This window comes from Nelumbo nucifera, chromosome 3, assembly GCF_055504915.1.
Source record: "Nelumbo nucifera cultivar China Antique chromosome 3, China Antique-T2T, whole genome shotgun sequence".
NCBI lineage: Eukaryota > Viridiplantae > Streptophyta > Magnoliopsida > Proteales > Nelumbonaceae > Nelumbo > Nelumbo nucifera.
The window spans coordinates 48,201,663-48,273,751 of NC_142651.1; the positions used below are offsets into that span (position 1 = coordinate 48,201,663).

Here is a 72,089-nt window from a genome sequence, read left to right on the forward strand (position 1 = left end):
CACATGTCAAACACAACTTGCTTTCAGCCGACTTTTGATGTATTTGCTTTGTTTGTTTGTTTGTTTTTTCCTCATTTTCTGCTCCTGAAATATACACTATGAACCATAAAACAACCGGATCATTGAATTATTTAATCATAGGTTGCAAATCGAATGGAATTTGGATAAGGGTATATCTAAATTTGATTCGATATGAAAAACTTGATATCCAGATACAATTCAGATCCGACAGTTTTTTTTCCGAGAAAAAGGTGATTGACGAATTCGATCCCATTATACCTGGACGGCTGGACGTTAGACTAGTGAACTGTGAGCACTTGGACTGTTGAACAATGACCAAAGAACATCTGCAAATACCAGAGAGAAAATGCAAATTATTAATCATTTACACTTCGTTTATACATTAATACTAAAAGAAATAGAAAACCCTAGTGCAACAATGCCAACAGTCCAACCTGAACCTAGGTGTACCTCACCTGCGGTGGCGACTGAAGTAGATCAGAGAGTAGACCAGTGATATTGCAAGTGAAATGGCAGCTCTCAGATTTGTCAAAAACATCTCTTCTAAGAGACTTCTGAGAAATAGCATCTCTATTGTTCTGGTGAATCGGCAATGCAGGTAAAGCCATAAGGGAGAATGACAAAAATGAGTTTCAAAGTACTTTCTTGTGGGCCGAGGCTTCAGCTTATTCCGATGGGATGTCCAGATCCAGCTTAATCAGATCGGATTCGAATTTGAATCAGATCAGAATCCAATTTGTAACCATAATCAAACAAGTACATATGCAAAAATAAACAATCTCATTAAGATGGTGCAATGTCAAGTTACCCACATTCAAAAAAGTGGAATTGGGCCTTAGAACACTGTTAATTGTAAACAACACCACCGTCTGGTGCATTAAATAAAAGATCCCACAGACATTATATAGGAGGGTAAGAAATGCAGCATGAAATTGCAACTCAACAGAAACAATGGAAATTCTTGAATGCATGTTGCCAATAATACTGCAACATGTCTTCTAAGCTGCAAAAGCATCAAATTTGATTCTGCTTGTTACTGCTTTCCACTGCATGTTGGTTTTCCAGGTCCCAACCCCCATCCCACTGAACAGGTCCATAAGGACTAGTACTCCCACGGATCCTTTTCTGCAGATGTTCTAAGCTGGCCACCCGCTGCATGGAAGATGTCCGGACCATCTTTGTTCCGCCGTTGACATTCTGCACATCATCACCTGGGGCAACTGGAGGAACATCAGGCAAGCCATTGTTCAATCTCTGATCATGTGGAGTGCCAGTAGGAGCACTAGGAGAAGGTTGATAGAAGTGCTGGTTAGGGTCATCTTGCACAGGGACAGCAGCATCTGGAGATGCATCAGATGGACTGCCAGAAAATGCCATGGCAATGTTGCCTATGTCAGCAGACATGGCCTGGAGAAATGGATTAAATCCTGTTACTCTCTTTACTGTATCTTCAGCCATCTTTACCTGGAAATTTAATCACGCGAACATGAGCCCAAAATTTTTCCCTCAATAGAAGGCAATGATCTTAAAGGAATTATCTTAGGAATCATTCAAGCAGAACTATCAATACCAGAGTAAGATATGCATTATAACAAATACAGTGATCACTTGCAATGCAGGTATAATTCTGTGTTGCAAGTTCAATGAGCACTTGTAATACAGGTATAATTCTGTGTACGCCTCTCTCATATACACACTTCTTTTCCATTAAAAAATTGATAAAAAAACTAAATTACAGTGATCACTTTCACTATAATTGGTTGGTTTTTTGACAGACACCCCACCATTCAATTCTATGTAGCATTTGACTATTTTTAAGAAATCAACCACAACCTTTTGAATTATTTATGTAACAATAAATTGAGTCATCCTAGAGACCAGTTGATAACAGCTGAATTGGTTCAACCGTATTACTTATTCTTAGAGCTGTAAAGTGGACCACTGTAGCAAGCGGGTTGTGCCCAGCCCAGCCCAAACTATGGTATCGTGCCGGGCTTGGATTTTGAGGCCCACGGCCTGGCACCGCACAGCACAGCTCATATATATAATATTATATTAATATATATACATATATATATATATATGTGTGTGTGTGTGTGTGTAAATTTTTATTATGCTATTTTATTACAATCCAATTTTATTGTAATTTTTTCAATTTCTTGTTTATCTTGTAAATTTATCTTTTTGCTTTTTCATTAATTGTTTTCAACTTTTTATTTAAAAATCATGCCACCTGTGGCCTGGCCCGGCCCAACACAGCACAGGCCCGCTTGGACTCATGGCACGGGCCGTGTTGAGCTTACCTTTAGAGGGGTTCCTGGCCAGGCAGGCATGGCCCGCCCAGGCCTGCATGTCAGCATGGTATGGCCTGCTAAAATGCGGGTTACCCACAAAAGTGGGTCATGCCGCTACTTATTCTTTGCCTTTTTGTGAATAAGTTCTTAAGAAGGTTGTGAGCTCCTTAATAGCTGAAACAGATTTGGGTCGATTACAGCATCTAGAATAGTTTACTATTTAAACATTTTATATTCACTAAAAGGCAAAGCAGTATGTTATTCGGTTCAGCCCACTTCATCCATTATCAAACAGCCCCTCAAACACTTCTTAACAGAGCAAATATGGTTGTACAAAATAAGGCCACATGATTGTTTGAAACCTGGCACTGTAACATATTCTCATCAATTGTCAAGAAATAAGGTAACTACAAGACAAAATCAACAAAAAATGCCACATGATTGTTTGATTTTGTTGTTCTCCAATAAGGATATCCAACTTGCAAATGCATCCAACTAGCAAAGGATCTTTTTAATGGAACTCTTATTTTGGAAAGTGATAATCTCTCTCTGATTAAAGCTTTGGTTGACAGAGGCTGCATCAGCTAGTGATGCGTTCTTTTTGTGTAAAGATATCCTAGCTACTTCAGCTGGTCTTGACTTATCTTTTTCTTTTTGTTAAAAGGGAGGGTAATACATTGCCTCACTTGCTAGTGCATATGGGCTTAAGGATTCAGGACTTCTCTTTGAGTCTATGCCTTTATGGCTAGCTGATTGGGTGAATTTGAACTCTTCAGTGATGTAATTATCAACTTTTCTTTTTAATGAATTTCTTAATTACCAAAAAAAATAAGGATATCCTTATGTCAGAAACCCACAAATAGTAGATGCAATTCATCTGCAAGTACACCATGTCTATTGCCTATCTCGCAGTGTAGGACAAGCATATAGGCAAATTGGAGTAAACTTACATTCTACACGTTAGACAGTGTATGCCCCTTAGCTCCAATCGAAATGATGTACCTTATGACATTTAATGTAAATGAATAAAGTACATATTTGATTCATGTTATTGTGGTGTGTTTCTCTGTAATACCCTTAAACTGGACACATATGAGACTCGTGTTAGTTTAGAATGTTCACAGCCGTTGGATAAGTCTAAGGAGATTTATCCTGCCAAGGCTGACACTGATGTGCCGCCAAGTTGGTTGGGGTAGCCTGTCTCAGCTGCCAGGGTGAGACCCGAGGTACATGCAGTGTAGGTTTACTTGAAACCCTGAACCGGACCAGATTTCCAGTATTGCCCTGGACCTTGGAGATTGATGGGCAAAACTGGAAAGTTACACATGACCCCTAGACTCGATTATGATACTGCACTAGGTGTCGGATTGGGCTGTCTTTGATATGCCAATTAGTGAAATCCTTAGAGGGGGTCAAAACCTGGGTATGTTGGGACAGTCTGAGAATTCATCTGAGTGGGTGATCATAGTGACAGGATCAGCCCCTTTGTCGGACAAAGGTAATGATCGGGGATGCACTCTCTCTAATGGAAACCAAGACTACCGGCAGCCGATTTAAATCGTTGAAATTTGTTTTGCAAAATATATTTATATACGGATATACATATATATATATATATATATATATATATATTACGGTTTCAAAATGTTTGCAAAAAGGTTTTAATTCCCGGATCCATGTGAGTAGAGAGTTGTTCCTTGCAGCCGAGGGAGAGGTCCTCTCTTGTCAGGCAGTGTTTGATCATTATGGGCCGAGAGTTAAGTGTAAGACCATTGAGGGTAATACCTGATGGGCTAATCTTGCATCTGCCCACAGTCCCTGGGTTTTTATAAGGTGGCTTGGCTCAGAGACCACTTAGTGTTAGTGTTGGGCCCATTAAGAGCCCATGGTGATGGGCTCAGAGGTTCATTGCCCATAACAGTGAATTCGGCCAAGCCTTGTAACAGAGTCTAGGCTGAACCTATGTGGCTGATGTGTAGATCAATGTTTGGGTCCCACGCCATACAAAGAAGCCCAACTGGGCAGCAGTTTGGAAGGTTAATGAGCACATAGACTTAATGGGCCTAAAGCCCATTTCAAACTGGTCTAATTTGATTAGTTAAAGAGGGGCGGATCTGGGATTTGGATCAGCAGATAGGATAGGGAGTTATCCCTGTAGAGAACACTGATGTGGGCCCCACTGCAGTGGTCCCCACTGTGTTCGTAGGACAGCATGTGTAGTTATTTGTTCTAGTTATAGTAGTGTTAGTTTGAGTCAGTTTGTTAATTCAGTTGTTATTTATTTCAGCTTTTATTTACTTTATCTATTATGTAAGTACTAAGGGCAGATGTGTCCTTTCCATTATGTACTAAACATAACCTATAAATAATAAGAAAGTGGCGGCGGCAGATCACTAAGAATCTGTCCCTCCTTTCAACCACTTGTGTTCTCCTGTTTCTCTTCTATTCTCTCTCCTTTTCTCTCACTTTTCTTTTGTTTTGTAAACCTAAAACCTATTAGGATTCAAGAAGCAGCGAAGGTTAGGGTTCAGGTAACCCTAGAAGACAGTAAAAGGTTAGGGTTCAGGTAACCCTAGAAGACAGTAAACCGAGGTACATAAGTAAGTGCTTTTTGAGTTTCAGAGACTGCAATCAGTCGAGATAGGTTGGACCTATCTAGAAGTAGGGGCCGAACTGTGTTCAAGTTTGTTTCTAGGGTTTGACTTGTCGAACTGTGTTTAAGTCTGCTTCTAGGGTTTGACTGTAGGGTCAAACCCCTTCCCTCTCAGAGGTGACTAGTTTTTAGGGTTTCATATTGCCCTACGACAAGTCCCACTTGTGCGGACTGCTTGGAGAGTGCAGCTGAGCACTTATTTCAGACCCACAGTTGAAACCCTAATTTTGCTCTCGCAACAGTGGGCCCCATAGTAGTGATTTCAGAAAATAGCATCTCAGATTGACAGGCTGCCTAGTACTGTGCATGCCGATTGATTTCAGATCAGATTTGAGTTGATTCCTTGCCTATACTGTGATAGGCGATTGATTTCAGATCAGTTTTGGGTTGGTTTCATATCAGATTTCGAATCAGATCAGATTTCAGATCAGATCAGATTTGTGTTGGTTTCGGATCAGTTTTCAAACCTGTTTGTTTGACTCTGTTTTCTGGTATAGTGACTCTAACAGTTTGTAGCCACTGAATCTTGATCAAAGATGGAGTTTAAGGGTCAAGGAGAAAGTAGTTTTGGAAACCACAGTTATGGTAGTGTATCTGAAACCGGGTTTCAGATTACAACTATGAGATTTGATGGGTCAAATTATTTGGAGTAGGCTCAATCAGCCATGATGGCTATTGGAGGAAAGGGAAAACTGGGTTACCTCTTGGGAGATGTGAAAGAACCTTCCAAGGAGGACCCAACATAAACCAAGTGGGTTCAAGAGAACTATTTGGTTATGGCGTGGCTGTGTAATTCTATGCAGCCACATATCAGCCGAAATTACTTGTGGGCAAAGACAGCCAAAGAGATATGGGATGTTGTGAAAGAAACCTATTCCCAACCCCTTAATGTTGCCAGAGCCTATGAACTGAAGTGTGAGGTGAACAGCCTTAAACAAGGAGAGAAGCCAGTTTCTGTCTACTTCTCTACCTTGAAATCCTTGTGGCATGAGATTGACCATCTAGAGACCCTTGAGTGGGAGAGTCCCAAAGATGCACAGACTCACAGAAAGCAAGTCAAGACGAATAGGGTATTTGAGTTTCTGCCTGGTTTGAATTCAGAATATGACATTGTGCGACAACAGATATTGACAAGAGATAGTGTGACCCTTTCTCAAGCATACTCCCTGGTGCATAGTGAAGAGAACAGGAGGAAAGTCATGATGTAGCCTCAGCCCTCTTTCCCAGCCTTGACAGCTATTAAACCTAAGCCAGGGGGTGACTCAGAAAGGGACTGGAAGAAGGAAGATAAACGGGATCTGGTATGTGAACATTGCAAGAAACCCAAGCACACAAAAGATACTTGTTGGAAGCTACATCCTCACTTGGTCCCAGCAAAACTAAGAAATAAGAAGGGTAATGCTCATGTGGCCGTGAACACTGATTCAGCATCCTCTTCAGGCACATCCCTAGAGACTTTAGCTGCTGTTCGGGCTGCCCTCGTACAGTTGGAAAAGGAAGTTGGGAGTTCAGCTCAGCCATCTCAGTCACCATTAGCTCCTGCCACATCTGCATTTGCACATTCAGGTACTCGAACCTCAGCTTACCATGCTTCAGCTCCAGGTAATACTGACCACTGCTGGGGAATAGATTCAGGTGCATCTGACCATATGACTAGCTTGCCATCTTTGTTCACTTCTTATCACTTGTCCTCTGGCCGAAATAGAGTATCCATTGCTGATGGCTCTCTTGTTCCCATTTCAGGCAAGGGGGACATCAAGCTATCGGATACTATCTCTTTATCTTCTGTCTTGCATGTTCCTAAGCTTGATACTAACCTGCTTTCAGTTAGTAGTATTACCAAACACATGAACTGTTCAGTAACCTTTTTCCCTGACCGATGTGTTTTTCAGGATTTGGAGACGAGGAAGGTGATTGGGACTGGCCGTGAGACGAACGGGATCTATCTGCTTGGTGAGAGTTCTCGTCGGGAGGAGTCAGTGGATAAGAAGTCTTTTGTTTCCCAGTCTGTGAGTTCGGTTATGCTTTGGCATAACCGATTAGGTCATTTGTCTTTTAAGTCTTTGAAGAGTTTGTTTCCTGCTTTATTTGAGTCTGTTGAGTTATCAAAGTTGAGGTGTGAGAGTTGTGAATTTGCCAAACATTGTAGAACCTCTTATTCTTTAAGTAATAAAAGGAGTAATTCCTCTTTTGATATTGTGCATACTGATGTTTGGGGGCCATATCATATCTCTTCTATGGGTGGGTACAGATATTTTCTACTGTTTGTTGATGACCATACCCGTTTTTCTTGGGTCTATCTTATGCGTTCTCGGGATGAAGTTCCTGCTCTGACCCAAAACTTCCATCAAATGGTTCTCACTCAGTTTGGAACCAAAATCAAAGTCCTTAGATCTGATAATGCAAAGGAATACTTTGCTCAGCCATTGACCTCCTACCTTCTTAGCCATGGAGTCACCAGAGCACTTGCCCTTGTACACCACAGCAGAACGGTGTTGCCGAAAGGAAGAATAGGCATATCTTGGAGGTGGCTAGAAGCATTATGTTTACCTCCAATGTACCTATTCGCTTCTGGGGTGATGCTATCCTCACGGCAGTCTATCTCATTAATCGAGTTCCTTCCCGGGTTCTTGATATGAGAACCCCCTTTTCCCTTCTATACCCAGCCGAGGAGTTGTCCATTGTTCCCCTTAAAACCTTTGGTTGTACCTGTTTCGTTCAGCCTCTCGGACCTCATCATTCCAAGTTTGAACCTAAGGCCTCCAAATGCATTTTCCTTGGTTATGCACAAACTCAGAAGGGTTATTGCTGCTATGATCCGGTTTTAGGGAAATGGTTTGTCTCCATGGATGTCACCTTCTTTGAGGAGACACCCTATTATCCTAGGGTTTCTCCTCGGGGGGAGAGCAGTGAGAGTGGGGCTGTTTTGAGTTTCTTTCCTCAGGGGGAGAGCAGTGAGAGTGGAAGTGGGGCTGGTAGAAGTGGGGCTGTTCCTTTACCTATTCCACTGGATAATGAAGGAGGTAGTGGTGAGGGTGGTTAGAGGGAGCCGGAGTTGAGAGTCTATCACAGGCGATGCAGGCAGGTTGATCCTAGTCATCGGCAGTCCCGGCCAGTTCCAGTTCCTTCCGTGGCTCCAGATCCAGAGCCTACTGAGATACCTCTCACTGTTGCCACTTCCCCTCTTGTGGATGACCTTGATCTCCCTATTGCCATTCGCAAAGGGAAACGACATTGCACCACTTCTACAGCTCACAACATCTCACAGTTCTTATCCTATGATCGTTTGTCTCCATCTTACCAGTCCTATCTCACTTCCATTGTCGATGTCCCTATTCCAAGGATAGTGCAAGAAGCCTTATCAGTTCCAGAATGGAAAGATGCAATGCAAGTCGAAATGGATGCCCTATTGAAGAATAATACTTGGGCACTGGTTGACCCACCAAAAGGAAAGAAACCGGTGGGATGCAGATGGGTGTTCACTGTGAAGCATAATGCTAATTGCTCTATTGAAAGGTACAAAGCCCAGCTAGTTGCAAAGGGGTTCACTCAGACTTATGGTATAGACTACTTGGAGACCTTTGCCCCAGTAGCCAAGATGACCACCATCCGAGTTCTGTTATCCCTTGCAGCAAATCATTCTTGGCCCCTGTTTCAGATGGATGTTAAAAATGCCTTTCTGAATGGAGACTTACAGGAAGAGGTTTACATGCAATTGCCTCCTGGATTCTATGATACAGAGACAGGTAAGAAGGTTTGCCGACTGAACAAGGCATTGTATGGTTTGAAGCAGTCACCTAGAGCCTGGTTTGATAGGTTCAGATTAGCCCTTGGAAAGTTTGGTTATGTACAGGCCCAATCAGATCATACACTATCCATCAAGAGGGTGGAGTCCTCTCTGACACTACTTGCAATATATGTTGATGATATTATGGTGACAGGAAATGACAGTCATGAGATTGAGTCCCTCAAACAGCTCCTTCATCAAGAGTTTGAGGTGAAAGATCTTGGTGCACTACGGTACTTTTTGGGTATTGAGGTTGCTAGATCCAAGTAGGGGATTTTTATCTCTCAGAGAAAATATGTTCTAGATCTGTTGGCGGAAACTCTCAAAGAAAATATGTTCTAGATCTGTTGGCGGAAACTGGAAAGTTGGGTGTTAAGCTGGCTGATACACCCATCGAACAAAATCACAAGATTAGTGCAGAGGGCGGGGAGCCTCTTGAAGACAAAGTTATGTTCCAACGGTTGGTTGGAAAGCTCCTATATCTCTGCCTCACTCGGCCGGATATCAACTATGCAATTAGTGTTGTTAGCCAGTACATGCACTCCCCTAGAACTTCTCATCTTCTTGCGGCAGAGAGAATATTAGCATACTTGAAGAGATGCCCGGGTAGAAGTATACTGCTCAAGAACAATAATCACATGAGGATGGAAGTCTATACAGATGCCGATTGAGCTGGGAGTGTTGATGACAGAAGGTCTACCTCTGGAAATTGTGCCCTTGTGGGAGGTAACCTTGTCTCTTGGAGGAGTAAGAAGCAAAGTGTTGTTTCCCGCTCCAGTGCTGAAGCGGAATACAGGTCAATGGCTAATGGAGTGGCTGAAATCTTGTGGCTGAGGTCACTACTTGAAGAGTTGGGTATTGACTATGAAAAGCCCTTAATGATGTATTGTGATAATCAGGCAGCTATTAATATAGCCCACAACCCAGTACAGCATGACAGAACTAAACATATCGAAGTTTATCGACATTTTGTGCGAGAAAGGGTCACATCACAAGAAGTGTGTCTTCCGTACATCACATCTAATATGCAGCTCGCGGATATCCTCACCAAGGCCGTACCAAGGAAGAAGTTAGAGACAGACCTATCCAAGTTGGGAATGATAGATATCTACTCCCAACTTGAGGGGGAGTGTAGAGAACACTGATGTGGGCCCCACTGCAGTGGTCCCCACTGTGTTCGTAGGACAGCATGTGTAGTTATTTGTTTCAGTTATAGTAGTGTCAGTTTGAGTCAGTTTGTTAATTCAGTTGTTATTTATTTCAGCTTTTATTTACTTTATCTATTATGTAAGTACTAAGGGCAGATGTGTCCTTTCCATTATGTACTAAACATAACCTATAAATAATAAGAAAGTGGCAGTGGCAGATCACTAAGAATCTGTCCCTCCTTTCAACCACTTGTGTTCTCTTGTTTCTCTTCTATTCTCTCCTTTTCTCTCACTTTTCTTCTGTTTTGTAAACCTAAAACCTATTAGGATTCAAGACTGATTACAGTCTTGATCTTCTACTATCCCTATCCACTCAGAGAGTCTAGATCCAAATAGAGATTTGGATCTGGAAAGCTCCTAATGAGATTAGGAGGGTTGGTCTAATCTGCAGATAAGATAAGGGCTTATCCCTATCTCTTAAAGAGAACTCTTGATCCAAATATAGATTTGGATTAGGAAACTCCTAATGAGATTAGGAGCTCTCTTTAAGGCTATAAAAGGAGGAGGAAGGCGAACCTCCAGAGACATCACATCAAATCATCAGATCCTAGGTCATAGAGAGAGAAGACAGCAACAGTGTGACTACGCCATCTTCTACCTGCGTCCTACTCCTGTTGCCGCCATTTCCAGTTCGATCTCCATTCTTGTAGGAGCGATCAAGAATAGTTCTTGATATCAGTCTTTAGAGAAAGGCTGATCTGAAGTCGTGCTCACAGCCTCCATCGAATTCTTGCTGAAGGGTTCGGTTCTTGGGAAGAACACTGTTGATTCTGTTCCATCCTACACTGTGTCATTTTCAGTGGGAGCAGTCTTTGGAGATTTCTTTGGGCGTGAACACCTTCATTGGGAGTTACTGCTACTCTGTATCAGGTATATCCCTCTCCTACCTTTTGGTTTCAGATCTGATTCGGTTTAGGTTCAAGATTGATCCTTGAAAATGCAGATTTTCTAAAACAGGGAATGTGATTCCCAGATGGGAGAGAGAAATTTTTTGAAATTTTGCCCAACCTACCTGCAGGGTTCGGCCATCCATATGATGGATCTCTCATCCCTTCACTACATGCCAACAAGATCCAAGAAAAGTAAGGAGAAGGATTTTCTTAAATCCAGAATGATCATGTTCACCAATAAATGCCTAAAAAACTTCTCACTTACACTCTAAATGTTTGTAGCAGGCAAGAAAGAATAGCTTATTTGGACATAAGTTGGTCCAATGTTAAAGCTGGCACCACAGACCTTACAAATAGAACATCTAAATCACCGAATGTTAGTAAGCTATAAATTATTAAACATAGATTCACATTCCAATGACATTTAACAAATTAAGTCATCCTCAAAAGGAGTCTGGATCTTCTCCTCACACAGTGTGCCTCACACCGACCTCACAACATGTCCTGGCCGCATATCATGAACATCTCCCGTACTTGTATTTATTATTCATGGGGAGATGTTCCCAATATAGGGTGCAATGTGGCTGTGAGGTCGGTGTGAGATGTGATCTGTGAGGAGCAGATCCCAATTGCCTCTAAAGAAACACTGTTTACCCTTCCCACATATGAAAATACATTATTTAGGCAAGCCACTTCAACAAAGACAAGGTACACAACCAATTAAACAAGGTAACTGAAGACCAAACATATCTAGGCTGTGCAAACCAAAACTCTTAACTAAACCATGCAAATCTTATTACTTTTCTATATATCTGTGCATGTCAATGTAGTTGTCCCATTAGCCCACTAATCTATTTTAACAAAACTCTCTATTTTTCTATAACACATTCTCTAATTATCAAAAAAAATGCTTAACACAATTTGATAAAAAAAAATGCTTAACAATACACTCTTTATAAAACCATTGAGCTTTGTGCAAATCTATTGGAAATAATCAGAAAGTCTCAATGACTTACCTTTGCCCGCAGTGTTTCAACATCTGCCTTAAGAACTCTATTGTCAACAGCAGCTTCATTGTACTTCTGACTTATGTCTGTGAGACGCTTCAATAATGAAGAATTCTCAACTCTCAATTGTGAAACCTATAGTACCATGAGAGCAAATAATATTAACCATCAATGATACACGAAGGAATATATAGGCAAGATAGAGGCCAAACCTGAGTCTCAAGCTCATTCATATGTGCTTGTTTTCTTCTTCTGGAGCGTCTAGCTGACTCTCTATTTGATAGCATCCTGAGTCGTATTATGTGGATCAATACAAAGGCAAGGGGAATGCAATAAAAAATATTCTAACGTGTAAATAGGTTTATTCATATTAATGAGCTCATACATGTAGTGATGTCATGATTAATTTCTGAAAGGCAACTGACATATCAAAGCATGAAAACAACTTTTATCACACATTCTACTTCAGAAACATGAATAGATTAGTCTTTTCATTCACATAACATTTTTCCTAGCTAACAGGAGAGATCCATCTTTTCTGTTATTGCAGAAACAAAAAATGATAGATCATAGATAAACCATAACACCATTTCAAGTATTTGTATTCTGATGATACACATAAGACAAATATGAGACAACATTGGGAGCATTATGTTATTTTAGATGATGTATACCAAATGAACCATAACACCATTTCAAGTATTTGTATTCTGATGATACACATAAGACAAATATGAGACAACATTGGAAGCATTATGTTATTTTAGATGATGTATACCAAATGATATAAGCACTCAAAATCCAGAGTTAAGTGAATAGAACCTTCCTGTAGCTCCATGCACCAACCTCCTACATCACAAGAAGACACTAGAAACAAAAACGGAAAAACTCATGCTTACGGCTTACCTCCTTACACGCTTCACATCAGCAGGATCCATATTCTCAGTTATTTCTGTTTCCCCTTCAATCTCATCATCATCTGACTGCTCTCTTGATGACCCACTTGTTGTTGGCATAGTCTGAGCGCTCGATTTTTTTTGCATAGCAGGTGAGACTGAAATTCCAGCCGGTCCACCAGCCTTATCTTGAGCCTTGGGCAATCCATATCCAGGTCCTGCATGGGCGAAAACAGAGGAACCTTTCAGCTGATGCGTACTTGTTATTTTCACGCATTAAGACCTGCTATTTATCGAGGGGCTGGTTTTTTTTAAACATGAAAAATGGAAATGGCAGTCTATTGCACAAACCATGGCTAAGACATAGAAACATCTATTTGATTCCCAACTTCAGGATAGAGCATCTGTGACCTTTAAAAGAGAAAAAAAAAAAAGGAAAACCAAAGCCAGTGCAGATTTGTTTGCATACTTTTAAATAAGTTCCAGAAAAAACACTTTTATAGACAATTAACCAGATAAGATATTGATGTACCTCTAAATCCACCTGAATGAATAGTTAAGTTAGGAACTCTGACCATGCCTTTCTAATCCGGTGGCTCAACATCCAAGGACCACTCAGCCTGTTCCTCATCCAGTCTATCATGATCTGAGAATACCCCTCAATGATTAAGCTCTCAATTCCCATAGGGGTTGTTAATATGATCCCCTTAAGTGGTGAAATTCCAGTACCTCCAAATCAAAATGAATGAGCAGTTTAGTTTGGAACTATGACATTGCCTAATCTGATAGCTCAACCCTCAAGGACCACTCAGTCTATTACTCATTCAGTCAATCATGATCTGGAAATACCCCTTAATGACAAGCTTCTCAATTCAAATCCCATAGAAGTTGTTAACATGACCCCCATAAGTAGTGAAGTGCACTATAAGCTACACCCATCCCTTTAATTGCATTGTGTTACTAACCACAATGCCCTACAAGCTAACAAGCCTGGATCTCCTGCAAGTAAAAACTCTTTGCACACAGCATCCAGCTGCACATTGGGAATATCACCCATACATGTATGTTAAATTCATAGAGAGTGGTCCCCAATGATCTGATAGCTCAACCTAGACACATTGGGAATATCTCCCCAATGTGTCTAGGTTGTCCCGTTTCCTCTTGGCCCTTACAGTATCTAGGTTTACCTCTAGGAGCCAACCCTAAGGAGAGCACCTTTTGGGCCCCGGTTCTGGAAAAGTTTGAGAAAATGTTAGCCTCGTGGAAAAGGAACTATATTTCCTTAGGGGGTAGAGTAACATTATTGAAAGCTTCCTTAGCAAATCTGCCGATTTATTACTTCTCTGTGTTCAGGATTCCTGTTAGGGAGGCCAAGAAGTTGGAGAAATTAATGAGAATTTTCTTTGGGAGCTAGGGGAGGAAAAAAGGATCACTTAATAAATTGGGGAATAGTGTATAGGAGGAAAGAGGAGGGTGGGTTGGGTCTGGGGAATTTAGTTTTGAAGAATAAAGCACTCCTAGGAAAATGGTTGTGGAGATGGCCCTTAGAACAGGAGAGACATGGTATGAGGTGATAGATAGTATACATGGAAGCTCGGGAAATGTATGGGATGCTAGTGTATCGTGTTGAGCCACGTTGGCAACTCCTTGGAAAGAAATTCAGAGTATTCTCCCTATTTTCCTCAACTGTATCAAGTATGATGTCAACTCTGGTACTTCTGTTTTGTTTTGGGAAGACATAAGGACAGTTTCCCTTCTCTCTGTTCCCTTTCTTTTTTTTTATCAATAACAGAAACTTTATTAATTAAGTGAAGATTTATGAAGCTTTAGATACAATAAGGCGGAGATAAAATGTCTTAGCTCCCCATCAACAAAATACAATGAAAGGAAATTAAAAATTAGCCCAAAAGATAGACTCCCTATTCATCCCTTGCTTGGCCAACCCATCTGCAAATGAATTAGCGGTCCTCTTACCCAGCTGTATTGTATCTCAATGTCCCTACACAGCCATAAGAATTTTTTCTTTTCATTGTTATAGCTTCACAAACTACTGTCCTCTTTCTTCAACCAACTAATCACCTTCCAAGATCAAATGACTGATATTTAGTTCCCTTGCTCTTTGAATTCCTTCCAGAGCTGCAAGGATCTTAGCCCTAAGTGAGTCTCCTTCTCCAATAGAGCCTAAGAACAAAATAATAACAATCCCTTCCTCATTCCTGAATACTCCCCCAATCCTAGAGGGCCCTGGATTCCTTAAACTACTGCCATCAAAATTCAATTTTATAAATCCAGAGGGAGGAGGGGACCACGAGGGACTAAGAGTCCTCTTACACAGAGTAGAGGTTGCTACCCTTCCTCCTGAATACTACCCCAATCCCAGAGGGCCCTGGATTCCTTAAACTACTGCCATCAAAATTCAATTTTATAAATCCAGAGGCAGGAGGGGACCACGAGGGACTAAGAATCCTCTTACGCAGAGTAGAGGTTGCTATCTCTTTCCAATTTCTTAACAGGTCAGCCATAGGAAAGTCTGAAAACAGTTCCATGGATTTTAGCCAGTGGGCAGCCCTTAAAAGTATTAGGTCTAATAGGACAGTCTCCCTTCTCTCTATTCCCTTTCTTGCTACAAGGATAAAGCAATCTCTCACTTTCTTCCAACATCTGTTTCTCCATCCTCTCTGAATTGGGACTTTGGGTTTCGTAGGGGCTTGAGGGATCATGAACTCTCTTGTGTTTCAGACCTTTTGTCACTACTTGAACATGTTTTTCTGGACCCTCTCAGATCTGATGTGAGACTTTGGTCCCCTAATCCAAAAGGTTATTTCACGTGTGCCTCCTTCTTTAAGTCCCTTTGCTCTCCCTCGGGACAATTGGGTTTCCCGGCTAAGGAGATTTGATCTAAACCTGTACCTCCTAAAATTATTATTTTCTGCTGGGAGGTGTTCTATAGGAAAATCAACACTTCAAACTTATTGTAGAAGAGAAGGCCTTCTATGTGTCTCTCTCCTAATTGGTGTGTACTTTGCAGGGCTAATGGTGAGGATTGCTCTCACTTACTTTTAACCTGTTCTTTTTCTGATGCTATTTGGGGTTGGATCTTTGCCTTGTTTGGATGCAGATGGAATTTGACCACAGCTGTAGATCAGTTCTTTGACCCTTCCTTCTTTGTGTGGCCCACAAAAAATGGTAAAACAATGTGGAGGTGCATTAGAGCTGCTGCTTTGTGGACAATTTGGGAAGAAAGAAATGTGAAGATTTTCCAAGAGGAGAGAAATTTTCAGAATGTAAAGGATTGCATTTTGACCAGAGCAATCCATTGGCTGAGATCATTGGATTCCTTTAAAATATATTCCTTTGATGACATTTGGAGGAACTGGATAGCTGTGGCTAGTAGCAGTAACAAGAAGAACAGGGTACCAGCTGTGTGGGTGCCTCCTTCTGAAGGCTGAACAAAGCTGAATTTTGATGGTAGTAGCCAAGGAAATCCAGGTCCATCAGGGATAGGAGGGGTGCTGAGAGATAAAGATAGTAATATATTAGCTTTATTCTCAGGCCCCGTGGGTACAGGAGACTCTATTAGAGCTGAGCTTCTAGTAGAGGTACAAGGTATTCAGATTGCAGACCAGTTAGGAGTTCAGAATTTGCTTATTGAAGGAGACCCCAAAGTTGTTGTGGGTTGGTTAAAAAATCCAGCTTCAGTTATTTGGTGCTACAGGGATATTATGAGAAAAGCTAATTGGTTTTCAAGGAACATGACTGTTAATTATCAGTGGGTGGGTAGAACAGCTAATACCATAGTGGATGAGTTAGCTAAGCACGGGGTTTCAAGGGAACATTTATTCTGGGCAGCTCTGTAAACTCTCATTTCCTAGCCTGATGTAGTACATTGTTGTTGTTGAGGAGAGGTACCAGCTCATGCCTCTCCTTGGGCAGGCTGTTTTGTAATTTCATTCTGATTATTATGAATAAATTATCATTCATTTATAAAAAGAAAAAAATGTATGGCTAGATACCCGTGCTTTCAGAGTCTGTGCACAGTTTTTTGCTTGCAGGAGACCCTGTTGCCAAACTAACACCCATCCTATAGAAGTTGCTAACCTGATAATGCCCTATAAGCTAACACCCATCCCCTTATCTTCATTGTATTACTAACCACAATGATTAGGTTGAAGACCATAAGGCTGACAGAACATTCCAATATGGTGAATATTCAAGCTTGCATAACCCCCAATATTATCCCATCCAGATGTGTACAAGTGGCTTCAAAGAAAACTCCTTCCAAATTCCAATAACATCTCCTCCACAGCCAATGCCACATTCACTGAATCAGGAATAAAATATAATTTTGTATTAGTAACTAGGGATTTTATTGAGATGGATAAAAGAATAGATATATACAAATCTGTTCCGTATGCACCATTCTAGACTTATTATCAAAATGCTTTTACCCCCCCCCCCTAAAAAAATGTTTCCTATTAACCCTTTGTTTGGCCAAATTGTCTGCCAAACTATTTGCAAATCTTGGGACCCAATTACAAACAGCAACTAGTTCCATAATCATTTAGTTGCAACATGGGGTTTGGAAAAAGAATTTTCTGCCAGCTCCTCAAGAGGAGGTTTTGGAGGAAAATGACATTTCAGAGGGGAAGGATATAAAGAATGGAAATGAAGCTTCCAGCATGATCTACCTCCTCTACTGCCACTAATTCCAGCATGAATTACCATGTCAACCCTAATTTTGTAAATCTTCCATCTCAACTAATGTGAAATTGTCTCTTTCTCAAGGAAAAGGTAAAGAGTAAACTTTGAGCAGAGTGAGAACATTCAAAATTCGATGGCAGAAGAACCAAAAATCACCACCATCATTACGCTGTACTGGGAAGTCAAGGCACTATGGAGAGGTCGAAGATTGCAAAAGAGAAATTGATTTTAGAGTTTAGACATGAAAAACAAAGGGTGGTTTACCTAATGGTATCTATCTTCTCATAAAGCTTTTTTTCCTTTTTCAGTATTTTAGAGAAGTTTATTGATACTTCAAAATATGCACAGTGCCACTTGTCAACTCAATGCAACAAAGAGGTCCTGTTTCACCATTCCACTCCAACAATGACCATATCTTCCATATTTTTTATCAATAACAGAATTTCATTAATTTAGATGAAAATTACACAACAGAGGAGAGGTAACCTTTCTTACCTCTCCTCACCAGTATATTACAGATTACATTTGATTTCTTCCCACTGCTCTTTCAAGTTAGCCAATGAGATAATGTTGATGCGGAGAGAAAGCAAAAATTAATGAGAAAGAAAAGATTGTTATCATTTCCTAAAATCCCTGTCACAGATACAGGTAAAGGTATCCCATATGATATGTGTATATCATGCTTTTATATCTAGTTTTAGAAGCTGAGTGTCATTTCTCAATATTTATGCCTTGCAAAATTTAATTAAATTTTTTATTTATAAAAAAATAATTAAGCTTTTAATTAGTACAGATATTTTATAGTAAGATTTGTTAAAAATATCAATTCTTATATTTTTGAAGTGTCAATGCTATTGAGTATATATTTGAAGGTGTCCAGGCAGTCTTCAGTGTTGTATCAGGTACATTTCGTGTCCAAATAAAAGTATACTAAGCATGTATAGGTGTCCGGGTATCATAGTTTGGTGGAGCAGTAACTTGGACATGTATCAGAAATCAGAATGATTAAGAGAATCATATTAGCATGTATGTTGTAATTAAGAAATCAATACATTTAAGAACAAAAAAGATTAACATGCCAGCACTATGAAAATTAAGCACATGGAGATGCAGACCTATACCAGGGGCTTGAGATCCCAATTGTGAAGCATCTGAAGCCTGTGATGCACCCTCTGCTAAAAGAGCACAGTCTTGAGGTTTTGCAGAAGATGCCTGTTGACATAGGCCATAAGTATGCCAGTCATTCAAAAGTATATATAGCAAAATAAGGAGCATTTATTTATCAAAAAAAAAAATAAGGAGCATTCGTGTGGTAATAATAAGTATAGAGCTGCTGTTTGGGTGGTGGGGTGAGGTTATTGATCTGTTCTGTTGCTAAATTGTGAAAGAGGGGATCTCTTTATTTTGGTGTGGGTTTGAATGTAAACATCAGGGTTGCTTGTAAAGGTTTTTTATTTGGCCGAATGGTGGTAGGGATGTCTTGTAGTCTGTTCACGTTTTCTCATCTAGGGTGATTTCTTATCACCTTTCTTGTGCTTTCTTTTATCTTAATGAATTTCATGGACTATCAAAAAATGTAATTTAAGATCACATAGTCAATGAAATTCATTAAAATAAAAGAAAGTAAAGGATGAAGATGGGAACATACTTGCTTCATACTCCAGTCCTGTGGAGCAAGGTGATGTGGCAAGGCCAGACTGCCAGAGTTTTGGTTGCAGTATATGGGGTTGAGAAGGCAAAAGAACTGGGTATTAGTAGACTGATTATTGAGGGAGACTCGAAAACTGTGGTAAAATGGCTGCATATGGGGGAGGGGGTGACATGGCATTTGAGGAATGAATTCAGGAGATTTGAATGGCTATCAAAGGACATGTCAATCCTAGTGAGATGGGTGAGGAGAACTGCCAACAGTTTGGCAGACAGCTTAACCAAGCAAGGGGTACATAGAACACATATGTTTTGGGCTCAAATGTAATATTGGTTTGGGTAAGCTTCTAAAGCTGTTCACAACTTCTTGTTGTAACATGATTTTTCTAATTAATGAAATCTTTTCTGTGTTTCTGATAAAAAAAAAGTACAACAAAATCAAATATAAAGGCATGCATCCTTTGGATGAAATAAGATTCCTACCCAAGCAATCAATTACCAGGTAAAAACAACAAAAACAGGCAAATGAATTTAACATCACACAGTCAAAGAAAAGACTCAAGCAGCAAGGTTACAATAAATTTAACTAAAATTAAGTAAACTACAGTACAAAAACAATAGTACATCAAAAATTGATGAAAGAAGCTAAAATTTTGCAATTAAAATTGATTCCTTCTCTGGATTCAACATTCTAAATGTAGATCACATTAGAATTTAGATACATGCATTGTTCCTGATGAGCTACTACCTGAACCAAACAACTCATATCTCATAAAGTGATAATGAGTTTGCTAACCATGGTGAGTAATGGAGATATGGATAACAATAGGCAAGCATTTTACAACTCAGTTATCTTGACACTTGCCTCTCAAGCCAATCAATATTTTTGAGAACAAAGCCTATCTTTGCCGGTAATAGAATAGATAAAACAAGTTGTCTCCTTGAAATACAAAATGAGGGCTCCACCCCCCAACAGAAACAAGACTTTAATTCAAAAAGTAGTACCTAAATACACAAGTGAATCACCATGAATTCAGTAAGATTTACAAATATCTACTAACAAAAAATACATGAAGTAAATGCATGTATTAAAACTAAATGTCACAATACGCAACAAGAGACTGTCTTCTGATGAAGTCAAAATCATCTACAATCCAAGCAAACAAGATTAAATTTTTCCAGTTCCAAAAATAAGCTCCTAAATTGCAGGATAGAAAAGTTCTGCAATTGGTAAAAAATAAATAACTAAAGAATTGAAAACAAAACAAAATTAAGAAGAGAAGCACGTAATTGCAAAACTTAAAAAGCAATCGCATTACATCCAGCAAAGCCATACATAATATACCAACATGGATCATAAATAAATTTCAAAAATAAAAGAAATGATCCAATCAATTGCAAAAATAACATAGAAAATGGAACAAATCTGCAATTATCATTGAAGATAACAAAAAATCCAAATCCCACAACAATCACAAATATACCAAATGATCCAAAAAATTGTAGTGTCACATAAATTCAAAGAAAAAAAGATACCCGAGACAAGGCCACAGCAGCGCAGGCAAGATTAAGACGGCTCTTAAGATATGCCTGGTACTCCTCGGAATCAATCGGTACACTGGGAGAGGGATCGGAAAGCGTCGGGGGAGGTTGAGACTTCTCGATCTCAACCACTTCATCATCACCTCCAACAGCAGGTCTCTCTGAAGTTTTGGCAGAAGAGAAAGGCGGAGGAACCGACGAAGCTGCAGTAGCAGAAGGCGGAGAAGTTGCGGCGACCGAAGAAGCCTCCTGAAGAAACCTCTGAAAAGCCCACTCGGATGAGCTCCGGTTCATCTTGAAATCCTCCCCTTGTTGCGCCGTCGATGAATGAGCAGGCGGCGGCGGCGACGCCACCGGTGGTGGCGGCCAAAATTGGTCGGAAATATCGCCCACCGAGAACACCCTATCCATCTCTCTCTCTCTCTCTAAATTCTTTCTTCAATTCTCCTCTGTTGCTTCGATCGCTCGCTCCTTCGATCTTCTGTGAGTTCTGTCTTGATTCTCTGGGGCGTCGTTTTTTGTTCTCACTCGTGGCCGTATCAGAACTAGAGAAAAGTAGGAGACGACTTTTTCTCCTAATCTCATCTCTCATTAAAATATAGAAATAGAAATTGGGGCCCAGTTGTCAACTATATACTCCGCACGTCCACGTCAGCGCTCTCACATGCACATCCACCGTGCATTGAGAACATCTACCGTGAATAATAATAAATAAGAACTGGAGATGTTCCTAATGTATGATAGGATATGTGTGTGAGGCGCTTGTGAGGCGCCAGGTGTTGGGAGCAGATTCGGTCTCTCAGCAGTGACACCCAGCCCACCATTTTGCTCATACGGGACGTCACGTGTCATCAGCTTTCACGCGACCGAATCTTAACCGTTGGATACCAACACCTGAAATCCAAAGGTTGGTTTTGAGTTCTTAGATGGAACCCACAGTTAATGTTGGGTTTTCAATATCTAGATGCCTGCCGCGTATTCAAAAGATTCTATAACTAATGAGCTTCTATATATAAAGGGCGAAGAATATCCGACGTGGCAAAAAATCTAAAGTGCTAATTTCTAAACTAAAGGTAGAAAAAGCAGCCAGCAAAGAATTTATTTGTTTTTCTTTCTGAAACATTATCTTCTTTATTATATCCAAATGGCAAAATTAATATTTATTGCTATTTTTGCGGGAATTTTAGTAGGTCCACCGCAGGTGCGGTCCAGAGCTGAAATGCTGACTCACCTGCGGTCGCCATCTCATGTTGACGAATGGCGAGTTGGCGACTGGCGAAGTGGCGAGGATTTCCCAACTTCCCATCATGCAAACATGATGGTCCAGAATTGAACAGAATAAATGGGCTTTTGGGAAAATCCTTTATAAAGGTAGGGCCCATGGACCATGGAAGAAGCGAGTGCTTAAAGAGGGCTTTTTGAGGAACCCCCGGAAAAAAATGAGAAAAGTTGGAGAAGACGAGTAAAGTGTTGGCCTGTTGGGACTCCTGAGTTTAAACACAAGACAAGAGAGATGGTGAATTTTCAAACAAAAACATGTGATTGGACGAACAAAAGAAGTGAATAGATCGGATGGTTCAAAATTCATTTGGATCATGCATCAGTGGGACCCGTTTGAAGATGGATGGATGGAAGGAAACGTGTTGGAACATGGCTCATCCAGTCCAAGATCCCCATTTAATTCAAGGCTGTCGAGGGTTCAGACTCACTATTGAATTCTTGTTTTTATTAAAGGGGCGTTCTTTTTTCGGATTTTGAGAGGGGTAAATTGGTCAATGGGATTTTGGTTTTTATTGATCAAGAATTTCATGTTCTTTTTCAGATTTATGTAGGAATCAGGGAAAGTTTATTTTCCTGACTCCTAGGTGGGTAAATAACTTTCCTACCTAGGGGAAAGTTGTCAATAATTGAATGGGACAAAAATGCCCTTTTTAATAATATATTTTAATGGCTAAAATGGTCATTGCCTTATTTACATGAGAAATAAAAGAACATGGGTAAATGCACTTACTCGGGTAAGTGTTTCCCAGGAAAAAACCGAAAAGTGAACGGGGCCTAAAAAGTAACTAGCAAAGGGGCCCTACTTCGCAGAGGCTAGGGGTGAGAAAAAAATCGAAAAACCAAACCGACCGGAACCGAACCAAAAAATTGGTTAACCGAACCGATCAATTCGGTTTCGGTTCGATATTCTTAAAAAACTGACAGTTTTGGTTCAGTTTCAATTAATCATTTTAATGGCGGTTAACCAAACTAACCGATATATATACAGTAATATATTTATATAATATTATATATATATATATATATTATATTTTATTTCAATTGAAAGCCGAACATTGTTAGTCTCTCTCACTCTCTTCGAAAATCGAAACCTTTCAACCTTTCTGTTTGTCTCTTCGAAGTTCGAAACCTAAACCTCTCTTCTTGGCGGAAGGGCGAGACAGTCGTCTACTACGTGGTTACGTTACTCAATCTCCGACTACCTGATGGAGGACGAATGCTCACGAAGAAGGAAATAGTCTCTCTGTGTGGGGAGTTTCTCAACGGCAGCGCTGACACAACATCCATCGTGTTATAGTGGATCATGGAAAACTTGGTGAAGCATCCACACGTCCAAGCAAAGTTGTTGTCGGAGATTGAAGGGGTAATGGGGTTCAGAGAAGAAATCAAAGAAGAAGATCTGCAGAAGATGCCATATCTTAAGGCGGTGGTGTTGGAGGGTTTGAGAAGACACCCACTAGGACACTTCTTGTTGTCGCACGAAGTAACAGAGGATGTCACCATAGATGGGTATCTTGTACCAAAGAATGCAATAGTGAATTTCATGATAGCAGATTCTCGCCTGTCATCTCCGTTGTGCGGCCCACGCCAATCACTAGCACCAAGCGGCAACGCCGGTCGCAAGCACCAACGCCATCTCTGTATCTATCTTTTCTCTCTCTTTCATCTAAGTGCATAAAAAAATCGAAAAACCGAAACACGATTAATTGGTTGCATTGGTTTGATTTCGGTTTGGATATTTAAAAAATCAACCAAGTCGATTCAATTTGAAAAAAAATACCCACGGTTCAGTTAACCAAACCATGAGCACCCCTAGCAGGGGCTGGATTGAAATAGTAATTACTATTTGCTACATTAAGAAAATGGTTTCTTAATAAGAAACTTATAATAATAAGCACTAAAGTCTTGAAATTCATATAAAGACTTAAAAAAGATCATCATGTGCTCGTTTTTTAAATATTGCTTCAGCAAAGCATCTCATATAAAAGAACACGATCATACAGTGATAGTTTTGAGTTCTACTTCATAATTGTCTTTTGTTTCACATTGAGAACTCCCAATTAACCTAGATGGTAGGACCGTTCGGCCTGGGAACCGTCTAGGCAACTGGTTTTGTTTTACCCCAAACCTGGTCCCTGGCAAAAAATCGTTGAATCAGTCAATGACCCATTGCCGGGCAGGCGAAACGTCGACTCATTCAACGGTTTTGGCCATTTTTTATTTTAAATTTTTGTTGTCAGAACAGGCCATCTGTTCGAATTGGACAATCAAACCGTCGACTTGGAAACCAATGGCCAGAATGGTTCCATTTTCGGGTCATTTTTTTGTAGAACTGGAAAATTGGCGATAAATCCACCAAACTGGAAAAACCAAGGAAAAAAATCAAAAAATTGAGTCCAAAGTTCCGCTTTGATATGGAGCAAAACATACATGCAATCAAAGAAAGAAACAAAGCAAATCATCTCTTAAGAAAATTAAAAAAAAAAAGTTGCACAAGAAAACCCAAAGAAAAACAAAAGGGAAGAAATAAAATGGTGATAAACCCTAAACCGTTTTGGAGGATCTTGAAGAAGACTAAACACAAAAAAAAAAACAAAAACAAAAGCAGTAAATGAAAAAAAGGAATATACTGCACACGCTCGAATAAAGCCCACGACAGAAGAAACCTTTGAATAGTGAAAATCCGAAAACATAAAAAATCATGGTTTTTGAACCGTCGTTGACCCAGATGAGCGACCATTTTGGCCCAGGAACCGTATAGGCAACCGGTTCCATTTTACCCCAAACCCAGTCCCTGGCCAAAAACCGTTGAATCGGTCAATGACCCATTGAATCGGGTGGTCGAACCATCGACCCGTTGACTCGTTTAATGGTTTGTGGCCATTTTTTTAATTTTTTTAATTGGGAGCCATTCAGACAACTGGTTTCGTTTTATCCCAATCCTAGTCCCTGGCCAAAAACTGTTGAATTGGTTAACGACCCAATAACCTAGGTGGTCAAACTGTTGACCCATTCAATGGTTTTTGGCCATTTTTTTTTATATTTTTTAATTTTTGTTGTCAGAACAGGCTGTCTGTTCAAACCAGACAGTCGAACCGTCGACTCGAAAATCGGTGGCCATAACGGTTCTGTTTTCGGGTCATATAAGTCACACACTTGAATGACATAACACGTATGATACTGCTTAATAGACCTCACACACTCAATTTTTTGCTAGTAATTCTTGTTATGGGTCATCCGTTCGAATCGGACGATCAAACCACTGTTTTATTTTTATTTTTTAATTGGGAACCGTCTAAGCAACCGATTCCATTTTACCCCAATCTCGGTTCCTAGCCAAAAACCGTTGAATCGATCAATGACTCATTGACTCAAGCGGTCGAACCGTTGACCCGTTCATTGGTTTTTGGCCGCTTTTTTATTTTTTTAATTTTTTGTTGTCAAAATGAGTCGTCCATTGAAACCGGGCGATTGAACTGTCCACCTGAAAATCGGTGGCCAGAACAGTTCCATTTTCGGGTCATATGAGTCACACGCTTGAATGACATAACCCATATGATGTTGCTTAATGGACCTCACACACTCAATTTTTTGCTTGTAATTTTTGTTGTTAAACCGGGTCATCCATTCAAACTGGACAGTCAAACCATCAACCCAAAAAATGGTGGGCAGAAAGGTTCTATAATTTTTCGATAAATAATCATAATTTACCTAAAAGGTTATATTTAAGGCTGATTTTAATAATCATTTTTTGATCAATTTGTTGATTTCTTAAAAATTGGTCGATTAAACACCAAATTAGTCAACTATACACAAGGTAACACGTGGCGAAAGGGGAGACCACCCCTTTCCTTTTAATATATATACTAGTGGAGGGGCCAATTGTAACATTACTATTTGCTACATTAAAAAAGATAATGGTTTCTTAATAAGAAACTTGCAATTATAAGTACCCAAGTTTTGAAACTCAAATGACTTAAAAGAGATCATTATGTGCTCATTTTTTAAATATTGCTTAAGCAAAGCATCTCATATAAAAGAACACAATCATACAGTGATAGTTCTGAGTTCTACTTCATAGTTGTCATTTGTTTCACATTGACACTCCTAGTTGACCCAAACAATAGGATTGTTCGGCCTAAGAACCATCCAGGCAACCGGTTTCAATTTACCCTAAACCTAGTCCCTAGCCAAAAATTGTTGAATCAGTCAATGACCCATTAATCCGGGTGGTCGACTCGTCAACCCATTCAATGGTTTTTGGCCATTTTTTATTTTTTAATTTTTGTTGTCAGAACGGGCCATCTGTTCAAACCAGACGGTCAAACCGTTGGCCTGGAAAACGGTGGCCAAAATAATTTCATTTTCGGGTCATTTTTTCTAGATGTCAATAATTAGACGGATAATTTTGTAGTCATAGTCATTGGAAGGGTGGACATTGCAAGGGATTCCAAAACCTTGAAAAGATAAATTCAAAGTGACCATAAACACAAAAAAAAAAAAAAAAAAAATTGGCGGTAAATCCACCAAACTAGAAAAACCAAGGAAAAAAATCAAATCCAAAGTTCCGCTTTGAGACGGAGCTAAACATGCATGCAATCAAAGAAAGTGACAAAGCAGATCGTCTTGTAAGAAAATTAAAAAAAAAATTCCACAAAAAAAACCCGAAGAGAAAACAAAAGCGAAGAAATAAAATGGTGGTAAACCCTAGACCGTTTTGGAGGATCTTGAAGAAGAAGACCAAACACACAAAAAAAAGCAAAAAATGAAAACAAAGGAACATATTGCACACATTCGAATAAAGCCCATAGTAGAAGAAATCTTTGAATAGAGAAAATCCAAAAGCATAAAAAACATGGTTTTCGAACCGCCGTTGACCCGGACAGACAGACATTTCGGTCCGAGAACCGTCCAGGCAACCGGTTCTATTTTACCCCAACCCCGATCCTTGGCCAAAAACCCTTGAATCGGTCAATGCCCCATTAACCCGGGTGGTCGAACTATTGACTGGTTCAATGGTTTTGGGCCGTTTTTTTTATTTTTTAATTAGGAACTGTCCAAGCAACTGGTTCTATTTTATCCTAATCCCAATCCCTGGCCAAAAACCGTTGAATCGGTCAGTGAGCCATCGACTCAGATGGTCAAACTGTTGACCTGTTGACCTGTTCAATGGTTTTTGGTCATTTTTTATTTTTTATAATTTTTGCTATCAGAACGAGCTGTCCATTCAAACCAAACGATCGAACCATCGACCCGAAAACCGGTGGCCAGAATGGTTCTGTTCTCGGGTCGTATGAGTCACATGCTTGAATGACATAACACGTATGATACTACTTAATGAACTTCACACACTCAATTTTTTGCTTGTAATTTTTGTTATCGGAACGAACCGTCCTTTCGAACTGGGCTGTCGAACCACCATTTTTTTATTTTTTTAATTGGGAATTGTCCACGACATCTAGGCAACCGATTCCATTTTACCCCAATCCCAGTCCCTGGCCAAAAACCATTGAAACAGTCAACAACTCATTGACATTTTTTGAATTTCCCGCCAAAACAAAAAGACCAAATTTTTTGAATTTTCTAGTGCATACGGTTGAGGAAAGCTTTATTTATTATCTTTACTTCTTTACTTATTATTATTGAATGTAGCCTTGGAAGATGGGAGAGATGAGTACTATATGAAAGGGAAAAATAGATGGACTAGGTTTTTCACTCATTTATAAAAAAAAAGTTCTTTCACATGGTGGTTTAAACCTATAGAATAAACAATGTAAAATATAAGACTGCCATTTGGCGAAAGGGGAGACCACCCCTTTCGTATTAATAGATATACTAGCGGAGGCGCCCTGCTTCGCAGAGGCTGGAATGGAATTGTAACATTGCTATTTGCTACATTAAAAAAGACAATGATTTCTTAATAAGAAACTTGCAATTATAAGTACTCAAGTCTTGAAACTCATATAAAGACTTAAAAGGGATCATCATGGGCTTGTTTTTTTAAATATTGCTTCAGTAGAGCATCTCATATAAAAGAACGCAATCATATAGTCTGAGTTCTACTTCATAGTTGTCCTTTGTTTCACACCAAGAACTCCCAGTTAACCTAGATGGGAGGACTCTTCAACCCGAGAGCCATCCAAGCAACCGGCTCTATTTTACCACAAACCTGGTCCCTGGCAAAAAGTCAGTGAATCAGTCAACGACCCATTGACCCGAGCAGTTTAACCGTCAACCCATTCAACAGTTTTTGGCCATTTTTTATTTTTAAACTTTGGTTGTCAAAACGGGCTATCCATTCGAACCGAACGATCGAACTGTAGACCTAAAAACCAGTGGTCAGAATGGTTTTGTTTTCGGGTTGTTTTTCCTAGGTGTCAATAATTAGACGAAACCTTGCAAAGGATTCCAAAACCTTGAAAAGGATTCCAAAACCTTGAAAGATAAATCCAAAGTGACCTTAAACACATAAAAAATTTGGCGGTAAATCCACAAATTTGGAAAAATCAAGGAGAAAAACCAGAAAATCGAGTCCAAAGTTTTGCTTTGAGACGAAGCTAAACATACATGTAATCAAAGAAAGAGGCAAAGCAGATCATCTTATAAGAAAAAAAAAAATTGCACAAGAAAACCCAAAGAAAAAACAAAAGGGAAGAAATAAAATGGTGGTAAACCCTAAACCGTTTTGGAGGATCTTGAAGAAGAAGACCGGACAACAAAAAAAACTAGAAAATGAAAAAAAAAATCTACCACACAAGCTCGAATAAAGCCCACAATAGAAGAAACCTTTGAATAGTGAAAATCCAAAAACATAAAAACCATGGTTTTCGAACTGCCATTGACTCGAACGGATGGACATTTCAGCCTAAGAACTGTTCAGGAAACCGGTTCCATTTTGCCCCAATCCCGATCCTTGGCCAAAATCCATTGAATCGGTCAACGACCCATTGACCCAAGCGGTCGAATTGTTAACCCGTTGACCCGTTCAATGGTTTTTGACCGTTTTTTTTATTTTTTAATTGGGAACCATCCATGCAACCGGTTCCGTTTTATCCTAATCTCAGTCACTGACCAAAAATCATTGAATCGGTCAATGACCCATTTACCTAGGCGGTTGAACCATCAACCCATTCAATGATTTTTGGTCATTTTTTTTTATTTTTAAAATTTTTATTGTCAGAATGGGCCATCCATTCGAACCGAACAGTTGAACTGTTAACCCCAAAACTAGTGGCCAAAACGGTTCCGTTTTCAGGTCGTATGAGTCACACGCTCGAATGACATAACACGTTTGATACTCATTAATGGATCTCACACACTCAATTTTTTGCCTGTAATTTTTGTTGTCAGAATGGATCGTCTGTTTTTTATTTTTTTAATTGGGAACCGTCTAGGCAACCAATTCCATTTTACCCCAATCCCGGTCCCTAGAATTTTTTGCCTGTAATTTTTGTTGTCAGAATGGATCGTCCGTTTTTTATTTTTTTAATTGGGAACCGTCTAGGCAACCAGTTCCGTTTTACCCCAATCCCGGTCCCTAGCCAAAAATCCTTGAATCAGTCAATGACCCATTGGCCCGAGTGGTTGAACTGTTAGCCCATTGACCCGTTCAATGGTTTTTGGTCATTTTTTAGTTTTTAAATTTTTGTTGTTAGAACGGGTCATCCGTTCGAACCGAACGGTCGAATCATCGACCCAAAATCTAGTGGCTAGAATGGTTCCACTTTCGAGTCGTATGAGTCACACACTCTAATGACATAACATGTATGATACTGCCTAATGGACCTCACACTCAATTTTTTGCATGTAATTTTTATTGTCAGAATAAGTTGTCCGTTTGAACTGGATGATCAAACCATTGACCTGAAAACTAGTGGCTAGAACAGTTCTGTAATTTTTTGCTTGTAATTTTTGTTGTCAGAACATGCCATTCATTCGAACAGAACAAGTGAACTGTCGACCCAAAAACCGGCGGCCAGAACGGTTCCATTTTCGAGTCGTATGAGTTACACGCTCGAATGACATAACACGTATGATACTACTTAATGGACCTCACACACTCAATTTTTTACCAATAATTTTTGTTGTCAGAACGGACCGTCTGTTCAAACTGGATGATCGAACCGTCGACCCAAAAACCAATGGTCAGAACGAGTTCGTAATTTTTTGCTTATAATTTTTGTTGTCAGAACGAGTCATCCGTTCGAACCGTTGCTTGTTAGAACGTTATTAACAACATTTATCAATAATAGTTTGTAATTATAATATTTTATTAAATAATCATTAATGATAGTTTTAATAATATTATTTAGTTATTTTTAATATATCATTAATTGTTAAATTTATGAATAGGATTTATTACCAATATTCATTAAATTAATAATTACCAAAGTTAAATTAAATTAACATTATTTATTAGTAATAGTCAGTAATTATAATATTTTATTAAATAATAAAAAACAATACTTTTAATACCATTTTTAATTATTTTTAATATAACAATAATTACTAAATTTATTAACAGTATTTATAATTTTAATGTAAAGTGAGTATCTAGTTATTAACAATATTTATAATAATAGTAATTATTATTTATAATAACTAATTATATATTTATTAAATTACTGTAATAATCAGTAATTATTAAATTACAGTAATTAATTGCTGTAATAATCAGTAATTACTGTTATTTATAATAACAGTAATTATTTATAATCGGTAATGGCAGTAATTAAAGGCAAATGCAGCCCTTACTATGGATCTGGGTTGCTCTCACGTGGGATCTACTTGTACGAGTGAATTCCATTTCCTGCATGTAGAGAGCACCCATTTCTTGTACGTAGAGAGCACCCATTTCTGATTCAAGGGTCCTACTGTTCTTTTTATTTGGTCCTTCTTTGTTTGGGGTTGGGGACCAAATCCAAAATCAATGCTTTGAAAAACAACTTGAACCAGAACCGCTTTGGTCCGAACAAGGATAAAAAATCACAAAGTATTAGGGTGTATTGGCTGATATGTATCGTATCAGCAAACCCCACCCCCTCTAATACACCTCTATTATGGGTGTTTTGGAGTCTGACCTAGTTTAGAAGATAGATGGACCTTAAACCAATCCCACTGAACCAAACAAGTTTCTAAATATCAATAGAGGCTGATACACCACTAATCGGCTGTATGATATTTAGAACCTTAGGTCTAATAGGATTAACTAATGATTAAAAATTTTAATTTAAAAACCATTACTTAAATCAAATGAATCAATGGTTCAACCACCAGGTCAATGAATTGCTGATCAATTCAACGATTTTAAGGGAAAATAATAATTTGGGGCTGAAACGGAAGCGGTACCCTTGCCGGTTTCCACACAATCCCACCAAAAGGAAGTTGTGTTTGTCAATCATTCTTGGTCCACATTTTGTTAGGATGCCCGTGGTGAGATCCGGGTTGGGATGGTTCGATAATGTGAATCTTGTAACAATCCAAACTTAAAATTCGGGCATAGAACAGGGTCAGATCTCAGCTTTTACATCAACCCACATCATTTTGTGTCCCAGCAGCTGGCACTAGGGGTGTTCACAGGGTCAGTTCCGTTTTGTTTTAAATTGTTTGTTCAACCGAACTGCTTGATCGGGTTGGGGAATTGGTCATCTGAAATCGATTGATCATTAGTGGAAATCAGTCAATTTAGATTTATCGATTTGATTGATTAGTTCAAAATATTTAAATTTTAAAAATTAGAATGGTATTATTAAAAATTAAATAAAAATATTTTAAATTAAAAAATATGAGAATTTTCTTACTTTATCATATTAAAAAAAATTAACTATAAAATTAGAACAATGGTTGAATTGAAGTCAATCAAAAATAATAAAAAACCGACCACCTTGAATCAAATTGATTGATTTCAATAGTTTGATTAACAACCCTAGTTGACGCCCGGTATATGCATGTGTGAACATTAAAATGACAAAAGAAAAGTTAACAAAAACAGCAAGCTCATGTAGGACCGGGAGTGAAAGGGTAGAAACTATAAAGGCTTGAAATCCGGAGGATTAGCTGGAAGGGTACAAGTAGAATTACATTATTGATATATGAATCTTGAACTTCTGTGACCAGAAAGGAAATTCCTACTTGTATAAAATACAAAACATTTGTTTTCTCACCGAAGAAATTAATAAAAAAACATATAAATAAAACCTTAAAAGTGAGACAATCAAATCCATTTTCAAACCTTGATGAATGGGGATAAATTGACTTTTTTGTCTCTAAGGCAAAACATTTCCCAAAGAGAATAACTTGGGAGTTTTTTAGGCCATCTTTGGGAGTGTTTAAGTTAAAAATAAGTGCTTAAAAACAATTGTTTATTTGAATAAGCACTTATTTGCATTTGACATCCAACTTTTTCAAGTGCTTATATTTTAAAGTAAGCACTTATTTTATATTGGGCATTTGATAGTTTTTTTTTTCTAATAAGCATTTGTGACTATTTTGTTTTTTTATTTTCTTTCAAATTTTCAAAATATACCTTTTGAAAGCAGTTTTAATAAATTATTTATATAAAAGTACTTTTATAAAAAAACTTTTATAAAAGTACCTTTATGAAAGTACTTTTACGAAAGCACTTTTATGAAAATACTTTTATGAAGCACTTTTATAAAAGTGCTTTTATGAATGCATTTTTATAAAAGTGCTTTTGTAAAAATGCTTTCATAAAAATACTTTCTTAAAAGTGCTTTCTTTAAAGTACTTTTATAAAATTCAACTAGGGATAATTTTATAAGTGGTATTTTAAAATTCAACTAGGAATAATTTTGGAAGAAAAAAAAATTGAGTAAGTGCTTATTGTATCAGCACTTAAAATAAAGCTCGAAATTTGGGCTTAAAAATTAAGCCATTATTTTAAAAATAAGCACTTATTTCGGGTTTATTTCCCAAATACCAATAAGTGCTTAATGGTCCAAATAAGCACTTATTTTTAAGCACTCCCAAACATGGCATTAGGTGTGTAATGGTTTTTTTAATCAATATTCAATTTGTATTTTCTTCCTACTTTTTATTTTTTTTTTTTGTTTTATATATTTCATTTAAAAGAGACATAATGACAGATATTATTTAAGGGGCATTATTTTGAGGAGGGGGGGGGGGAGTTGGTCAATGAGACCTTTGACCAAGGTGGCGTTTGGTAGTATGAAAATATCGTGGACGGAACTGTTTTGGTCCTGTCCACAGTCGAATGTGGTGTTCTGATGGGTGTGGATGGTCTCCATCCACAAAATAGCATGGACAAGGATGGGTCACACCCCAATTTATTGTCCACAATATTTTCTTGTGGATGGGCCGCATTGTGGTATGGACATTTTGTGGGAAAGATTTGATGTAACACACCTATGTTACATTGGTCTAACTATTCTTATTTTATTTAATCTTTTAATATATTATAATTTATATAGAAATTATTTTTTTAATTATTTATTATCGTAGATAATATTATAATGACAAATATATTTATTAGTAATTACATATCGGTGTTTTATTTTATCCATTAATATTTTATATTATTTTTGGCTTAAATTATGGTTCTTTTTCATTCATGATCGTACGGGTGCAAATGAATTGGATCAAGATCCGATCTGAAATCCAATCCTATTTTTGTCATATTTGGATAATAGATGATCGGATTTGATTCGGATCACCCCTATCTGATCCAATATGATCAATTGTATAAGATTATCTCACAAGTTGTACATGAGATGTATAGAATCAATAGGTGTGGTGCGGAGTATTCCACATTACACATGCAGAATGCCCTTGTGGGTGTAAATAGTTTCTATCTATATAATTTGATCCATAATTCAAAACAACTTTAAACAGTAGTGTGGTGTAGATTGGTCCCTATTATAGAGTGTGGTGTGGATTAGTCCACACCCACAAAATTTTCATCCACACTATAAAACACCCCTAGAGAAACCCATGCTCAAATTTATGTGGGGACCAAGGAAAATTTAATTTCCTCGGTATCATACTGATCTCTCAAGTGGGTAAATAACTTTCCCACCTAGGGGAAAGTTGCCAATACTTGGATGGGACAAAAATGCCACTTTAAATAATGGATTTTTATGGCTAAAACGATCATTGTTTTCTTACCAAAAAGTGAAAGGGGCCTAAATAGATCATAGAATCAGCGTGTAAGAAAAGAAAGCAGTCAACGCCATGTTGTTACTCAGGCTCAACATGGCTACAGTGTGAGTTTCATTTGGACACAGGCTGTATAGTTTCGTTGCCATTTATTTAATGTTTTGTTTGACATTTCTCTTGAAAAATTAGAAAAAATGTTGATAAACAGTTTTCTTTCGATAGAAAACTCACACACAACCAGAGAAAATTATTTATTTGATAAACAATTTAATCAAACAACATTCCATGCTCCATTGGGGAAAAAGCCTATGGCACAAAGCTGGTGTCATTTTTTCACAAACAACAATGGAACCAAGGCTCCATTTGTTTGCTAAACAAACGCTGGACCGGGGTATTTATGTACCTCGGTTCGCATTTGCGAGCGTTTGTTTGATATGTAAAAAAGTAATGATTAAGAGCTCAAAAATGTATTTTCTGACATTTTTATACTCTTAAGAGAGAGCATTACTATACCTATATTTTGGATACAATTTTGTGATTTTCATAATTTTACTTTTTGACCAAAGTTTAAGGAATTGGAGCATTAATGATTTGTACCGATTTCGAACAAACAAGATGAATACAGAAACGGTTTAAAAATGTAAACCATGTTTGCATTCATGAACTGAAAAGAAAGTAATTATGTAGACTGCAGAGTACATATTTGCATTTGCATCGCAACCAAACACAACCTAAATACCATTAATGAGGAGTAAAAGTAGGACAAGTGCAAAAAGGGAAGGGAGGCAGAAAGGTGCCAATCAGTTGGTTGGTAAGGTCTTGCTTGAGGGAAGACTTGGGATTGAATTCTGGGAAAATTCTTGATTAGTATCCTGTACTTTAGGCCTAGTGCCACTTTGGTCCCCGAACTTTAAAATGTGAATTCAATACCCAAACTTTTAAAGCGTGCCAATCCAGTGTCTGTCGTTAACCAGTCTGTTAACCAGCCATTAAGTGGCATTTGAAAAGACATAAATGCCCTTCAAGTGTCATCTAATTCTCTTTATCAACCATCCAACCATTGATAAAAAATGAACAATCCCAAATCTTTGCCTCTTCTATTCAAGAAAGTTGGGGTCATTGTCTCAATGGGCATTCTTGTATCCCCAACTTTCTTGAATAGAAGAGGCAAGGATTTGGGACTGTTCATTTTTTATCAATGTTTGGATGATTTATAAAGAAAATTAGATGACACTTGAAGGGCATTTGTGTCTTTTCAAATGCCACTTAACGGCTGTTTAACGGGCTACTTAACAGTAGGTACTAGATTGGCATATTTTGAAAGCTCGGGTACTGAATTGTCACATTTTAAAATTTGGAGACAATAGTGGCACTAGACCCCCAAAGTACAATGTACTGATCAGGAATTTTCCCTTGAATTCTGCCCAAAAAAAACAGTTGTATCAAAAAAAAAATCAAAGAGAGGCAAGAGAAAGATTATTTGTTGGGAGGAGATAGGTACCAGGCAAAATAATGTGGTCTCCCTGTTATATGAGAGAGAATTAAGGGAGGAGAAAGATAGAGGCAAAATAATGTGGTCCCCATATTATATGAGAAAGAATTAAGGTAGAAGAAACGCGGTGCAAATAAATGCAATTTTTTTCTTTGTCAATGAATGCAAATGAGATTAAAGTGTTAAATTTTGCAATAAATAAAAGTGCAAATCATGATCATAAACAAATAAATGCCAAGCTTAAGGGTGCAAAATTTATATCTAGTTCAGATTCGCACTGCAAACAAACAGAGTCCAAGAATTCCACCTTCGAATAAAAGTGGCGCGTGCACAAAAAGATACGAACGAATCATCCAACCCTTGTTCAACATCTTGGATATCTCTATATCGAAAGCCTACCAGCTCAATTGATTCCGATCATCTAAAGAATGAAGCTTTTGCTCAATTTATTCCAAGTTCCCAACCATCTCATGAATGAACCTTTTTTTTTATGTGAATCATTGATTATCTAATGATAAGAGATCTCTACCCAAGGTTTAAAGAATCTTCATATCTTTAGGTCTGAGATACAACTGGTTTTAGGTATTTTATTAAATTGATTTAAATGTACCTTGAGTTTTTCAAAAGACTTAAAGGTACCTTATTTTATCTTTCATCTTCTTTTAGGATCTATTTGGTCTACAGTCAGAATTAAAATCAGAACCGGAATCAAAATCCTTCAAAATCAGAATCGGAATGGTCTATTCCCATGGTCAGTTTAGTTCAAAAGAAATGGGAATGGGATTTGGAATCAGCAGGCATAAGATTTCATTCCCAAGGAAAGGGCAGGGAATGGCCATTCCCTCAAATGGGAGAATAACATTCCAGCAGAAATCAGAATGAGATTCCAATTCCGCCCAACCAAAACAGTTGGAATCGAAATAGTCATCCGATCCGATTCCAGATCCCTATTCCAGCGAACCGGATGGGGCCTTGAATTTTTAAAACATACCCTGCACTAAAAAGATAGAGAAAAAACAATAAAATAGATATCCAAATAGATAGAAGCCAAAAAACAGGTATCGAAACGGATAGCGAAAGAACAATAAAAGAAAATTGCAGATTGAAATAATAAACAATACTCAGATAAAAAACGGTAATCAGATCTAGATAGGTGAGAATACTTGCTTGGGTTTTGAAGAAAGTAGGGTTGGTGACGGAACACAGAGAGACTGAAAGATCCAGACAAATAAGACTGAAATGGAGTAGGTAGAGAAAGTTGCAAAAGAGCTTCTAAAATGGTGACATTGTAAGAGATTAAAAGGATTTCCTTGAAAGTTGAAAGAGCTTTTCTCAGATAGTCGAAACAAAATTTCAAGGTAAAATTATTTCATTGGTAGGTTTGCCTATGAACTACTTAGAAGTTGTTCATTCGATATTTTGATCTTTGACTCATTGTTGTATTCATTCTGTTTTTAGCTTCTGGTTAGAGACCTATTAGGTGATGCCCATCACAAATTGATAAGTGATAACTATTAAATGCTTGCAAAGTAAACAAGGAAAAATCATTGATTCCAAACCAAGGCTAAACTTAAACAGTATTTTTAACATAATTTATTCAATTTATCATAAAAAAACTGGCATCCAATTTGCATTTATAATTGGCAAAAGAAAATATAGAGAGATTAAATACTACATAGTCCAAGCAAGTAATGGGCATAAAAGTTGGAGAACAATATAACGGTCTGCATGTATGAAGCATATATATGTATTTAACGCCTTCCTGATGCTACTGATTCAGTAGAGAAGAGATGCTTCACTCGCGAAAGAACTGAATCCTGTGCCGGATCATATGGATGGTCCTTGGAAGGAATTTCTAGAATTGCTGGAACTGGTTTGTTGTAGCTATCCACTAGGAACCTTATCATGTTCGCAACCTGAAAAAGAGACCAAAAAAAAAACCATTTTTTATAGAAGTAGCTTTCTCAATTTTAACAAAATCATGGAAAAGAGAACAACCAGGCCTCAGAAATCATCAAATACCAAGAGCCTCCCTTATGGAGATAAGAGGGAGCAAGCTAAATAAATTCACATCTGAAGACCGAAAGAAAAAATTAATAGACATTTTCTAATTCAGAAAACAACATCTAATAATCTAGCCTTATTCACCTTAATAGCGCACTATAGTTATTCAGAAAGCATTTTGTGGGGTATGACAATTGTGCTCAAGTAACCAACATTAAATGCAAAAATAAGCATAAAAGTTGCTTATTGTCTTTGAGAACACTGCTATGTTTATAACACCCTCAATCTCTATGGAAGGGGATGATCAGTAGCTGGTCCACGAATATGCTCAGTCACACTGGAACTGAGACAAGACCCAGTCTCCTACAGGAGACGGGAATTTTTTGCAATGGGCAAAAACATGAAGAGCAGTTCCATGTGGAGGTAGAAGGTGCACAGTTGTCAACTTCTTTTCCCAGAGAAGAATGAATGTATATCAAATATTCAAATTTAAAAGCTAATCCTGGGAATAGTATTGTGGGCATTAATTTTGATGGCTACATTGCAAGGAGATATGTTGAGATTTTGGGTTTCTTTAAATTATTAAGAAAAGATTGTGCATTTTACTGAGGTCCTATCTACTGTTAAGGGCAAACCCCAAATCCTTTTGGAGTCCAGTCTTTTTTTTTTTTTTAGGAAAAGGCAAGTTTTATTGATACAAAATATGCCCAAATGGTGCTGATGACTGCAGCCGGAATGGACATCCACACAGCTGAAGCAAGTTTTGACAATCCTTGTAACCCCCAGCTCCACAGCATCTCCTTCACTTCAGCTGGCATAGTCCAAGCAAGATCCACTGAAGAGAGAAAATGAATCCAAATTCTAGCAGAGATAAAGCAGTGCAGAAACAGATGACTGTTATCTTCCACTTCTTGACCACACAGCACGCAGCTCTGATCCTGAAGCTGGACCCCTCTCTTAAATAGGTGGGTTTTAGTTAAACACCTGTCTAGAGCTGCGGCCCACACTAGAGCATTGATTTTTGAGGGAGAAGTTGGATTCCAGATTCTGGAAGCAGGCACATCTTCTGAAAAACTTGCCATCAGGTGAGTGGCAAATGACTTGACTGAGACAAGACCATCTGTGCTCCAAGTCCAGGACCATCTTCTTTGAGCAGATTCAGGGGTTGAAGGGAGAGTAGTTCAAGTAGATCAGCCAGGTCTGCGATTTCTCAATCCTGAAAATTTCTTCTGAAAGGACACCAAGCTACTGAATTCCCAATCACCTCAAAACATTCAGCAATCACTGCATCTTGGTGATCAGCTAACTGAAATAATTGTGGGAATAACTCCAATAAAGGAGTGTTTCCACACCAAGGATCTTTCCAAAAGGACAGCCTGTCACCCTTCCCAAGAATGGGGCTTAAACCTCTGCTGGAAATGGGGAGAATATCCATTATTTTCCTCCGTACAGCGCAGCCTGAGGGGAGAGAAGTGGTAATCCAGTCTCCTCTATCTGTGTTGTATTTAGTTACCATTAACTTCCTCCACCAGTTGTTTCTTTCCAACCCGAACCTCCAGATCCACTTCCCAAGAAGAGCCTTATTGAAGATCCTCATTTGCCTAATGCCCAATCCTCCTTTCACCAAGTAGATTTTCTTCCTGTCCTCCCAACCTTTCCATAGAAAGTCCCTTTGCAGCCTCTCAATTCTTTGGGCCACTTGGAATTGGAAATAAGGAGAGATAGAATGCAGGCAGATTGGATAGGGAGCTTTTTAAAAGGGTAATTCTGCTCCCAAGGACAAGCATTTAGCCTTCCAAGCTGCCAATTTCTTTTCCAACCACTCTAAGACTGATTCCCAGATCATTACTGAAGTGCATTTTGCTCCTAGAGGGAGTCCCAAATACTTTGTTGGAAGGAACCCCACCTGACAAGCTAATCTCTCTGCCAAATCCTCTGCATTTTTCACTTTTCCCACTGGGATCAAACAGCTCTTGCTCCAATTAACTTTCAGCCCTGTCACTAATTCAAACCAACAGAGAACTCCCACTAATTAAATCTAGATGATCTTCCTTAGCTTCCATAAAGCATAAAGTGTTGTCTGCAAATTGCAGCACTTGAACATTCTCCCCTCCTGGAACCACCTCAAAACCCTTCCATCACACAAATGAACAATAGAGGGGAGAGAGGGTCTCCCTGTCTAAGCCCCTTAGAGTTTTTGAAAAAGCGCACCGATTGGCCATTTAAGATGACTGAAAATTTGGGAGAGGTGATGCAGACTTTTATCCAATTCCTCCATTTCTGCCCAAAATTCATTTTATCCAATACGAAGTCCAAACATCTCCAATTGGCATTGTCATAAGCCTTCTCAAGATCAAGTTTACAAATCAGGCCTAGATTGCCCTCCCTTAATCTTGAATCAATTAATTCATTTGCTACCAAGACCTTGTCCAACATTTGGCGACCGGGGACAAATGCAAACTGATTTTGAGAGATCACATTAGGCAGTACCTTTTTCAACCTCTCTGCTAAAACCTTGGCCAGAATTTTATAGAAGCTTTTCAGGAGGCTAATAGGTCTGAAATCCTTCAAGTTCGTAGCACCTTCGACTTTCGGGATCAAAGAGATGAATATGGCATTTAAGCTCCTTTCGAATGAGGTGTTCCTATGGAACTCCTGGAAAACCTGCATCACATCTGACTTAACCACTTCCCAACAGCTTTTGTAAAATAAATTGGTAAGCCCATCCAGACCCATGGATTTTTTTGAATCAAGATTCTTTATCACCTGCCAAACTTCCTCTTTCAGAAAAAGGGGCTTCCAAGCATCTTTGTTGCTCCCCAGAAATTCTTTTGAAATTAACTCCCACTGGCAGAGGTCTTTTTTTCCAATCTTCCTTAAAGAGATTCGAGAAGAAATTTGAAACCATTCTTTCCTTGTCTTGCCAAGATTCCCCAGCCTTCCCATCAAGCTCCAACTTTTCTATACTATTTACTCTATTTCTAGCCTTTACCATTTTATGAAAAAATCTAGAATTTCTGTCCCCAGCCTTGAGCCATTTCACCTTTGCCCTTTGCCTCCATTTCAGGTCATCCTTATTGGCTATCTAGGAGCAGTTTCGCACTTTCGCTGACAGCCTTCATTTCTTTTCTTCCTCTGAAATGGGACCTCTTTCCTCTGCTGTATCTGTCTCTTTGATTTCCTCAAGACACTTCCTCTTTTCCTTTTCTGACTAATTCCAATTTTCTGCCTTCCAAGATTTCAAAGACTCCTTGATTGCACCCAATTTCTTTGCTAAGATATAAGAGATTGTTCAAACCACCTGAGTTTCAGTCCAAATATTCTTTAAGAAAAGGTACAAAGTCTTCTTCTTCAAACCAGTCATGCTCCAATTTAAAGATGGACTTTCTTCAGGCTTGCCCACCACAAACTAGTTGAAGAGGGGAGTGGTCTGAAATTGGCCTTGGCAAAAGCCAACTGTTTCAGGTTTTGAAATAGGTCTTCCCACCCCGACGAAACCAAAAATCTATCAAGGTTTACTAGGACAGGATTATCTTGGTTGTTTGTCCACATAAATTGAGCCCCTGATAGAGGAAGGTCTCTCAGTTCAAATTGATTCACAAAGTTTGCAAATCACCTCCTGTCTCTAGCTCCATTTCTGTCTTCCAAAAATCTAGTAACATTGAAGTCTCCCCCTACGACCCAAGGAATTATGGAAGACCCTCTTGCTTCTGATAAGTCCTCCCAAAGCCTTTCCCTTTCTTCATTTAAAGTTGGACCCTAAACATTAGTAAATAAACCCCTCACTCCTTGCTCCTACTCTAACTCAACTGAGATAGAGAAATCACCAACATGGGAATCAATCAACTTACATTTCGGTCTATATCCCACATGGTAATTAGGCCACCTGCACTTCCTCTAGACGGCTTGTTGATCCATCTAACTTCCCCTTGCCCCCAGATACTCCTGATTGTTTCAGCTTGCACCACTTCCAATTTGGATTCTTGAAAGAAAACCACCTCTGACCTCCATCTCTTCAACAAGTCACACACCACCATCCTTCTTCTCCCCAACCCTAAACTCCTCACATTCCAAGACAAAATTTTTAATTCCATAAAGAAAGATAAGACCCCCCCCCTTCCTTGCCCTGACCTTCCACTTTTCTCTACACCTTCCCCCCCCCCCCCCCTCGCCTGACCCTCCCCTTTCCCCACCTTCATTCAAACCCCAAGAAAGTCTCAGCATTTCCTTGTTTTTCTTGATAGAACTTCCCCCTTTTTTAACGTTCAGCTTTTCTTTTTCCGCCGACAACCTCTTCTCTATCCCCTCTAAGTAGCTAACTGTCTCCTCCTCTAGGCCCTCTATCAATACCCCCAGAAACTTCCCCAACCCCAATAATTTTGAAGTCACCCAAGCCAAAGTAGAGTCAACCTTCTTCCTTCCCCCATTTTTCTCACCCCTCTCCCCCTCCAAAAACACCTCCTTTCCCCTTTTTTGTCCACCCTCTCGAACTGAAAAGAAATCACATACCTAAAAAATAGAGGCTCTGGCCAGCAACTAGAGCTATGGGGTAGCTTCCTCTCTGGCTTCAATTATAGCCAATGAGGTGATCTCTATTGGTGTTGACTCTTCTGGTATCGTCTCCATCGTCGCAACAGCCAACTGAACAGTCTCACCAATTAAGACTGAGGTAGGAGAGACCCTTGGAGGCGTCATTTACTGGAAGAGAGGCCTTTGCGGGTTTCTTGAGAAGCTTGGCTCTGCACATTGCTGCAACTAAGCAAATTCATCCCTTTCTACAAAGAAGATCTGGCCTGTCGAGGTTAACCAATTCGGTCTCAGTAGCCAAATACGCTCCCCCTCCCGAACACCACTTTGGGTTTGAGATGAGGTTGGTTGGGTCCAGGTTTCTTTCAGGTTGCTTGAACCACTTGGGGTAGAGTAGTCCTCCCTGCTAACCACCCTCGGTTCTCTTTCACTTAATCCACCACCAAGCGTCACCCTACTTTCTGGAACCACTAATTTCAATGGTTCCCCCCTTAGTCGCTCTTGCCTAGTTGGCATCGAATCCACTTCCCTTAAGCATTCCAAAATGGTTTCTTTTAAGACCCCTTTAGAAAAGCCCACTCCTCTTGGGTTTTTGTTTAAAATTTGAACGTCCTTTCCCAACTGACCGTTGATGATCGGCTCCGTTGCACGATGGGGTAAGGGTTGCTGACTTCTCAAGCCACCCCCCTTGGTTGACCTCGTAGCCTCCGACCCCGTATCAGATACGGATCTCAAAATGCCTCTCTCCCTTCCCTCAATCTTCCTCTCCTCTGGTAATCACCCTGGACCTCCACTTTCCTCCACCTCCTCTTCTAGAGCCATTGTTCTGCTTACCTCCAGCTCTAGATCTTCTCTGGCTTCTCTGAAAGCTTTCACCCCCCCCCCCCCACGCGGAAATACTTCCCTCTCTATCCACTCCTTTTTATCCACCACAGGTCTTCTCTCTTGCCAAATCCAAATCCAAAAAGTGGATTCACCTATCGCAATTTTAATCTTTTCTGGCACCTCTCCCCCCGTTCTAACCTAGATGCGTACCCATTCACAAGTTTTCAACTCTTCCGCCGAGTCGTCTATCCCTAGGAAGACCCCATAGATATTCCCTATCCCCTCTATTATGTTTGGACACCAGAGCAGCAACGACAATCCAAACAAATTAATCCAAGTCTCCTTTGGTTGGAGTATCTCTCCATTCTTCTCCATGAGCACACAACCTATTGAATCTGTCCACCAATCAATTGCCAACCGATTTTGTCCTAGCCTCCAAGGTCCATTATACAACACCCATTCCACCTCCTCCCTTGACGAGAAGATAAACAAGTAACAATCATCTATTAATTTTTTGATCCTCACCCCTACTACCTCCCCCCAACTTCTTGCTGCCCAGGTTTCGATTTCTTCCACCACCACCTTCCTCTCGAAGCAACCCACTAAACAACCTTTTAGGGAATTTTCTTTTGGCTTCCACTCCCCTTTCTTCAATTTCCGGAAATTTCCAATCTCCCTCCCTACATAAGATCGTCTCTCCAAATCTAGGCCAAACCCCTCACCTACTACCTTTTTAAAAAGTTTCTTCTCAAACCTAACCCTCTTTTGTTCAGCCTATGCGAATTCTCCACCCCCCACCTACTTCCCTTTTTACCTAGAAATCCCGAACCACCTCTGAACATCATATTGCAGGAGCCAAGCTTCCGTAGAAGCTAGTTTACGATCAGAACAGCATCAGTCCAGTTGTACTAGAGGAGAACAACATCACTCAATTGAAGTTCATCACCCTTCTAATTCCCAGCCCACCCTTATAAAGTGGTAAGAAGTATCTAGGCCAGAAAAAAGGCAGGGAAGACAAAAATTTGGTACTTGGATTCCAAAAGACTTGCAACCTGAAGAAAAATTGTGTTCCCTTGGAGGGAAGAGTCACATTGATAAGACCAACAGTTGCAAAATTACCTATCTATTACCTTTCTCTTTTTCAAAATCCATACCCTCATTGCTAGAAGACTCGCAAGGTTCACAGGGGAGTTTTGTGTGGGAACCAGGTGAACCTCGGAAAGACCATTTAATTAATTAACTGCATGGAAAAGTAACAAGGAAGGCTAATTCTACGAAGATCACCACTTAGAAATTCCTCAATGTTGGGTAAATGGTTGTGGAAATTTCCCCTGGATTCTGACAAACTATGGTATTTTGTTATCAAAAGCATCTATGGATTATCGCCAAATGGATGAGATGCCAGTTTGAATGTTAGAGCCTCTTTAACTTCTTGTAATGCTATCACAAAATTGCTTCCTCAATTCATTCAGAACATAAGATATGATGCAACTTCTGGCACCAAAACAATATTTTGAGAGACCTTTGGTGGAGGATGAACCTATAAAAGACCAGGTTCCTACTTTATATGACATATTATTATACAAAAACATATTGAGAACAGGCTAGATTGGGAGTTGGGTATTAAGAGAGGATTGAAGGGAAATAAATTTCCTGAGGCTCTTTCATTTGTGAAATCTTTGGAGGCTGCCTGTTTCAATCCTTCTTAGGACTGTAGGATTTGGGTTTCTTCTTCCCTAGGCTTATTCACTTTTTCCTCATTCTTTAAAACATTATCCTTCATTCCTAATTTGTCACCTTTCCCTATGAAAGCAATATAGGGTGGACCAGTTCTGCCAAAGGTGAGGGCTTTCTGTTGGGAGATAATTCACAAGAAAATAAATACTTACGAGAATAGGAAAGAAAAACTTTTCTGTGCATATACCGTACATATGTTTTCTTTGTAGTTTGTAACGCAAGCTACAAATCCACTTAAAATTACTAATCTCCTGTCTTTTGTGGCAAAAATTTGCATTTTATTCTTTTCCCTATCTGGTTACAAGTGGAATCCTCCAATGGACGTGAAAAGTTTGTTTAACAAAGTTTTCTTCTTTCCGCATAACAAGGGAATGACACCATGGAGGCGTAATAATCGGAAGTATAGGAAGAAAGGAATGCTAGAACTTTTAAAGGTAAATACTAGACAACAGAAGCTCTTATTGAGACCATATCAGTAAGGATAGCTCATTGGTGATAACTCTAATGTGTTTCAGCATTTCTCTATTTATCATCGTTGTCGTCTAAGCCTTATCCAGTTATCCCAACTAAACATATGTCATCATTTCTCTATTAATGACATTATTTGAAATTGGCAGAATGTAGATTCCTCATTCCTAATGTTAAATAGTTATGGTCCTTGGCTTCCCCTAGCTACTAATTATATCAAGTTCTTTTTTGAGAAAGGTAATTGTATTAAAAAAAGGGAACGATGTAAATAAGAGATGTATGAAAGGCCTCAAAGACAAAAAGAAGGCCTGGAACAATAAATTAAGCATTGAATCAGAAGTACACAAAATATTTCTTTCCAAACCTAACTTTGCTAAACCATTTGTTGCATGATTAAGCTCATGGGGGATCCATCTGAAATAACAATTCAGAGAGGACGATAGTTCATGAACCTCTGACAAAAGGTGAGCAATCCTCCACGATCCTTCTTTCGTGCCTTTAGCCCACTTGATGGTGTTTCCAGAATCACTGTCAACAGCTAAGAGGCTAAAGTGTAATCTATTAACAGTCCTTAAGCCTTCCAGAAGGGAGTGGGTCTCTGCTTCAGAAGCATCTGCGGCTGTTACTGGGCCACTACAAACCCACAAATTTCCATTTAAGTTCCAGATGATGACACCAATTCCTGCTGCTGGGGAGGGAGGGGGGGGGGGGTAGCTACTGCAGGGGAAGGAGCCAGGGATTTGAACAGAATCTCCTGCCAATTCCTTTGTAAGTCACCTCTGTTAAAGACTGAGAACAGCTTATTGGACAGCATTCAGGAGAAAATTAAAGTCAAGATCTTCTCTCTTACACTTTCCAAAGGGGAACATCTGTCTTCAAATAATCTTCTTTCTTTCTTCCCAAATTCTACACATCACAGTGTGAATGACAGCTTTCCAAAAGATTTTTCCTCTTTTTCCCAGTCTAGAGTTGTGCCATTGAGCAATGAAGTCACAAATTATATTTGGGGGAGTCCCAACTATAGCTGCCCTCATAAGTTGAATCCAGAAAAAAATTGCCACAGGTTTCTTGCAAAGCAGCAGTTGATTAAGAGGTATCCTATCAATTCCCTATCCACAAAGCATAAGACATAAACATGGGGAGAGATGCACCGCTTTCCCTAAAACTTCTTTTGCAAGACATCACAAGTGTTCAATTTGCAACAAGCTGCCTCCCAAATAAAAAAGACAATTCTAGGGGGAACAGAAGACAGCCAAAGGCTGAGGATACTTGCAAGGTTGTTATGGAGATTACAGAAAAGTTCTTGAAAGAGGTTACAGGATGAAAGCCAGATAGGGACGGGCAACGAAGGATGAAGATGCACAAGATTACGGGCGAAAAAGGATTCAGGGTGGTTGGGGCCTGGAGACGACCAGTAGAAGTGGAAGCAAAAAAATTCTTTTTTGAAGAATGGAGCCATGGAGGAATGCTGGCCACTGGACGTTGAAGGAGGGAGGGGAAGAGAGCGACGGTGCTCATAGAAGAAGATGCAGTGTTCAATGTTTTCTGTCATACAGATTGGATGGAAGAGTCAGTTGATAGTAGATAGGAACACTTTCGAAGTCATGTATTTGCAAGGCTAAAAGGTGCTTCATTTGGCATTGGGCCTAACAAGGTAGTAAGAAAACATAAAAATGTAATCAGAAGACAACAAGAAGTTTGCATCCAAAGTTCAAACGAGAAGACTGATTGAGTCGGAGTCAATTAGGAGTGCGGTTTTTGTATTGGTCTTAAGCCGGGTGTTGGGTGTGGGTGATTGGGGCTTGTAAGGGCGTTGATTTTTTGTGATATGAAGATTGGGGTTTCTCCGATCTTTTTTGTATCTTCTATGTGTAGTGTAGGTTGTAAGGGTTTTAGTTTTAAGGAGTTGGCCATGTATGGGTAGGTTGGGCTGGATGGGTGTTTGTTTCATTTTGTTTGGAATTTTCTTGTTTTGTTTCTTTCTCCTCAGGTGATTGCTTATCACCTTTCCTTGTATCTTCTTTTTGTTTTAATAAAACTTTATTTATCTTCCAAAAAAAGACAGCCAAATCCTTATGTCCGGGAAAGCAGGGGGAGAGGGGTCAGCTATAAGATTATGGAAATAAGAGAGGGAGGAGAACTGGCATGTTGGGGTGAGGGACCAAATTATCTTGTCTTGAGGAAGGAGACAAAAAGGCTTTGGAAATTGAGGAGAGAAGGCAAGAGATGTCCAAGATTTCAGTATCTCTTAAGGATCTACAGAAATTGAAGTTGTAAGAGAGGTTATGGTTAGCCCTAAGGATGGTTGAGAGACAAGGGCTTGTTCTTAAGAAGGGAAGGATTCTGATAGGGGTTTATTACCCCACCATAGATCAGTCCAAAATCTGATTTGATTGCCATTACCCAGTCTAACTCTAATGAAGGGCTTGAAGGCGCTTTGGGTAAGAAGAATACCTTTTCAAACCCAGGGTTTGCAAGAGAGTAGCACGGTAGAGATTGAGGGCTGCCCCTTTCAAGACAGTTTCTTCCATATATTCTATGAACCACTGAAGTCCAAAGAGAACCCTGATCAGTCTTGTACTTTTAAATCCACTTCCGTAGCAGAGCCCTGCAGCTTAGGTGATCCAAGAAATTCCATAGTTGGCAACATTTATATAGATCACAACGGTCATTTTTCCACCTTGTTCTCCGTCTCCATTGGATATGGAGATCCTATTGGTGCAGAACAATGGCTGTGCGCATGGTCTGAGATTTGGAAAATCTCTAAATAATAAATAACATAGTGGTGGAAGGAGACTACAGGGTTGCAATGAAATGGTCAAAAACAATGGTGGAGGTCCTTGGATTCATAGGCATGCAATAAGGAAAGTGAAAAGAATGATCAAAGAACTAAAAGTGAATTTTGTATGGAGACAGATATCAGACAACAGTATGACTGATTGGAAAGACAAGGAGTAAACAGAAGTAACTTTTATTGGGAAGGTGGCTTCCCAAGGAGGGAACTTGTTATTAGGAAGTCAAAACAGCATGTACAGTTGGTAACAGATGTTAAGCAATATGAGGGGAGCTGCATACATTACTGTACATTATTCACCATTCTTTAATTCATGATCAATAAAATGTTTTCGGCTGACAGATCAAAAAATGTGCAAGAAAAAATGCAGCAGGAACATATAGCAGAACCATAGTATTGTACTTTTAAATCTTCTCAATTGTTGTTCAATAGAGATAGAAGAACTGTTGGTCCAAAGTGATATATCCCACCCTTGAGGCCCCAAAAATGAAAGAAAGCTAGAACAATTGTTGTTCAATAAATATAGAAGAACTGTTGGTCTGAAGAGATATATCCTACCCTCGAGGCCCCTAAATTGAAAGATAGCTAGAACAGGTCCTTTAAGATTAAAAGCATCACCAGTCACAAGAAGGAATTGGAAAGTCACATGGAAAGGAGGCTTCATAACATTAGTAATACTAGGAATATCCAGAATGACCACTTTTGCAATTCATATCAAGCTAATTTTGCTTTGCCACATAAAACAGTATTATTTTTAAAATCTATTTTTATTAGACTTTCTTCATAGCAAAGTGGAATACTTCCCCATGCTAAGCACAGGATCATTAGCTGGCATAATACACATAGAGTTACCATTTTCTCAAAAAGATCATTGGAAGTAACAACACCTAAGAACAGTCAATAACAGGAAGACAAGAAAAAAATGTCATGTGGTTCAATTTTTGTTTCTTAGTTGATAAAATTGCCTGTTGCCACCAGGTCATCACTACAGTCAGAAAGGATTAATTATTAGTAGCCTCATTGATGACTGCTGTATCTTACATAGGTTACACCAACTGGAATCACCACCACTTGATATTATCCTTCCTAGACATCCTACTCACCCATGCATGCACCATCATCTTGGTTACATAACTTCAATGGTTGTGTTGTTCATTGTCAAGCATCACTTGTAAAATGATACTTTTTAGCTAACCAAACGATGCAGAACCCCTTCTACTTACCCACACAGGTAAAGTAAGAACAATAAACTAATAGGAGGGAAAGTTGTTAATGGATTTCACATTGCAAAGGCATTGAACAATAAACTCCCTCATTTTAAGTTTTTATAACCAATCACACAAAGAAATGGAAGTCTACAAAAATAACTTAAAAGAGTAATAATTTTGGCCTTAAGATCCAAATAACTAAAACAGAATAGTTATAAGACATTTCCAGAAAGCAAAAGTCAACATTAAAAAGCACAGTTAATGATATAGGATATCAAGACATCGGAAACAACTTACATATTGGCTAATCAACACAATAGCTATATCCTCCTTTGTAGTGAACTCTTTGAATGCATCTTCAATCGCTTTTACAGTTGTTTCTAAAGCATGAATGAAGCTACATGATCAGTTAAAGAATAAGAAATTGACAAATTTCACTCTCAAAATACACAAAAAGGGATCATGTCCAATAATAAGAAATAGTGTAACTTATTTCGGATCCAAACATAACAAGTCTTATTTATGAAAACTTTTTCATTGAAAACCATGAAGTTACCATGAAAAAAGGGGAAGATGTATGTGCAAGCTAAAAACCACAAATCAAGTGCAAACCAGAGAACCCCCTGAATATAGAAGGGGTTCAACTCTACAAAAGTCTAAGATATTAAAAACAGTACAAGGTTCCAAAGAGATTTGGTGTAAGCCTATCCCACCTAAATTAACAGTTTTCTGTTAGGTTATTCATGAGAGGATTAGTACTTTGGGTACCCTTCAAGAAAGGTCACTGGTGTTTCCCCAAATTTGTGTATTCTCTACAAAGCTGGATGTAAAATTTTCTGTCATTTACTAATCTCCTTCCATTTGCTACTTTTATTTGGAAATGGTTCTTTTCTTTGTTTGGGTGCAGGTGGACACTTTCTTCTAATATGGATAGTTTATTTGCTCCAACAAGTTTCTCTTGGCCAAAGAAGAGAAGGTGATGGAGATCATTTTGAGACAGAAGCACCACATAGAATTCGTACTTATTTTAGGCGTAGACGGCATTAGCTTAGAGTTACTTTGCTTAATTGTAATTCGTACTTATTTTGGTGGGGTTTTAAGTGAAACTTTCATATTTGGTAGGGACTTAATTGTAATTTTCAGTTCTAGGTTTCTCATAAATACACATTATGTTAGGGCTGTATGACATTATGTTTTTGAGAAATAGAAAACTTTCATCTTTCGAACTTCCTCTCTTCCTTCTCTTCTTGCCTTCTTTCTTCTACTTTCTTGTAACAGGTGGTGGTTCTGCATCAGAAGGATTATGTGGATGTGTACTAGAGCAGCAATTATTTGAATTTTATGGGAAGAAAGAAATGCAAGAATTTTCAAGGAACAGGAAAGAAGCAAGGCAGCAGTACTCAAGTGTATAACAGTTAGGGTGGTTCATTGGGTTGAATCTTTGGAGGTTTTCTCACTCTTTTTAACAGGAGACATAATAAGTAATTGGAGAATAGTGGTTGGATATTCCTTTAATAAGCCCATAGTTCAAAAGGAATTGACACCACCAGAGGAGGGATTCATAAAAATTAATTTTGACAAATGCGGACTAGGAACCCAGGGGCCATCAAGATTCAAGAGTGGAAGGAGTATTTAGAGATTAGAAGGAACACGTAATGGCTAGGCCCCATTGGAATTGACGACTCCCTAAGAGCAGAAAGAATGGCTGCTGTATTACTCCCTAAGAGCAGAAAGAGAGGATACAACAGGGTGATAAGAAATCACCCAGCAAGAACAAACCCACCTAAAACAAAATTAACCCCTTAAACAGAAAATCAGTCCAACAAACAAACCAATAGACCCTAAGAAATCCAAATCCACATACAACTGCAAAAGCCCCAACAAATATCACGAATACCCCTCCTACCAAACATGAGAAAAGAAAAACAGGAAACTGCAGATCCACCACCCTTCCAATCCCTGCCAAAAAACACAGAAGAAAACACCTCAATCCCCACCAGCCATTTCCGATGAGATATGCAACTCAAGCTTTTGCAAATCCAAACACAGAATGGCTGCTGTATTACAAGGAGTATAGTGTGAGTGAGATGAAGTTAAGAGAATTAGTTATTGAAAGGGATTCACGGGTTGTAATTGGCTGGCTTCTGAATAGTGAGAAAGCCTTGTGGTCCAATAGGCATGTACTCAAGAAGACTAAGTGGCTGACTAGGAACTGTTAAGTGAAAATCAAATGGGTCCAAAGGTCGGCTAATGTTATCCCTGATGCATAAGTCAAGCATGGGAAAGTAAAGGATCAATCATTTTGCGCTCAGTTGTAAAAAGAAATTAAACTAAAGAGGAGGAGAAATGCCTCATTCCTTATGGGTTGCTTGTAAATCTTGTATATAATTACCAGTTATAATAAATTTTTATGGTTACCTATCAAAAAAAAGTACAAGGTTTCAAATTTCAGCAATGATGCTTGGATGTGACAAGCCTCCATACCAGGGAATACTTACATGAACTGCTTATCCAAGCAAGTTCATTGAGTTGTGTACTTGTATCAAATCATATACTGTGCTGCAAATTTGCAGCCTTCATACTTTCTTTTAGTTTTATATCATTAACACCACCTCTGAGGCATATAAAGATGGTTCCTTTCATTCTTTATAAAAGTAGCTAAATCCAATCAAAATAGAGACATAAAACAGATATAAATGCATGGAACCATTAAGTTACATCATAATGTGCCTTAGGTCTCAGCAGCCTGGGCTTCTGATTTCTGCAGGGTGACCCTTGCAGGTATTATGTTGATCTTTTTCCCCTGATGTGCATGAAGAGTTGGGGACAGATTTGACATATTTTTTTAACTGCCCCTAATAATATTTTTTAACACCTAAAGGAAATAGTGGCTTTAGTGCTTGCAACATAATGTTCTGCAGTAAAGGACATTCAAGCTAGTGCAGAATACAAATTTGAATTCCCAATGATAAGTGCCTGCCCACTAATTCTAAGGTTAATAGTTTTTATAGAAAAACAGAACTATCTTTATCAAGACAATAAAAAGAAGAAACATTAAATTGAAACACGCCAAGTAGAGGTCGATGTTTTATAATTTTTTTCTTCTTAGTTGAAATTACACACCGGAAAGCAGGGACAAAAGGAAGGAAAACGTTTTCACCAAAGCAGTTGAGTTCCAGTGATTAAGTGTTAAATCAACAATTTAGATGAGTGAAAAGTAGCCATGAAATAATTAAAATTCTAAAAGAAATACGGAAATACCAATGGTAGGATGTATCGGGATGAATTTAGCAGACCTAACTTCTGTGTAAAGAATCTAATGAGTGAGAATAAATAGGTAAATGAAGAAATCATCCTAACTTTACATCAATTAGCTGGTGCAAAATAGTTGGGCTTGAAGACATATGAATTATCATTTATTGGCAACAGCCATCAGACATCAATTCTTTGCTAGAATAATAAGGCTACCTTTTTTTTTCAATAAGTTACCTATTTAATTCTCTTTTCATGAAAATAAGGTTAGCTATTTAATTCTCCCTTCATGAAAATCCCTAAGCTATTTTTCATAGATCCAGAAATAAATAAATCCAAACATGTTTCTTACTTGATTTTGTTAACTGTATTATTTAATGTCAACCCACTATCAGGGCCCATCTGATTACATGATCAGAAGACTCAACCAACCTTACCCCCTGGCATGACACTTGGTCCAGTCTAGTCAATGGTTTGCACACAATGTGCCATTCATTTCGAAGTCAAGTTAGAAATGCTAAGTAAAAATATTTAAGGAAACAAAAGAAAAGAATAAGAATAAGATAGAAAACCTATGTAAAACAAAATTCAAGAAATTTCTTTCTTTTACTTTTAGCTTCTCCCTAAACAAATTTGAGATGGAGATCAAACATGCTCCAGAAAAAGCTTCTTTTTTCATCTCTTTCTTATGTTACCTCACTTTTCTCCTTTCTTTTCTATAAACTTGCTTGGAAGTTTGATGGCTCTTTTTTTAATCTTTTTAAAATATTTTGCTTCATCTAACCTATTAAGATATGTCTTCAGGGTTTCTAAGCTGTTCATCAATAAATTCAATCGCATAAATGGTTCACAAAGATGATTGAAGTATTTAAAAAAGTAAAGTTTGTGAAGTGAACAGAAAGTTTATCTAGAATTACATTGATAGATAACAGTTACTAATTACTAATTAGGCTGTGTTTCAATTTAAATGGAAGTGGAAAAGCAGCAAGAATTCCATGATTTGGTAGATAATGGAAGAACTAGGCCTCCCAGTCATTCTTTTCCAACAGAAAAGGCTGCATAAAATCCACAAGTTCTTGTGTTCTTCTAGTACATCCAGGGATCCTTTTCTATCCCACCTTTCCACTTCCTCTGTAATCCAAACACAGCATATGAGTTTAGGAATTCTAATGGCCAAATAGGGTATAACATTTGAAGAATAGATAAGGCTCAAAGAGCATTCTTGATTCAACAATAAGGCAGTTTGTCTTTTTAACTCAGATGGTTAAACAATGTATAGCATTGGAAAGATAGAAAAGGTTTAATAGCATACTTGAGTCAACAATAAGGTAGTTTGTCTTTCTCCGCAAGTCAACATTTCCCACACCAGCCAGCAAGAATCCAGTTACTGTGTCCTATATCAGATTAATTATTTGTCAGGTATAATCCAGAGTTTAATACAATGAGTTGTAAATACATCACTGCTTCCATATATGGACAAGACAGAAATACATGATGAATATATGAAAAATACAGTCTGATAATGCCTTAACTAGTCTACCAAAGCCCATTATGGAATAATACCCATAGATTTAAAACCTGCAAAGCAAAGGCATTCAGTTTACTTAACTAAAAAGGAAATCTAAGCACAAACTAAGAACCCAAGAAGAGTCAACTATAACATTTCAGCATACATGACATTATATGCAAGAGATATAACTTACTATTTAATGGTCCTAACAAAGGAGACTTACTAACCAAATAAACAATCAGACTAGATGGTCATAAGACTCATAACCCAGACATCAGAAGATTGTGAAAAATGACTCTAGTGGGATATGACATTTGTCTAACTTCATTAGAAGTCTTCTCCATAGCTTCTTCATTGAACATCCCAGTCATGTAGACATGAAGGGTACCAATGACATTGCCAACAGTTTAGATAAAGGTGAAGACCGAAAAAGTTACCCAAGCAGAGTTTCATTTGGGTTCTTGTTATGTCTGCTCTTCTATTTTCGAAAGTTCTTCCCCATCAACATTAGTATTGTCAATATGAAGGTTAGGGCTCTACAATGTGTTTTTCATTCTCTTACAAGATTCTCTTGCTAAATCTTCATAGTCTGGGCAATGTGGTTATTTTGACCAACTCTCTTTCGCCAATGACCATTCTTTTTCTTCTCTTTGTATATATTCCTTATTCTCCTAATTAACAAAATAACTATACTCATTAAACCAACAGAAAAAAGAAAATTGGTGAAAAAAGGAAATAGAATCCCATACCCATTAGTGAAAGGCAGTTGTAAAATGGACTGCAGTGGAGGCTGGTAAAAATAAAGCTCAACTTTGAGAGCAGCTGTCCTGAAAATCCAGGTCAGCCAGGTGTAAGTGGAATTTTTAGGGATCACAAGTTTTCAAGGACAGCAGGGGAAAATAATAGCTAGGGAAGAACTTGTTCTTGTTCAATACTTAAAGTTAGTATATGCCTTGCAGCCTTGGATAAGAATGGATTGATTGCAGAGGGAGATTGCGAAGTGGTGACTGGCTGCCCATAAACCATTAGATACTTATTAAGAGAGGCAAAGACATGGACTTGCGATTGGAACTGCTTGTTCAGCTAGATACCTAGATCAGTCAACAACATTGCTGATACAATAACAAGGACAAGGGGCTCTTATGTAGTTTCTGGACATGTCAGCCTCTTCCGTTGTACTTGCTCCCTCACTTCATTTTTCTGAAGTGTGGGGTTCCTATGATAAATTAATGAAATGACACTGTTGACGAGCCCCAGAAAAATAAATAAATAAATAAATAAGCCCATACCCTGGTACCATCACATAATTCCTAAATTCTAACTTCTTAAACATTGAGAATTCAGGATGTTACTTAACTTCCTTACCATAATCATGGAGTAAGGAATAAGGATCATATCATCCCGTATCATCACTGCTGTTAGAGATCAAATTACCAATAAAAGAAGACATGGAAAAGCAAGCAAAGCTTTCAAGTTTTCAAAATAAAAAGATACTGAGTAGTGAGTACAAACTGCTTTCTAACAGATAATTAGAGAATTAAAGCATATAAAGTAACTATGACATTCATACCTCATCAGCAATCATGGCAATTAGTGCTGAGTTGCAAGTGGGAATCTGACTTCTATTTGCCATCTAAAGTTGAATACAGACAACTGCATAAGGGGCAAGTGGTTACAGTATCAATAATTAAAATGTCCATGGGTCCTATTACCATATAAAACTTCACTAGCATCTCAGAATAAGAAAAACTTAAAATGAAAACATTGCAGAAAAACACTAATGAACCAGTTCTGAATACTTAAAGTATCTTCATGATGCCATCTATTTGATCAGATAGGTAGAAAGTTAAATCCTAATGTCTGAAAAAAATGCCATGTCAATGATTGATATGCCATCTGATAGATCTGGGAACAAAACCAATCAGTCTTTCCCAGACATTTTCATGAAAGCCATGTTGTATTTCTTTATGAAATTCCCTACTCCAGATCGTATGGTATATTGGAATAAGGATCAATAATTGAAGATCATAACACTTAATGCCATCCTTTAAGCCCCATTAGCAACCCATGCAAACTATTAAGATGTGGCTACCTATTATGTTGCAGATTGAGGAAAATTCCTTCCAATAACAAGTCACTAATTAAATTCTCCCCCTCTTCCCACACATATACAGTGAGGCTTGTTTGCTGAATCTCTGACAGGCAGCTAAGTTATGTGGTCCTTTTTCAATGATATAAAAAAAAAAAAAAAATCCATTAAAAAAGTAACCAGAGTTGGATAAACTTCAGCACAATCCATTGCATAAGATAGGAACCAAAAATTTTTTTCTGTATCCTTCTTTTTCTTAACTAGTTGGCAATCATCAAAGTTATGAGAACAAGTTCTTCTCAAGGTTGCACTGGGATCACCATTACCCCCCCCCCCCCTCGAAAACAATTTAATGCAGTTAATGCGGTTATTCTAAATCGTACAGAAGATTCAAAGACAAACCCGTATTGCTACAACATGATTAAACCTTTGTGACAGTGAAAGTGAGGAAAACCAGCTGAAACAAAGCAATTAGAACAAAAAAATATATATAATCCATAGAAAAAGGAACCAGAGTCGGATAGACTTATTAAGCTCCATTACGTAAGATAGACGCCTAAAATCTTTTTCAATACCCTTCTTTTTCTTAACTAGTTAGCCATAAACTTCGAACTTCTATAATCTATTACCGGGAAAAAAATCTCCTACAATCAAACAATTCCAATTCGAATTCTTAAAAATTCGAAAAAAGACTTGGAAGTTATTGGCACAAATCCTTCTCACAGATTGTACTGGGATCACCATTACCCCCGAAACAATTTAACGTAGTTCATACGGTTATACAGAAGTTTCAGAGAGAAACACATATTGCTACAACATGATTAAACCTTTGCGGCAGTGAAAGTGAGGAAAACCAGCTGAAACAAAGCAATTAAACCAAAACAACAGACAGTTACGCCGCAAAAAGAAACAGATTACAGATTTACAGTAACAAAGAAAGCCTGCTGAAATCAACAAATTAGGAAGTAAAACTGAAAAACATAAAAATTGAATTCCACCAATTTAGCAGTGCACGAATCGATCGATTGATTTCTGCAGCAGAATCTCAAATATCGGTTCTTTGTACAGATTAGTTTTACGTCTTTATCCCACAATTTCTGAAAAAAAGAAAAAGAAAAAAAAAACAAGATGAAAGAAAGTTCGCAGAAGCGAAACAACGAACCTCTGCCTCTTTTGTTTTCCCTTCTGTTTCTTCTCCCTTGGATCGAGCGTCGTATCACGTATGTGAGAGGAGAGGACAGAGAGATCGATGTCCTTTTCTTAGTTCTTTCTCTCCCTCGATTAATAAGCAAAACGGGCAGTCTGATAACGGCTGAAATGACTGGATCGAATGACTTATTGTGGGTGACTCGGATCGGAAGGTGTTCACGGTCTGCTCAGTTTGGTTTCGAGAACATATTAGATCAACCCCAAAAGTTATGGTATGACTGTAAGAGAAATTTTCAGATTAGATCAAACCGTTTTAGTACAAAGATGAGAGCCGGGGTTTCTAATTACAATTTGGGAATCTAAAAGCAATGTTTTCTAACCGTCAATGACCCTGACGGTCGGACCGTTTGGCCTGGGAACCGCCCAAGCAACCGATTTCATTTTATCCCCAGCCCGGTCCCTGGCCAAAGACTGTTGAATTGGTTAATGACCCATTAACCCGACTGGTTGAATTGTTGACTCATTCAATGTTTTTTGGTCGTTTTTTGTTTTGACTATTTTTTAATTTTTTTTGTCAAAAAGAGTCGTTCATTCAAATCGGACAGTTAAACCATCAACCCATAAATCGGTGGCTAGAATGGGGTTCTAGTTCCGAGTCATTTTTTAAAACATTGTCTAAAAGAGTTAATAGACAAATTAGTCAGATTTTATTTTACTTTTTTTTTTTGCTGAAGGTTCTATTTGTTCAATTGTTTTGTTTCATTGGGTATGTAATGGTTGATTAGTTTCAAATCTTATTAGGGTAAATAATAGGAGTGAGCAAGAAAAATCGAAAATACAAACCAAACCAGAAAACCAACTAAAATTGAATAAAAAATCTGGTTAACCGGTTCAGTATTTTTAAAAAACCAAAGGTACCAGTTCGGTTTCAGATAACCAATATAGAAAACTGGTGGTTAACCAAACCAATCGGTATACATATAATTCTATATTTTAGGTATATATATATTATAAATTAATAAATATGCATTATATATAAATATATATATATATATTTATAATATATTATTTATTATTTAAGATATAATATTTTTATATATTTCTAATTTTTTATTATATCTTTATATATTTTTTATAATATATATTGTAAATATAAAAAAACCAAAAAAAATGACAAACCGAACCGATGGTTAACTGAACCGGTCAACCAATTAACCAATCAGCTTTGATTCGATTTCAGTTACTAGTTTTCATAAACCGATGACACAGGTTCTGACGCAGCGTGGAAGCAATGAGAACCGGAGTTGGCTATGCAAGCAATGGGCGTTCGCCAGCACCTAGCGAATAACACGACTTCTCTAGGAGAGAGAAAATGTGGCGAAAATAGGAAGAAGAGAACTTGAAGAAATTCTGAAATCTGAAGTATGAAATTTTTTGATGAATAACTTTGGGAAAATAGCAGTATTTATAATACATTTGGGAATTGTAAAAGAACTAGGAAAGAACATGAGTCTTGATCTTGATCTTGATCTTCTTGGGCTGTCTTGATAAGGTCGAACCCTCTTGGAATTCTTGGGCTTGATCTTCCACCGTCCGATCTCCTTGGTTCTCCTTATGCATGAATTTAGGAGTCTTGGATTTCTTGATGCTTCTTGGAGTCTTTGTTGGATCTTGATTGGAGTCTTGAATTCTTGCTAATCTTGGAAGAGTCTTGATGGATCTTGAATTATCCTTTCTTGGCTTATCTTGGACTCTTGGCCTTATCCTAGGAGCTGTCGCCCCTAGGAGTGAGATGGGCCTTGGGATGGGCCTCCATCATTCTCCCCCACTTGGAGAGAACTCGACCCCGAGTCGTGACGAGGATAGGCAAGTGTTATCTCTGGCAGGTACCGGTGAAGGTCAGCAACATTGAAGGTCTTGGATATACCCATATGATCTGGTAGGTCCACTATATAGGCATTATCATTAATCTTCTTCACGATCTTGTATGGACCATACTTCCGAGGCTTCAACTTGTTGTAGGTACCTACGGGAATTCTTTCCTTCCTTAAGAAGACCATAACCTCGTCACCTACATCAAACACTTGAGGTCGGCGGTGTTTGTCTGCGGCCATCTTGTACTTGGCGTTGGATTGCTCTAGCTTCTGCTTCACAGCATCTTGGATGGACCGGATTTGTTCTGCCATCTGCTCTGCTGAGATACTGGCGCGGGGTACGTTGGGTAGTTTCACTAAATCCAGTGCATGGTTAGGGACCTTCATGTACACGATGGAGAATGGGGATCTGCTTGTAGAACTATGCACTGCATTGTTATAGGCGAACTCGGCCTGGGCTATGGCGAAATCCCACTGTTTCGGCCGTTCCCGGCATATGCTGCGAATTAAATTCCCTAAGGTTCGATTTACCACTTCTGTTTGTCCATCTGTCTGCGGATTGGCTGTACTGCTGAAATTAAGTGATGAATCAAACAACCTCCACAGGGTCACCCAAAAGTGACTAAGGAACCGTGTGTCACGATCTGAAGTGATGGTCTTGGGTACCCCATGTAAGCGAACAATCTCCCTGAAAAATAATTTGACTGTTGCGGATGCATCTGCAGTTTTCTTGCATGGGAGGAAGTGAGCCATTTTTGAGAACCTATCAACCACCACGAAGACGGAGTCCATGTTCCTCTGGGTCTTTGGCAAGCCTAGAACAAAATCCATGGACAAGTCTTCCCATATAGTAGTAGGAACGGGTAGGGGCATGTAGAGACCTGTGTTCTGGGTTTGTCCCTTAGCTGTCTAACAAACATAGCACCTGCTTACGATGGTCGAGACGTCCCTTCTCAATTTTGGCCAGTAATATCGCCCCTTAACAGCTTCTATTGTTTTGTCCCTTCCCAAGTGTCCTTTCATAAGGAACCCGTCATAAATAAAGAAGTATTATGCTGACTGCTTATTCACACATTTCTCCCATACCTGTTGGAAGTCTTCATCTTGGGCATATAAGTCTCTTAGGCATTCAAAACCCACAATCTCAACGCTGAGGGTCTTGATGAGAGCTACACGCCTACTAAGTGCATCAGCCACTTTATTTTGTTGTCCTATCTTATACACAATTTTATATGGGAACTTGTCTAGGAAAGCAGACCATCTGGCATGTAAATCACTCCTTAATTGCTTTTGCCCACTAAGATATTTTATGGCCTGGTGGTCAGTATAGAGAACAAATTCTTTTGCAATTAAATAGTGTTCTCATGTTTTCAAGGCTCTTATCACAACATAAAATTCCTTGTCATAGGTAAACCACTTTCTCCTGGCTTCACATAATTTTTCACTAAAGAAAGCAATGGGCCTTTTCTCTTGGGACAATACAGCCCCTATGCCAACTCCACTGGCATCACATTCAACTTCAAATAATTTACTGAAGTCTGGTAAGGCAAGAACAGGAGCATTACATAACCTTTCTTTTATGAGAGCAAAACTTTGCTCTTGTTCTTCCCCCCATTGAAATTTCCCCTTTTTCAAGCATTCAGAAATGGGAGCCATGATACTACTAAAATTCTTAATAAAACGCCTATAAAAGGTTGCCAACCCATGAAATCGCCTGACATCTGTGACAGTGGATGGGGTCGGCCACTCCCTAATGGCTTTCACCTTTTCCTCATCTACTTTCACACCATCCTTGCTTATAATAAATCCCAGGAATAATAAATTATCATTCATAAAGATGCATTTCTTCAAATTAGCATATAATTTATTTTCCCTTGATGTTTTCACGACCTCCCTAATATGTCCCACATTCTCAGTGATAGACTTGCTGTATATCAAAATATCATCAAAATAGACTACCACAAATTTACCAATGAAGAGGCGCAATACCTGGTTCATCAGCCTCATGAAAGTGCTGGGTGCGTTGGTTAGTCCAAAGGGCATGACCAACCACTGAACAAGCCATCTCTAGTCTTGAAGGCTATCTTCCATTCATCTCCGGGACGGATCCTGATTTGATGATATCCACTCCTGAGATCTATTTTTGAGAAAACTACAGTTCTGCTTAGTTGATCCAGCATGTCGTCCGGCCGAGGAATGTGAAATTTGTACCCAATGGTGATCTTGTTAATGGCCCTGTTGTCGACACACATTCTCCAACTGCCATCCTTCTTAGGTGTTAATAAGGCAGGTACTGCACAAGGACTCATTTTGATTTGAATGTGTCCATTTTTCAATAATTCTTCTACCTTTTCACGTAAAATTTCATTTTCCTTGGGAATCATCCTGTAATGTGGGAGGTTAGGTAGACTAGCACCTGGAACAAAATCAATATGGTGTTGTATATCTCTCATGGGAGGGAGTTCATTTGGTAACTCCTCTGGAACTACATCATTAAATTCATCCAATAGTCCCTGTATTTCAGCTGGAATTGTATTTTCATCATTAACATCTTCTCCTTTTACTACTAACAAATGTATCTCATGAGTATCCTTACATTCTTTAACAAATTCAGCATGATGATGGATGATGGTAAGGAAATTTTTCTCATGTGCCTTTGGAGTATTTGTAATATTTTTTTCTGCTATGGGTAACAAAGTATAGCGTGTACCTTCTTTTTCAAGTTGGTAGGTATTTTTCCTACCCATGTGCCTTGCATCTATATCAAATTGCCAAGGCCTCCCTAATAAAATATGGCAAGCATCCATATCTACAATATCACAATATGCTTCATCATGGTACTTACCAATTGAAAAAGGTACCTTGCAGCGTTCTTCCACTCATACGCCGCCTCCTTCCTTGATCCACCCAATTGTGTATGGGTTGGGATGTTTTTCAGGAATCAGCTGTAATTGTTGGATGACATCCCTGCAAATAATATTTTCCTGACTACCACTGTCAATAATTAAATTAAATAATTTTCCCTTGAGAAGTATCCTTATTTTTCTGGGACAACATCAATTTTCTGACCACACAAGTATACTCCTCATGTTCATATGGACCCTCTTCATCCTCCCCATCAGGTCCACAATATACTTCCTCCTCAATATCTTCTTCCTCCTCCCTTTCTACCATATTAACTGCCTTTCTCCTGGGACAGTCACTGGATCTATGTCCAACCTCATTACATTTAAAACATTTAATAGGAGCAGGCCTTGCATAAGGGTTACTGGGTTTAGGAGGGTTGGAAGGATTACCTCGAGTATGTCCTCCTGTAGTAGCCTTACCGGCGTTACTTGTACTTGCCGGGTGAGAAGGTTGTACTGCTGGAACTAATTTGTTCCTGTCGACAGTTGTCGGTCTGTTGACGCTCCCGCTGTACCGGCGATAATTATCACTACGTGCCTTGTCCTGGAACATTAATTCTGCTTTCAAGGCTAGGTTCCTTGCTTCCTGCACACTAAGAACCATCTGTACCCCAATTTTATCTCTGATAGACGGTCTTAAATCGCTTAGATAACGGGCTACCTGCTGGTTATCACTTTCAGATAATTGATTTCTTTCAGCTAATATAAAAAATTCAGATGTATATTCATTAACACTACGAGAACCCTGCGCACACCTCTGATAAGATTCAAACATATATTGTTCATAGTCAGGAGGTAAGAATCTACCTCTGATCAATTGTTTCATGCGTCTCCAGGTTCGAACAGGACCCCTTCCTTCTCTCATCCGAGTCTCTCTCATCCGTTCCCACCAAACAGACGCGCCTCCCTTTAATCGGAAAGCTACTAATTTTACCCTTCGTTCCTCTGGTATTTCCATGTAATCAAAGAACCTATCGACTTCTGTGATCCAATCCAGAAGTCCCTCTATACCAAGATCTCCACTAAAAGTAGGAATATCTACCTTGAGTTTAAATTCATCATTATTCCTACGGGGGTTGAAATTACCTTGATTGTGCCAATTTCTACCGTTTCTGTCGTTGCCGGGAAGAACTGGAGCACCACCAAATTCGAAATCGTCATCACTGTCGTCGTCAAGAACTGGGCGTCGGGACACAGTAGCGACGGGTGGTCTGTCGTGGTCGTCTCCTGCGATTTGCTGTGGATTTTCCCGGATTCATGGGACAACCTCCCGTAACAAGGTTTGCAGTTGTTCAGTCACCTCTGCCAACTACCATTCGATGTTACGTGTGGCTGTACGCTGCTCTTCGATTGCTCTCCAAACAGCTGGGAACCCCTGATCTCCGTCACGGGGTGGGTTGCGACTGCTACCGTCTAGGTTGGACATGACTGGGCGAATTCCCTGCTCTGATACCACCTGACGCAGCGTGGAAGCAATGAGAACCGGAGCTGGCTATGCAAGCACCGGGCGTTCGCCAGCACCTAGCGAATAACACGATTTCTCTAGGGGAGAGAAAAGGTGGCGAAAATAGGAAGAAGAGAACTTGAAGAAATTCTGAAATCTGAAGTATGAAATTTTTTGATGAATAACTTTGGGAAAATAGCAATATTTATAATACATTTGGGAATTGTAAAAGAACTAGGAAAGAACATGAGTCTTGATCTTGATCTTGATCTTCTTGGGCTGTCTTGATAAGGTCGAACCCTCTTGGAATTCTTAGGCTTGATCTTCCACCGTCTGATCTCCCTGGTTCTCCTTATGCATGAATCTGGGAGTCTTGGATTTCTTGATGCTTCTTGGAGTCTTTGTTGGATCTTGATTGGAGTCTTGAATTCTTGCTAATCTTGGAAGAGTCTTGATGGATCTTGAATTATCCTTTCTTGGCTTATCTTGGACTCTTGGCCTTATCCTAGGAGCTACCGCCCCTAGGAGTGAGATGGGCCTTGGGATGGGCCTCCACCAGGTTCAGTTCAAAAAATAAGCATACAATTGGATTAACCAAACCGTGAGCACCCCTAGTAAATAATAGACTAAAAATATGGTCTGAAAAAAATTCTTAAACCAAATCAAACCACCGATTTCAGTATGGTTCAATGAGAGCAATTGAAGCATATAATGAACACCCCTAATCAAAACAATGCATCGGGAGTATAGACATAGTATTTCATCTAATAGAAATCCAAGTCTTTTTCAGTTTTTTTTTTTTTTGTACAAGTGAATCCAAATAAATTTGTGGGTAAATTACAAAGGCCATGGGTACTATGGTGTTAGTGAAACTTACACCCCTAAACTTTCATTTGTGACAAAGACCCCCTGAACTTTCATTTTACAACAAATATCCCTTATGTTAGAATTCTGCTAGTTAACTTTGAAAAATGATTCGCAATCAGCTGTTAAAATTTTTTAAATCCCCAAACTACCATTTTCTTATTTATTTGAACAATTGTGATTCTATTAGTTTTCTAAATATAATATTGAAGTCCTCTTGGTTGCTATAATAGATCCTTTCAGATTTCTATGTAAATTCAATATTCAAATGAAATTGTAAAGGTTTATTTCTGATAGATATAAATTTAAGGTCCCGTTTGGTTTTTCTTGATTTGTTGGAGAAATGAGTGGATAACTTTTATATTTTAAGAAGAAGAGAGACATTCATGCCATTGAAATGAAAGAAGAATTTAAAGAAACTTGCTTTCTATGTTAGTGAAATGATTATTGTTATTTTAGCTTGTTCCATTTAGAAAAAAAATTGGAGGTATTTTTGAGTCAATTAGGATTTTAGAGAAAAGGGTAAGGAATAGAAAATAAGGAAAATTCAGATGGATGTTTTGGCAATTTAATGCATTATGTCATTTGACTAAGGGATGCAAACCGACATTGTTCATGTCGGATCCGATCCGATCCGAAGATCTGACTGGATCTGATAGGAATCAATTTGAATTTGAATTCTATTGGTAAGTTGGATCTTTGGATATGATCTGATCCGACTTGTTTTTTTTTTAATTAATAAATTATTAAAAGAAAATTAAAATATACTAATTTAAATATAGTAAAAACAAAAAATATAAGTATTTTTTAATTGTTTTCATCATATATATACATATTTTTATAGTAAATAAATAATATAACAAATTTATAAAAATATAATATAAAAATATATTTATAAATATACAATATATATCAGATCAAATCTTCTCAGATCGGATAGGGGTGAGCCAAATCTGACCTGAAGATTCGAACAAGAGTTATCCAAATTCGACCAAATAGGATTGGATCAACCATTTGCACCCCTAATCTGATTTGATGACGAAGGGTATTTATGGCAAAGTGAAAGTTCAAGGGATATTTGTCGCAAATGAAAATTCAAAGACATTGACCCCATAGTACAAGGGGATCGTAGTAATATACCCTAAATTTTATACAAATCCCCCATTATTAAGATTTTAACTTTTAATAAAGAAAAGCAATTTAACAAGGGACGAGACAATGATGGGGCATCATGCTAATTTTGGGCAGCAAATCCTTTCCCACAAAATTGTCACCACCTTCCTCCTACTTCACCTCTATTTTCTTTCATAAAAGGTGGTAGAGACGACATCATTTTGTTTTCTATTTTGTTTCTCACAAAATAAAAGTAAATCAGAATTTAATTACACCCAACCTCTTTGCACTCTCATGCATATAGCTGAATTCAATTTGATATCTGACTAATATTGAAAATCAATGTTTATATTTGTATTTGTATTTGATTAAATATTTGAATATTCAATTTGGTTCGAATTTGACCAATTAATCATTTTAGGTAATTAATAAATATAAAATAAATATTTTATTTTATAAAGTATATAAATTATTTATATATTTTACATATTATATATATATTATACAATATTTAAATATTTTATATATTACATTAACCGGTTCAATTTAGATATTTATCAAATCGAATTAAGTCATATCTGAATCGATTTGATTATATATCAAAACTTGAATTCAAAATCGAATTTTCGAATATCATTGACACCCCATATACCCTATATATAAGATGTCATAAAAACATAAAATGGACTTTCAAAAGGTCTTTTTTTTTTAATTTATATGTGATACATAAGATCCCCACAATCACTACTTAACTCATGCCATTCTTGCTAATATCCCAAGGCGCATGCATATTCCTCAACCTATTAGATGGTAAATGTTTTGAAGGATGTCCCATACGGCCATACTTGAAAGGCTAAAAAATACATTATTGGAACGATGGTTGGCACAAGAGGTTTTGTCAGGTGCCATGATTAAATGAGATCGACTTCAGTCAGTGCAAGACCCGTTCGAACAGCCTTACATTTGGAATATCTTCGTACTTATGTGCTTTATTTCATGGGTAGATATTCCCAAGGCTATAAAAGTTGTTTGAATTAGCTTCACACTTACTGAATCCAATTTCTGAACAAAAGAAGTAAAGAGGTAGTAGCCAAATCAGCCCCTCACAACATCCCACACCACATCTCCACCATGTATTGGGAATATTTCCTGATGATGACATCATCATTCCTAATATTATCGTTGGGAGATGTTCCCAATACATGGTTGGTATGTGCTGTGGGATGTTGTAGGGGGTTGATTTGAACTCGACAAAGAGGGCAAAAGAGGTACCAGCCTTTTGATGAGTGGGGTAGAAAGAAAGTGAGAAACTGTGATGTTGAAAATGTTATTTTTATGTATATGGAGAAAATAAGTCATGTGTAACAGAATAGATGTCAGTTGGGAGGACACCACAAGAGTACAACACTGAACAGATGATCTTATTCGAATTCGGATTCAGTCCTCACAGCCCCTTTTCTGTACATTGGGAATATCTCCCTATGAATAAAAACCTGCTGCAAAAGGCTGTGAGACGATGTAAAGACGGTTTTGTGAGGACTTCAAATTCATCCTAAATGACTAAAATTCAGGGGACATAAAAGTTGAGCTAGGCTCTACTGAAAGCAAAAACTCTGAGAATATGGAATCCAACTGTTGGATTTTAATCTCAAAAGAGATTAAATCCAATGGGTTTGATTGGTCAATTACATGAGAAATTGCACCTACACACTTGTTTGAAAAATTAGATTTTCTCTTACAAAACCCAGTTTTGAACTTGTCCCACATTGGAAAATTATAAGTTTTGTTTTCAGTATTTTAATAGGAGCTGATTTACACTCCTTAGAAATAGTAGAGGAGAGTATGGGGGTTTGATACCGCACAACGCGCACACACGATGCAACGAGGTGCTTTAGAGGCGCACTTTGCTCGTGTTACTTTGGTTTTGGTGCGATGCTGACCATTGATCACTGTTGATGAGATCAACGGTCATGATTCGATCGGGTGTGATCAAGAGGCACAATTCAAAATTAACTACCTTTTAAACAGTCACAATTGTGACTGTTCAAGGTGCCTTGTCTGGACCAACACCTACCTTTTCCTCATACCTCTTCATAAACTATTTAAGAAGCATGAATCAAACTTCAAAAACACACATTTTTGAAATCCACTTTCTCTCTCTCTCTCTCAGTCCGGTTTGCTACAGTCTCACAGAAGGTTTCTTCGGAGATTCTTCAACTTTACTGGTTACAGATTCTCGCCCAAGGCTCTGTTGTATCATGGGAACGGATTTGCCTGTAACCCAACGACAAACTCAGTGAAACTGAGTGGGGGCAAATAACATTCTAAAGACAATGTTTTCAGACGCGCCTCAGAGCTTCTCCTCCAAAGTTACAGTGACCCCATTTCCCAATACCAACTGCACATGAGGAATATCTCATGTACATGTATGTTCTCAATGTATAGTTGGATGTCCATGCATGCAGTGTATGCAAGGGGCTTTGCTTTCAAATGATGGCATTAAAGGTTACCCTCTTTTTCTTTTTGTAAAGGAGTTTAAACTTTCACAGTAGTCACTGAGTCGCACAAAGTATTCTAAGTTACAAACTATGGACAACAGCCCATGAAGGTTTAGTTTTTATTCCCTTAACTTTCATCACGTCTCTCACCATCTCCACATCTCCCCATCTTTCTGCTAATGCATAAACGTTTGACAAAGCTATGTAGTCTTCACATGCAGAAAACGATTTGTTTAATAATCCTGGCTGCAACTGCAGCAACAACTTCCCAACCTTTTCACCCATTGCGACATTGCCATGAACCCGGCATGCTGCTAGCAGACTCCTCCACAAGATAGCATCAGGTTTCACTGGCATTTGGATTATAAACTCATAAGCTTCTTGCAGGCGACCAGCACGGCCGAGGAGGTCTACAACACAACCATAGTGTTGAATCTGGGGTGTAATGCCAAAATCTCTGCTCATAGTATGGAAGAGGCGGAGCCCTTCTTCAACAAGGCCTGCGTGACAGCATGCAAACAGTAGACATGTGAAGGTGACTGCATTTGGTCTTGTGCCCTGAGCCTCCATTGCGCCCAATAGCTCCAGGGCTTCTTTTCCTCGTCCATGCATGGCTAGCCCCGCCATCATTGCTGTCCAGGTTAATACATTCTTCTCACTCATGCTCTTGAACACACTCACTGCACTAGTCAGGCACCCACATTTGGAGTACATGTCGATCATCCCTGTCCCAATGAAGACATCATCCTCCGGCACGTAAATTGTCTTTTGGATATACCCATGAACACAGCTCCCCAACTCTAGAACACCCAGATGAGAGCATGCCAAGAGCGCACCGACGATGGTTATTTCTGTTGGTTTTACCATACAACCATCCAAGAGCAGGTTGCAGAATAATACCAGTGCCTCCTTTGCATGGTCTTTAGTTTTTGTTCTTTGCCAACAATATCCCATTATCATGGCATTCCAAGAAGCACTGCTTCTCAGAGGCATCTCATCGAACATTTGCCGTGCTGAGCTAATATCCCCATTTCTTGCATAAAAATGCATACCAGTTGTTTGCACGATGAGATCTGATGTGAATCCACCCTTGACAATCCGAGCATGTATCTGCTTTCCTTCAAGCAATGCAGAAGACGATGAGCGGGCACATGCTCCAAGTGCATATACATAGGTGTAACTGTCGAATACTAAGTCTTTATTTGTGGTTGCATCAGCAAAGAGAACAATTGCTTTCTCAGGAGGCATGCAACGGATCACAACATTCAATATGAAGACATTTGGCTCCTCTGTGTGGTGAAAGATGAGACGGGCATGGTCAAGGCCGTCCGGGGTCGATATCGCACAATAACGTTCTACCAATTTCCCCATTACAGAAGGGGCTGTCCGACAATTAAGACCACCAGTAATTAGCTGGGCGTGAATCTGTTCAAGTTGATCTATACCCATCCATCCTCGCTGTAAGAGCGAGAGGCATCTTAGTCTTGGAAGCAACAGCATATGGAGAGAGGGCATTCTTGAGGCGGCATTCTAAATATAACATTTGGAAGAATAGATAAGGCTCAAGAGCATTCTTGAGTCAAAAGTAAAGCAGTTTGTCTTTTTTAATTCTAATGCCTAAAGAGTGTATCACATTGGAATAATAGACAAGGTTTAACAGCACACTTGAGTCAACAATAAGGTAGTTTGTCCTATATCAGATTAATTATTTATCAGCTATGATCCAGACATTAGTACAATGAGTTGTAAATACATCACATATATGGATAAAACAAAATAATAAATACATGATGAATATATGAAAAATACAGTTTTGATATTTCCTTTAACCAATCTACTACAAAGCCTCTTTATAAAAAGAAAAAAAAAACTACTACCTAAGCCCATTTTGGAATAATACCTATAAAGTTTTTTTATCAGTAATAATATTAATACCCATAGACTAGGGGTGCAATTTTTGCGGATTAGAGTTAATTAACATTTTGTCAAAGTTTCAATGCACCCAACCCGAAGCGAAACAGTATAAATTATTGACTCATGCCAATCCGACTTGCACCCTACTATAGAGTAAAAGACCACAATGGCATTCAGTTTACAAAAAAAAGGAGATCTAAGCACTGATTAAGAAGCAATGGAAAGGGAGTCTTAGCCTGGCCTGGCTTGGGGGTGATATATATATATATATATATATATATATATATATATATATATATATATATATATACTCAGTGACACTCTTTTAAGGCACACCTTAGTTAACTTGACCATGGAAGTAACCATCCTTAAGATTATGGTTTTCAAAACCAGATCGGACCAGTTGGTTGAACCAAAAAATTGGGAATCGGTTAGGTGATTGGTTCTATTTTTCCCCTAAAACTAGATTTTGATCAACAAACCGCTGAACCAAATGATTAACCGTTCAAACGGTTTTGACCGTTTTTTTTATTTTTTAATTTTTTTGTTAGAATGGGCCGAGCATTCAGTTCGAACAATCAGACCATTCGATGCAATAACCGGACCCTGACTGGTTTGATGTCTGAATCGGTTTTAAAAACCATGCTTAAGATCACATTCAGGGCTTCTGACATCTTTTTGTGTTTGTAGAGGACTTTTCAATTTTAAATCTGACAACCACAACATCCATAAGAGAACGAGACAGGACCATTAGACTCTGACACCGGCATTCTATTGTCAAAGCTCTCATTGTGAAACCTCTTCACTTTCCATCTGTTGGAAACCCTTTCCAAAGTATCATTACACACAAGGGCTATAAGCAGAGAGAAAAACAAATAATTAATTGATTATGGAAGCAACTAAGAGTTGGGAAACCTCTAACCATGGAAGAAGTGCACCACCATGTGGACGTTTGCGACCGATGCGTTTTACAACCGTTCCATTTCTGGGTACCGATTTATAAGTGATTGGTTTCATTTGTTTTTTGAGAAACACAAAAAACGAGATATAGGTTGACTGAACGTTTAAAGTGTTTTAGCTTAATATTATAATATATTTATAATGACAAATTTTTTACATTTCTTGAATTAAGGCAATTCAAGAAATGAAAATTTAGCGTTTTAAAAAATTCTTCATTATTTTTAAAAACAGGACTACTAATTACCGTTTTTTATCGATTTCATTTATTCGCTGATATAACATGTATGGAAAAACGAAACGGTCATGAAACACACCAAATCCCAAGCAACTTGCATAATTGTCACCAAATCCTAGTCAATCACCAGAAACCACAACATACTAACATAAATTAGAGCCACAAGGAAGATTAAATTGATTGATGTACTAAATAGTTAAGCACTATTCTCTATGCACAAACCATTGAGCAATAAATAGCACGAGCATGTTAGGATGACTAGCCATCGTGAAAATGGTCAATAAAACTCATAAATGTTTAGACCTCCAAGAGGATTTGGATTTGTTTGTAGGAATAACTCACGATTACTAATAAAACAAGATAAAAGTAATACAAAGCCAACCAATCTACGGAAATTAAATTTTGACTCCCAATGCATGTGCTGGATATTTGAAAAGACTAATGTTTAATTAAATTAAATGTAGGTCAATTTCAGAATACTGCTTATATTTGGTACAATGGGCGTTTCTTAAGGGGAATTTATCAGATAAATGTTTTCTGTTATTACTGTTTGGTAAAAAGTTTGGATGGGCATTTTAAGAAATGGCCATGAGATGCCTCATAAAGGCACTTTCCAACTCAGGGTCAACGATGGGAAGAAGAGCGCAAATGGTCAGTGAACGGGGGAGACTTGCGGGAAGAAGTAATAGGTCTGAAAAAAAAAATTAATATGAACTAGCTTACCAGAAGAAAACGAAAAGAGTAGAGGGTCCTAGGGTCAACGATGGTCTTACCGGCGCCAACGAACGGGAGAACTGGTAGATTTCAGGATCGACGGCGGGAAGAAGACTGCAAATGGTTTGTGAATAGGGGAGACTTGTAGGAATAAGTAATAGATCTACAAAAGAATTTAAAAAAAAATGTTAAATATGAACCAACTTACTAGAAGAAAACGGAAATAGTAGAGGGTCTCAGGGTCAACGGTGGTCTTATCGACATCAACCAATGGGAGAAGAGTAGATGATTAAGTATCTCCTGCCCACATACACATGAAAAACATTTCATCTTCTGCATAGTATTATGCAAGGGGAGATGTTCCAAATTTATAAGGGGGTAATGTGCTGTGGGTAGAGGTGGGTAGAGTTCTTATGGGCAGGAGATCCGGAGTCAGTAGATAGCGGCGAT

At 38.5% G+C, this 72,089-nt stretch overlaps 3 protein-coding genes across 6 annotated transcripts; all 3 read right to left on the minus strand.

Annotated features, from left to right (window-relative positions):
* Positions 1-784: 784 nt before the first annotated feature.
* Positions 785-21,327, minus strand: LOC104609567 (light-inducible protein CPRF2). Of its 2 annotated transcripts, none has more exons than XM_010275914.3 (6): positions 20,641-21,327; positions 18,573-18,669; positions 12,767-12,974; positions 12,073-12,148; positions 11,870-11,995; positions 785-1,485 (listed from the first exon to the last, which is right to left on the minus strand). In XM_010275914.3, the coding sequence occupies exons 1-6, from the start codon at positions 21,055-21,057 to the stop codon at positions 1,036-1,038; spliced, it is 1,374 nt and encodes a 457-aa protein (XP_010274216.1). In that variant the 5' UTR covers positions 21,058-21,327; the 3' UTR covers positions 785-1,035. The 2 variants fall into 2 exon arrangements, with proteins under 2 accessions (XP_010274216.1, XP_010274217.1); XM_010275915.3 differs by having other exon boundaries at positions 18,579-18,669; positions 20,641-21,216.
* Positions 21,328-37,119: 15,792 nt separating this feature from the next.
* LOC104609566 (vacuolar ATPase subunit F family protein) lies at positions 37,120-57,369 on the minus strand. 3 transcript variants are annotated; one of them, XM_010275912.3, is made up of 5 exons: positions 57,131-57,290; positions 55,450-55,532; positions 53,682-53,763; positions 49,415-49,497; positions 37,120-37,470 (listed from the first exon to the last, which is right to left on the minus strand). In XM_010275912.3, exons 2-5 carry the CDS (start codon positions 55,510-55,512, stop codon positions 37,306-37,308), a joined length of 393 nt encoding a protein of 130 aa, XP_010274214.1. In that variant the 5' UTR covers positions 55,513-55,532; positions 57,131-57,290; the 3' UTR covers positions 37,120-37,305. The 3 variants fall into 3 exon arrangements, with proteins under 3 accessions (XP_010274214.1, XP_010274215.1, XP_088758050.1); XM_010275913.3 differs by lacking the exon at positions 57,131-57,290 and adding an exon at positions 56,967-57,029; XM_088901924.1 differs by lacking the exons at positions 37,120-37,470; positions 49,415-49,497 and adding an exon at positions 53,287-53,500 and having other exon boundaries at positions 57,131-57,369.
* Positions 57,370-67,812: 10,443 nt separating this feature from the next.
* On the minus strand, positions 67,813-69,522 carry MEF20 (mitochondrial editing factor 20). The gene has a single exon (XM_010275987.2). The coding sequence runs from the start codon at positions 69,329-69,331 to the stop codon at positions 67,898-67,900; it is 1,434 nt and encodes a 477-aa protein (XP_010274289.1). The 5' UTR covers positions 69,332-69,522; the 3' UTR covers positions 67,813-67,897.
* Positions 69,523-72,089: the final 2,567 nt, after the last annotated feature.

What these genes read in the sequence shown, in the direction of transcription:
- LOC104609566 (XM_010275912.3), bottom strand. Translation starts at nt 55,512, where the DNA reads ATGGCAAATAGAAGTCAGATTCCCACTTGCAACTCAGCACTAATTGCC. An exon ending in TTGCCATGATTGCTGATGAG is followed by an intron (nt 53,764 to 55,449) that starts GTATGAATGTCA and finishes AATCTGATATAG; the next exon opens with GACACAGTAACTGGATTCTT. An exon ending in TTGTGTTGATTAGCCAATAT is followed by an intron (nt 37,471 to 49,414) that starts GTAAGTTGTTTC and finishes TCTCTTTTTCAG; the next exon opens with GTTGCGAACATGATAAGGTT.
- MEF20 (XM_010275987.2), bottom strand. Translation starts at nt 69,331, where the DNA reads ATGCCCTCTCTCCATATGCTGTTGCTTCCAAGACTAAGATGCCTCTCG.
- LOC104609567 (XM_010275914.3), bottom strand. Translation starts at nt 21,057, where the DNA reads ATGGATAGGGTGTTCTCGGTGGGCGATATTTCCGACCAATTTTGGCCG. An exon ending in CTGCTGTGGCCTTGTCTCGG is followed by an intron (nt 18,670 to 20,640) that starts GTATCTTTTTTT and finishes CTATGTCAACAG; the next exon opens with GCATCTTCTGCAAAACCTCA. An exon ending in TTGAAACACTGCGGGCAAAG is followed by an intron (nt 1,486 to 11,869) that starts GTAAGTCATTGA and finishes TTAAATTTCCAG; the next exon opens with GTAAAGATGGCTGAAGATAC.